Raw genomic sequence first — 72,089 nt, 5'->3', positions numbered from 1 at the left:
AAGAATTGAATAATAATAAAAACTCATTCATCAAACACCAAAAGAGTAATAATCAAATATTAGACAAAACAATTCATTTATTAATATAAGTCGTGAATAAAAATTAAATAAAAAATTATTAATTTCATTTTTATTTATATTAAACTAAATAAGAAAAAACTCTTTTTCATTTTTATTATATTAAATTAAATAAGAAAAAAACCCTTAAAAAAAATATTACAGTAAAACATAAAATTCATAAATAAGTTGTTAAACTTTTTTAAAAAAATGAGAATTTAAGAAATACGAGAAATAAAAACTAATAAAAAAAGATGAAATATAAAATAAAAATTAATATTAAAATAATAAAAAATTTAAGAATAAAATAAATTATCTATTTTAATTAATGAAAAAAAAAAGAGAGAAAATATATTAATATTTAATTAATAAATATATAAATTTAAAAATAAAAGTTAACCATGGTTACTAAAAGAGGCTAAATGAGCCAATTTTTGATAGTACATACGTTTAAATGACCTTTTATTAGTACACACGTCTAAATGAGCGTCTAAATGAGCTAGTTGTACAAGTACATACGTCTAAGTGAGCTTTTTTCCTTTAAAATAAGATAAAACAAACTAGAATTTAAATAAAATAAAGAAACACTATTTTAAATTGGGTCAATTAATTTAAAACTATATTTTGTAAGAATTTTTTAGATTATAAACTTCTTTCTTCCTTGAAGATTAATTACTCAAAAGACTTTGAAACAAAATCACTCATAAATGTTTTATCTGTTATTTTACAATCTCTTTTTAATTTAAAGTATTTTATTGATATTAATCTATTTTTTTTAATTGTATCGTTATAGAGAAAAACAATAATCCAATTTTCATCCTTTTTTCAGACTAGCTTGTAGAGTAAGATCCGCAAACAAAATTCAATAACTACTTAAATAGACAATTTGTGTATGTTTCTTCAAATTTGGAATCAACCATATGACATATATTTTCAATTTAATGTAACAAATCATACAATTTTATATATATATAAAAAAGAAAACAAGAATACACTCATTCTAAGAAGCTATCATCTAGTATACAATAATTGTTGTTAACTCATTGTTTTAAATTACGATTCTCACTTAATACGCCTTGAATAGAAGTAAAAATCGTTAGTGTGAGTTGTAATGCTAGCTTTCTATATTAAAATAATAATAAAAAATTATAACTCCTTAGAAATTATAAATTATCTCTCACACTTCTTCCACAATAATTTTATCTTTCATTACTTCTTTTTTTACTTTTTTTTATATTATAAGAACAATTACCGAATAAAATAAAAAGAATAAGTTAGAATGTTATCAAACATAAACACGATTAACAAATAAGTTGAATCTATCTAACCTTAATTACTATCTTAGGCAAAAAAAAAAAGTAGGTTTTAGTTTCTTTTGATTTGCATAAAAAAACTTTATGAAGTCATCAAATACTCTTATTTTGTTCTAAATCATTGGACTCTCCTTTAAGGATGGAGACGGTTTATTATTTCTTGGATAATGCATATAAAAATTTAAATACAAATATAAATATTAAAAAAAAAACATATAACAATGAAACCACATAAAAAAAACAATTAGCAAAAACAAGAGAGTAAGGGAGAGAAATGACATAGCAAACAACCATAAATAATTAAATATAATAAATAATGCTTGCCCTTGATAAGGGCCAGAAGATAAGACAAAAATGTTTGCTCTAGATTATGATCCAATAAGGCATGATGAAATTCGTGGGGCATGATTGGAAAAGTGAGATTTGAACATATACTCCATATTTTATTTTATAATAGATTAATAATATAATTTACAATTATATATATAGAGGCGGAGATCGTTTCATTTTCTCTTCACCATTTAAATGTAAAATAATTTGGGATAATCGGTGTGAGAACCTATTTAATCGCACTAGATCCATCACAACATAGGTTCAAATAACAATACTACAGGTTTTGCACCATTGATGAGTCCATCAATGCTCATTTATGTTAGTAATCTTGTCTCTAACTATTTGTTTGTCCCGTTTTTCGACAATAAAGAATTATTAATCAGATTTAAAATTGTTTTTCTTTTATTTAGTATTGTGAACGCTTAAGTTAATCTTTTACACTCGCATCTTTTGTGTTATTTTTTTTAATTTAAGTCATATATAAAGTTAGTTGTTAGTCCTTACAGGAGATTCTCCTATATTGTTATGGTCAATCATGTTAGTTAATGTTTTTTTAAATCAAGTTTATTCTTTAGTTAAAGTTTAGTACCATTTTTTACAGTAAAATAATTAATCTTTCACTCAACTTGGCTTGGGACGTTTTTATTGAAAATTAAACTTAAAACACTTTATATCTTATGTAAGATTTTCTTTCATGATAATTCATAATAAACAATAACAATCGAATTTACTTTAATTATCTTATTATGTTAATAATTTTCTTCCACTCTCCTTTATGGAGAATTTAACCCATTGAGTATTATTAGTACATAATTAATCAACACAATATAACATTAGGCATTATGACTTCCACTCCTTTGAGCTCTTTCCTTCTAGGCTCCATTGGAAGTTTTATTCAGTGTGCAATTAAATTACTTGTTTGAAAAGCTTGATTAGACATGACTACCAATTGTCCAAAAAAAAATGATTTGGGTCTTCAAATACTTAATTTAAATTATATATATACCTTAATTTATTTTATCCCCATATGTATTAGACTAATCCCACTAACTTCAGCCTTTTCTTCTCTATTACATTCACATTTTTTTTTTCATTTTGACATTAATTGGTGTACGAACTTTTTTCGTTTTTGTCTCGATTTAAAATATTTTTTAACTTTATATTTAAGAGCGGTTCGTGCGATCCAAAATTGGTCGGCCACATGATTATCTTCCTCTTGAATCCCGAGTGGGATGAGGAACCCAAATGGTAAGTTCGACACGTGCACTTTTTAAAAAAAAAATAGTCGATTACTTTGCTAAGTTCCGTGGTTTATCTTCTTCTCTAATCTCGTAAACTAAATGAGATATTAACTCTCTCGGGAGTCGTCTCGTCTTAAATTGAGACGAGAAACCGAAGTAGAACTTAACAATAGCTAGACATTCTTTTAGCTCTTTTTTAAGATTCACCACTTAGTTTTCTCCTTGATAAAGAAAAAAAATTTAGAAATTCATTTGGGCTCGGTGCTGGGTTACTTGTGGGAATGAACTTTTTGGCATTATGGCCCACATGCCCGTCCAAAAGGACAGTCTACTAGCAAATAAATTTAACATTTTTGTTTTAGTCATGACAAATTACACAAATTTTATTTAATTTAAATCAATAACTTAATCTCGTTCATTTTCCACTTGTGCCCTAGATTAAGATATAGAGGAGACATACTCTTTCCCTTCCTAAATTCATCTAGACTATGGTTTCGGTAAGTAAAATGTTCATTAGGTGACTAAATATGGACCAAAAACCAATAAATAATTTAGTTTGAAAATAGTTTAAACATGCAATGTATCCGAAAATCGAGGTTAATACATCAAAATTTAGAAATAATTTGAGAAGTATCCTAGAATTTTCCTCATATTTTTTGGACACCTGTAACACAAGTTATGGACACTATAAGTTAGGAAAAATGAGGTTAAATGACTAAATTGCCCCTAACCATAATTTTCTAATTCCATAAAATGTAGAAAAATATTCTGGAACATTTTCTATTTTTTTCAGTTTTTTAAAAAATATTTTGAGCCTCCTTAATTCATAAATAACCTAAAATGCTAAAATTGTCAAATAAATGAACTTTGTTGGTAGGGGTGAGCAAACGGGTAAACCCAACCCATATTCAACCCAAATTAAATTTACCCAACCCATATTATTTATGGGTTGAGTAACCCAAATTATTATTTTTATTTTTTCATTTAACATGTATTTTGACTCATTTAACATATTTTTATTCGTTTAACACGTTTTTGACGTTTTCCACATTTTTCACGTTTTTGGCATATTTTGATACGTTTCACACGTTTTTGACACGTTTAACACGTTTTTCACATTTTGACACGTTTAATACGTTTTTCACACATTTAACACGTTTTTGACACGTTGAACACGTTTTTGGCACGTTTAACACATTTTGACACATTAAACACGTTTTGATACGTTTAACACGTTCTTGACACGTTGAACACATTTGACATGTTTTTCACGAATATGACACATTTGACACATTTTGACACGTTTTTCACGTTTTGGCACGTTTTTGACACGTTTAACATATTTTTTTACATTTTTGACACGTTTAATACGTTTTTCACACGTTTTGATACGTTTAACATGTTTTGACACGTTGAACACGTTTTTCGCACGTTTAACACGTTTTTGACACATTAAACACGTTTTTCATGTTTTTCATGTTTTTGACATGTTTAACACGTTTTTAACATCTTTTGACACTTTTTTCACGACTATGACACATTTAACACATTTTGATACATTTTTTTTTATGTTTTTGGCACGTTTAACACGTTTTTGACAAATTTAATATGTTTTCAAGTTTTTCACATTCTTGACACGTTCAACACGTTTTTAACACGTTTAACACATTTTTCACAGGTTTTGGCACGTTTAACATGTTTCTCATATTTTTGACATGTTTAATACGTTTTTCACATATTTAACATGCCAAAACGTGAAAAATGTGGCAAAAACATGAAAACGTGTTAAACATGTAAAAAACGTGTTAAACATGTAAAAAACGTGTTAAACATGCCAAAACGTGTTAAACATGCCAAAACGTGTTAAAACTTATCAAAATGTGTTAACGTGCAAAAAACATGTTAAACATGTCAAAAATATGTTAAATGTGTAAAGATGTGTTAAATGTTCAAAAAATGTGGGAAAACATGCCAAAAACATAAAAAAACGTGTTAAATGTGCTAAAAATGTGTTAAATGAGCCAAAAACGTGTTAAATGTGTTAAAATGTCAAAAACGTGTTAAACGTGCCAAAAACGTGAAAACCGTGTTAAACTTATCAAAAACGTGTTAACGTGTTATATAAATGTTAAAAATGTGTTAAATATGCCAAAAACGTGAAAAATGTGTTAAACGTGTGAAAAGTGTGTTATTAGTGTGAAAACGTGTTAAATATGTCAAAAACGTGTTAAACGTGCCAAAAACGTGTTAAACGTACCAAAAACGTGTTAAACGTGTGAAAAACGTATTAAACGTGATAAAAACGTAAAAACATGTTAAACGTGTTATTATTGTGAAAATGTGTTATTAGTGTGAAAACGTGTTAAACATGTCAAAAACGTGTTAAATGTGCCAAAAACGTGAAAACGTGTTAAACATGTGAAAATGTGTTATAAGTGTGAAAACGTGTTATAAATGTTGAAAACGTGTTAAATGTGTTCGACTTAAAGTTAGAAGATGATTAGTTTATATTGGATTAATAATAGAGAATTAAATTAAATTTATATAATTTGGGTAACCCTAACCCAACCCAAATTAAACCCAACACATATTCAACCCAACACATATTCAACCCAACCCATACTCAACCCAACCCAACCCAAATTAACCAACCCAAATTAATATTTTGGGTTTGGGTTAGGGTTGGATTTGGGTAAACCCAAATTATGCTCACCCCTACCTGTTGAGCTAGTTCAACCAGTTTAAGTGTGAACCGGACTATTGGCATTGAACTGGCCCGTTCAATGAAAGTCAACGCAAATTATAAAAAACAGCTAAACTAGTTCATCTTCTTCAACTGCTTCTTCTTCCCGTTTTTTTGTCTTTTGATTTTGTATAACAAAGCCTGAACATCATCAATCATACCCGATTTCATAACTAAATGATTCTCTAAACCTGACCAAATTAAGCACACACAACCGCAATATTCAATAATGATTAGAAATCAAGCTAGATGTTCAAATTTTTATCCAAACATTCTACCTAACATCAAAATTCGTTATACTTGATTATATAGATTTCTAAGGCCACAAACGAACTTAACAAATAATTTAGAACATGTCTAAATAAGTGGGTAAATCTGATTTGACCTATGACTTAAGCTGGAATCTAACTAGTTAAATGAAAGAAATGACCGAAAAATATCAAATCCATCAAACATGATTACAGCAAAGAGAAATCTATTCCAATTGACTTAAATGTTGAGAGTTTTTATTGGATTCCCAACAGAAAATAAGGCTCAATTTGTATCAAGTCATACTTAAAAAAATGAAAGCCATTTTGAGACGATATAAAGAATAGTTTTTGGTTGCCATAATATTGTTTTTCTAGAGTGAGAAACAAGCAGCTGCTTTTTTTGTGTATACTTCAGACATAACAATAACATATTGTTGGTTATCTTATCTCATAAAAATTACACGTAAATGATATATGAAAATAATACAATGATATTAAAACAATACAACAGATTATTTAAGAAATGAAGAAAAATCTGCTCGTTTGCTCCGAGGCCTGTGGAATCACAGTTCCCTTAAAACAGTTTCACCGTCTCCCGTTTGTGCTGGAGAGTTTCGTCGGTGGCTGCTTCCCAGGGTACAACGGAACCTGCAATGATTTAGCACAGAAAAACCACTACAACAACGAACTAAACAAAAGTACCTGAATCACAATCACCGGGTTTCGCACAGAAATGATCGAGTCAAGAAACTCGAAGAACGCTCACAAGAATACTCACAAGAACAAGGAAAGACTTTAGAATTCTAGAGAGAGAAGTGATAAGATAATGTGTGGAGAGAAATACAATGTGAAGGGATATTTACAGTTGAAAATTAAACTCATAATCAATTCTTTAATCCAACGGTCACTAATCCATCATCCATTCATCCAACGGTTATCGTTGCTTGCCTTTTCATCATCTTTGCAAGTTACATTCTACAATAAATATTGGGAAGAATGTCAATTTTATTTATAAAGTTGGAGGGAGGTGTCAAATTTATTTACAAAGTTGTAAAATTCTATTTATGTATACAAACTTGTCAAAAATGTGTCAAAATTATTTGACATAACGGAATGTTTCAAACGGTAATTTTTTTATCCACGTGGATATTTATTTTATATTTTGTTTTAACCTATTTTTTTTCATTTCAAACAGACTTTTTCTTTACATTTAATAAATAAATAAATAATAATTTCATTCTCTCTCCTCTTTCACCCGATTCATATTCTTCTCATTTAAATCTTAATCTCTAAAATCTCATCCACCATTTCTAAGACCCACTTTGTCTTCTCTCTCAGAATTTTACCCTATGTTCTTCTCAATTGATGTCAAAGTAATATGTTATATATTCAATGCGAAACATCAAACTAGAAATCTTCAGCTAGGGTTTTTAAACTCATTTAGTTAGATCCTCAATCACAGAGTTCAATCGCAGATAAACAAGGTTTATTACAGATATTATATTGTTTGATCTGGTCCATTCGATGAAAACAAGTCTGTATTATCAGGCCTAACAGTAATATCAAAGTCTATGAATGATCTAGTTAAAAAAGAAATAGCAAAAACAGTTTGCGACGGCTGTGAAAGAGAGGGGATGAAGATAATGGTGGGCTGCCTGTTAGTGAAGAGAGGGGATGAAGATGATGGTAGGTAGAAGAAAGAAAAATTTATTTATTTAATTTTATATATTAAATAGAAAAAGAAGGTCTGTTTGAAACCTAAAAATAGGTTAAAAAAATATAAAAAAAATAAATATCCACGTGGATAAAAACTTAACACCGTTTGAGACATTCCGTTATGTTAAATAATTTTGACACATTTTAACAAGTTTATATACATAAATAGAATTTTGCAACTTTGTAAATAAATTTGACACCTCCTTCCAACTTTATAAATAAAATTGACATTCTTCCCAATAAATATTTTGTAGTTACAATGGCAATTAACATCATTTGTTAATTGACTCATTCAAGACATTTATGTTAATTGTAACAATTAACAAATTTAATTCACAATGAATTTGATGTGAATTTCATTTGGATGAAATTTCACCTTAATTTACATTTGAATTTCATGTGAATTTCATTTGGATTAATTTCACTTTAATTCACATTTGAATTTCATGTGAATTTCATTTGGATTAATTTCACTTTAATTCACATTTGAATTTCATGTGAATTTTATTTGGATTAATTTCACACTTAATTCACATTTGAATTTGGTGTGAATTTCATTAGCCCAAATATCATTTCCATTTAATTAATGGAATTAGTTTAATTCCAACACATATTGGGTTGGGAAGAAGAAGAAAAGAAGGAGGTAAAGTTGATTTTCATCCATTTTGGAGGTTGATGAATTAGCGTGGTCGTCTTAAAGCACATATTCATCCTTAACACCTTCACATACCTGAGTTGCTTCGAGATGTCATTGTTTGTACAAATGGTAGCTTGTCAAGGTTCCATTACAGTATAATAGGCCCCTCCATCAATGAAATGCATTATCTCTCAATTTTTACATCGAGTTAGCAAGTTTTGCATGCTTGTATATCCACAATGCATTGCTCCAATGTCATATGGTTAACTTTTCTAGTTACTCCATTTGTTTGAATTAATTTAAATATTCTTCAAAAGGATAAAATAGTTTTATGTCCATGATGTTGAGCATATTAATGTATATAACTTTGAGAAAATGATTTCCATTATCGTCCTTGCGTTTCTCATGATTGTTGTGTGGATAGAGAAATGTCTTCGTCCAGGTGACATGATCGTCCTTGTCTCAAAGTAAGGGAAAGTCAAAATGGCATAAACGCATCTTATGGAGTGATAGCCCTTTAATGTCTATATACAATACAATGTTGTGCATGTGAAGTCTAATTAACTATGTGACTTTTGTGATAATTTCAATCAATGGATCTCGTTTTTGGTTCGTTATGAAGAACATATATATCTAGAAAGTTGGTTAAGAAGAGAAGTCAATTTATCATATGACAACCCGAGTCATCATTTATGCATGTACGTGTCCTAAGAAGAAATAGACGCACACTTTCCAACTCATCGTTTTTATTTAAAATTAAAGTATTTGAAAGTGGGGTTAGTAGTAAACTAAATAAATTGTTACAAGAATTCAACCATCGTCCTCGTCTTATAATGCACACGATGTTTTGTAAAGTATAAAAATGATTTTACGTTCAATGGAAAGAAAAGAAAATCGATTCTTCTTCGAGCTCCTTCTTTCCTCATGATTTGGTCTTTCGTTTTCTTTTTTTTCTTTGGCATTCCACTTATAGAAACTTAGTCATAAATGTCAAATATCTTTCTTGTCGAAACTATCGTCGTCTTCGTGTTGTTCCACTCAAAAGAGTAAGAGGCATTGAACTTTTAATTTTATTATGACTTTTATGGCTAAGTCACCGTCCTCGAAAAATGGCATCTCGTCTAGCTTGAACATTTCTTGGTTATCCAAATGGCTTAGGTTGTGGTGTAGACATAACAGTAATATAAACATGAAAGAAAAGCAAATGTGATGTCGCTTTTTTAAAATGTCAGAATGTACTCGTGGGTGCCTATCTAATTATATGCATACACGTGTTTACATAAGTATAGTAAGAACATAAAGGCTTTCGATGTGGCTTGACCATACGGGAACGATGAATGGCTAGGTCCTGAGAATCGTAACCGGAATTTTGTTTCTATGGAAAAATCATAAGAGAGAGTCCACTCACCCCCGTCGGGGAGCATAAAAAATCACCGACAAGAGGAAGCGTCGTCTCAATTGGAATTTTTTCTTCATCCACACGATGCATACCCCTGGAAAGGGACCTCATCGTCGGGGAAAAGGATCAATCATGTGTACCTAGGTTCATCCTTTCGTATCACCGCTCAAATTTGGAACAAAATTTCATTCCTAATTGGCTAATCTTTGCACATAGTACTATAGGTGTACAGATGACGTCGCACAACGCACATCGTGTACTACCACAAAACAATAGTGTGATAAGCCCAAGATTAAAACAAATGCACGTAGAAAATATAAAGGCGAAGTTGGGTGATGAACCATTTTTCGCCTTTATTTAATATTTTATTTTTCTGAATTTTTGAATTTTTATATTATTTGTGTTGAAAGTGTAAAATATTATTCTTAAGAAATGACCAAAAGTTTATTTTAAGTTAAGCATCCAATATTCTCAGTAGAGTCGCCATAAAAGTTGTAACTTCAAAAATCGACCCTTCCCGAGAAAGGATTTTTGTTACTCGATAGTTGCGCCCCAAAACTCACATTCCTCTCGGGTCTCAAGTATGACGAGGAACCAAAATGATAGGCTTGACAATAGTGCATTTAAAACATCGATTTAGACTACCTTTGACCTTTTTAGAGTCACCACCTAATTTACTACTCGAGAAATTAGGAAAGAAAAACATTTTGCGTGTTCAAACACATTTTAGAGATTCTGTTTTTAGTTCGGCGCTTGGTTATACGTGAGAAAGGGCTCATGCGTTATGTCTCACGTGTCTGTCACATTACAATCTCTACTTTAAACTTCTGGCCATTTAAAATTTAAATACGTTTATACACGTATCATTTTATTGATTTTCATAAAATAATTTGGCGACTCTCTTTTTCAAGTAAATAATATTTTAAATTAGTTAGGGTTAATTAATTTAAATCGAATTTTGGCAAAATTATTATTTGTTCCCAGATTATTAAAATTTGAACAAAATTAATTATTTTTACATAAATAATTCCAAAGTTTCGGGCATTATTCTAAATTTATTTTAAAATAATGTTTTCTGATAAAAAGTGTTGTTTTTGATTAGGTATATGTGCGGAAATTTTAGATCTAATCTAAAATACCTAATCATTGATATAAAAGCATAACTGATAGAATAAACATACAGCTTGAAATGGTATACCTTTGATGCGTGAATTTGACAGATCTGGTTGATTGGATCAGGATCAGAGCCCCACTTGTTGCTCCTCTATTTGGTCCACACGAGTTCCAATAGATCCGGTTACCGTCGATTGCTAGATCGTAGGATAACCAAAGGAAACAATCTGATTGCTTGCTTTCAGAATCAAGAGCACCCTTTGTTCTAAAGAACTTCTCTCCAGCTATAGAAAAGGGGGATGGGGAAGTTTTTGTGTGTCTCTTTGATTATCGAATAATCATCCTTTTAAATGCCCTTCTCACCTAGGAAAATTTATTTCCCTTTTAATTGTCATGTAAGAAACCTTCCACCTTCCTTTTTGATAAACCGTAACATATTTATGACAATAAAATATGTTATAATTTTATCTTTCATAAATATATCCTCAATATATATATTTATTTCTTTCTTGCTTAAACGTCTTTAACAATATCTAATATATTGTTTATCCACAAAGTTACTCTTTTATTTCAAAATAAAAGGAATAATATATATTACTAATATCTAATATATTAGTAATATAATCATTCTCATTTCATCTATTGGTAAACCCTATATGTGTGACCTCGTAGGACCCAATTATAATAGCTGTAGGTATTACCCTATTAATCATAGTTGGCTTCTAGCAAAGCACTACGACTCCTAAAATAATTGGATTAAATTAATTTTCTTAATTGTCCTATTCACATTTAGTCATTGCACATTGAATTAAAGGACATAATTCCTTCAATCTCCCACTTGTCCTTAAACAAGTGTGCAATATAAGATACCTTGTCTCTTAGTGTCTTATTCGATGATATGATGACATCCATATCCTTTATCAAATATGTTTCTTGAACTCTGAGTTCGAACTGTAAATAAAACGGATGATTCAAATAATCCATCCGAGCATGGCCATGCATTTTCAGTTCTCACTCTTCAAGTGGCCGAGACACCATTCCCTTTTCAATGTATCGGAGTATACACGAAATAGGAGGACTATTCCAGTCTTGTATGACTATGGCTCCCACTCAACTTTTAGCAATCCTAACAATTGCCTTTATAACTCCCTTTTACGGAAAGCGTTTAACAATGTCAAAGAAATACTAATTATCTAGTGAGACCATAACATACTCATGTCTGAGGAATCTACTAAATATGGTTTAATTTTAAAACTCTATAATATTGAAGAGTATTAAAGCAGGTCAGTCTTATATGTATCATCTATACACATATATGTATATGACTAGACATCTCTATGTCCCTATAGCTCATGAAACCTGACGCTATCAGTCAGCATACAATATAGTAACATATAAAATCATCTATGTCCATTTGATGATTTCGAACTATAGACTTTTAATAATTCAAAACTTCATTTCACTTAATGGGGTTTCATTCACCAGAACACTTAAGGTGATCCCATTTGTTAATAATGAATTATTTGGACATATTATTTAATATTTGTTAAGAACAATGTATAAATAAATATGAAATATCATATATCTTAAAATCATCAAGTCAAACTTAAACAAGTGTTTAATACTCATAAACAAAAAAAAATAATTTAAAGCCATTCTCCAATATGTTTGAGGCCCTTAGCCCTAGTGTGACTCTCATGCTTGGGCCGAGGCATAGGTTTGGTCAATGGATCAGCAATGTTGTCATTTGTATGCACTTTACACATCCTAATATCACCCATATTAATGATGTGTCGAATAAGGTGATACTTCCTCATAACATGTCTGGATTTTGAGCTCGAACTTGGTTCCTTAGCCTGGGCTATGGCACCATTGTTGTCACAATAGATATCAATAGGCATTGAAATGCTAGGAACAACACCGAGTTCATCCAAAAATTTCCTTATCCAAACAGCTTCTTTTGCTGCTTCACTAGCAGCAATATACTCAGCTTCTGTTGTAGAATCTGCTACTGTATCCTGTTTGGAGCTTCTCCAGTTCACAGCTCCTCCATTAAGGATGAAGACATAACCCGATTGTGACTCAAAGCCATCTCGGTCAGTCTGAAAACTTGCATCAGTATAGCCATATACGATTAATTTTTCATCTCCCCCATATATTAAGAAATCATCCTTGGTCCTTCTCAAGTACTTCAGGATATTCTTAGCTGCACTCCAATGTGCTTCTCCAGGACTTGATTGGTATCTGCTACACATGCTCAATGCATATGCAACATCTGGACGTGTACATACCATGGCATACATGATAGATCCTATGGCAGAGGCATAAGGGATCTTGCTCATTTTCTCAAGTTCATCAGATGTTTTAGGACACTGCGTCTTGCTGAGATATACACCATGTTGAACGGGTAAAAATCCCTTTTTAGAATCTTGCATCTTGAATCTTTTAAGAATCTTATCAATATAAATTCCTTGACTCAATCCAAGTAGCCTTTTAGATCTATCTCTATAGATCTTGATTCCAAGAATGTACTCAGCATTTCCTAAGTCTTTCATTGAGAAGCATTTCATCAGCCATTCTTTGACGGACTCTAACATCGGAATGTCATTCCCAATAAGTAGTATGTCATCCACATATAATACTAGGAAATTTATCTTACTCCCACTAAACCTTTTGTAAACACAAGGATCCTCTTCGCATCTAATGAATTCAAACTCTTTGATCTTTTCATCAAATCGAAAGTTCCAACTCCTGGATGCTTGCTTAAGTCCATAAATTGACTTCTTGAGCTTACATACTTTCCCAGCATAATTCGGATCTACAAAACCTTCAGGTTGTGTCATGTACACATCCTCTTCCAAAAAACCATTTAGAAAGGCTGTTTTGACATCCATTTGCCATATCTCATAGTCATAATATGCAGCAATAGCTAGGATTATCCTAATGGATCTAATCATAACAACTGGTGAAAATGTCTCATCATAGTCTATACCATGAATTTGTCTATAACCTTTGGCAACTAATCTTGCCTTGTGAATAGATTTATTTCCATCTTTGTCATTTTTGAGTTTGAAGATCCATTTGCACCCTATGGGTTTGACCCCATTTGGCAAATCTATCAAGTCCCATACTTGATTTTCAAACATCGAATCCATTTCGGACCTCATGGCTTCAAGCCATTTATTGGAGTCTGGACCCATCATTGCTTGATTATAGGTGGAAGGCTCATTATGTTCTAACATAAGAACATCAAGGCTTGCATTTAAGATGAAATCATTATAACGTCTTGGCATAACCCTTGGCCTTTCCGATCTACGAGTGGGTTCAACTTGTTCAACGACTGAATCCGGAATATGATCCACAACAGTTTGTAGATCCTCTTGTTCAGGTTCTTGGATGATCTGAGTCCTTATCCCTTCATAAGTATTTATCTCATCATTGACATCATCCATGACATCATCCATGTCATCTTGTTGTTGAGTTAGTTGCTCATCATCATTTTGACATGATTCAAGATGAATATTTCTCCCACTTGACTTGTTGGAAAGAAACTCTCTTTCCAAAAAGACACTATCCCTTGCAACGAATATCTTTTGCTGTGTTGGATTGTAGAAATAATATCCAAAACTTCCTTTTGGATACCCTATAAAGAAACATTTATCTGACTTGGGGGCAAGTTTATCTGTCTGTAAACGTTTTACATAAGCTTCACATCCCCATATTTTCAGAAAAGACAACTTTGGAACTTTTCCAGTCCATATCTCATATGGAGTTTTGTCTATAGTTTTTGACGGAGTCCTATTTAGTGTCAGTACAGCGGTAGTAAGGGCATATCCCCAGAAGGAAATCGGAAGATTGACAAAACTCATCATTGATCGGACCATGTCTAACAAGGTCCTGTTTCTCCTTTCAGATACACCATTTAGCTGTGGTGTTCCTGGGGTTGACAATTGTGTTACTATACCACAATTTTTCAAATGATGATCAAAATCATGGCTCATGTATTCACCACCACGATCAGATCGAAGTGCTTTGATTTTCTTGCCACATTGAGTCTCTACTTCATATTGAAATTCTTTGAACTTTTCAAAGGATTCTGATTTATGTGACATAAGGTAAACATACCCATATCTACTCATGTCATCAGTAAATGTGATGAAGTACTTATAACCACCTTTAGCTTCTGTACTCATTGGCCCACATACATCAGTATGTATTATATTCAATAGTTCAGTAGCCCTTTCAAAATTTCTTTTGAAAGGTGACCTTGTCATTTTACCCATCAGACACGATTCACATGTTATAATGGATTCATAATCCATATCTTTTAAAATTCCATCTCTATGGAGCTTCTTCATGCGATTCATACTAATGTGACCTAATCGACAATGCCATAGATAGGTTTCACTCAAATTATTTAGTTTTTGTCTTTTGTTATTTATGTTATATAATTCTGATTTAAGATCTATTTCAAAAATCCCATTATTCATATGAGCAGTTGCATAGAAAATATTATTCTTAGAAAAAGAAATACACCCATTCTTAAGGCTAAAATCAAAACCATCATAATGCAATGCACCAACCGAAACAAGGTTCTTGGTAATACACGGAACATGATAACAATTATTAAGTTCAAATGTTAAACCGGAAGGTAGAGACAGACAAAAAACTCCTACAGTAAGTGCAGCAACACTTGCTCCATTTGCAACGCGCAAGTCTATCTCCCCTTTCTTCACCCGCCTTCTATTTCTTAGTCCCTGCACATTTGAAATAATGTGAACACCACATGCTGTATCAAATACCCAAGTGGGACCATTATCTAATGTATGGACATTGGTTGTTATTATATCAATAACATAAATACCTGAAGTGGAACTCATAGTTCCGTTCTTCTTATCTTCAAGATATTTGGGACAGTTTCTCTTCCAGTGACCCTTGGCCTTACAATAAAAACAATCATGTTCAGAAGCTACTCTTGGCTTCTCATCACCCTTGGGTTTTGCAACTTGTTTACCTTTTCTTTGGTAATTGTTTTTATTCTTAGCCATTTTCTTAAAACCCTTCCCACTATTGACATTCAGAACTTCCTTCCTCTTGTCATCAGTGATATTGCCTTCTGCATTTTTAAGCAGGTTGTGGAGTTCATTTAGATCATGCTTTAGTCCATTCATATGGTATTGCATTCTAAAAGGTGCAAAACCATCGTGTAAGGATCTAAGAACGATATCCGTGGCCAACTCTTGGTCATAAGGGGTCCCCAAATCTTCCATCCTCTTGAACAGCCCAATTAGACTAATCACATGAGGACTTACGGGTTTCCCTTTCACAAGTCTGCTATCAAGTATAGCCTTGTGAGTTTCATATCGTTCAATCCTTGCCTGATCCTGAAACAGAGTTTTCAGCTCAGTTGTGATGGTATAAGCATCGGAACTCAAAAACATCTTCTGCAAATCAGGTTCCATTGCAGCAAGCATTAAGCAAGTGACAGGTAAAGCCTCAGTTTTCAATTGGGTTGCTGTTGCCTTCTCCTCGTCAGACGAGGTATCAGTCACTTTTGGAATAGGGGTAGTAAGAACGTCCTCACGTCCCTCGGACCTCAGAATTATCCTCAGATTCCTTTCCCAATCTAGGAAATTAGTCCCATTTAACTTGTTTTTCTCAATAATGGAGCGCAGGGAGAATTTCAAACTATCGTTTGCCATTATCTACAATATGTTATTTAAATACAACTTAATTAGTTTATGTATTGACAATGCAAACACTTGTGATAAACAATTTAACAGGAGTGAATGCGCATTTTATTCAAATTATTATAGTTCCTTTCTGAACAAAATGATTCCAAGATCCCATTTGATAAAAGTCTAACGTACTTTTGCACTGCCTTAGACCTTGTATATTCAGGGTAAGTAAACAATATTTACTAATCATAACTTCTTTATAATTCTTGGTTGATAATCTAAATCCAATTTAGAGTCATCCCTATACCTCAAGATCCAAGACTTGGTATTGGTCTCTTGTTGGGTACAACCATATCAATGTTTATGAATCCCTTATATAGATTCACCCTCAAGAGTATACAGTAGAGGAAAGACACAATCGCTTTTGCGAAACCCATCTAACCAAAATAATACCGTAAACTGCTTGGGTTATGATGTGGAAAGGTATTTTCCCAATTTCTTTAGGAACTAAAATCTTTCATTGGTTTTATTTTAAAAGTGAAAAAAAAAATAGTTATAAATAAAACCAAAACAATGTATATTAAAACATGTAATCTTTTCTACGGATCACTATCCTTCAAGGTTCAACATGTAGTAACTTTCAAGAGTATTAATCTTGAACTTGCATTTTCTTTTCTTAACTTTTGAGAAAAAGTAAATAATATAAATCATATTTATATATTTTAATTCTAAACAAAACTTATTATATTTCATAACAAGATCAATTAACTGTATATTACGAATAATATCATCATATTATAATTAATCATTAACTTGTTAGATTATTATTCAGATTGCATCAAATAGTTCTATCAGTTTATGCAACCTGGCTCTGATACCATTGTTGTTTTTGATTAGGTATATGTGCGGAAATTTTAGATCTAATCTAAAATACCTAATCATTGATATAAAAGCATAACTGATAGAATAAACATACAGCTTGAAATGGTATACCTTTGATGCGTGAATTTGACAGATCTGGTTGATTGGATCAGGATCAGAGCCCCACTTGTTGCTCCTCTATTTGGTCCACACGAGTTCCAATAGATTCGGTTACCGTCGATTGCTAGATCGTAGGATAACCAAAGGAAACAATCTGATTGCTTGCTTTCAGAATCAAGAGCACCCTTTGTTCTAAAGAACTTCTCTCCAGCTATAGAAAAGGGGGGTGGGGAAGTTTTTGTGTGTCTCTTTGATTATCGAATAATCATCCTTTTAAATGCCCTTCTCACCTAGGAAAATTTATTTCCCTTTTAATTGTCATGTAAGAAACCTTCCACCTTCCTTTTTGATAAACCGTAACATATTTATGACAATAAAATATGTTATAATTTTATCTTTCATAAATATATCCTCAATATATATATTTATTTCTTTCTTGCTTAAACGTCTTTAACAATATCTAATATATTGTTTATCCACAAAGTTACTCTTTTATTTCAAAATAAAAGGAATAATATATATTACTAATATCTAATATATTAGTAATATAATCATTCTCATTTCATCTATTGGTAAACCCTATATGTGTGACCCCGTAGGACCCAATTATAATAGCTGTAGGTATTACCCTATTAATCATAGTTGGCTTCTAGCAAAGCACTACGACTCCTAAAATAATTGGATTAAATTAATTTTCTTAATTGTCTTATTCACATTTAGTCATTGCACATTGAATTAAAGGACATTTAAATACGTTTATACACGTATCATTTTATTGATTTTCATAAAATAATTTGGCGACTCTCTTTTTCAAGTAAATAATATTTTAAATTAGTTAGGGTTAATTAATTTAAATCGAATTTTGGCAAAATTATTATTTGTTCCCAGATTATTAAAATTTGAACAAAATTAATTATTTTTACATAAATAATTCCAAAGTTTCGGGCATTATTCTAAATTTATTTTAAAATAATGTTTTCTGATAAAAAGAACTCTGACACGCAAACTAATGTTGAAACGCATCGAACTTTGAACCACCTTGCGATGTATTCGCAGGGTTCTCAGGGTATTGTCACGAAATCGCAACACGTGCTAAGCTGAAGAGGGGTCAATTCCTGAGGGATACAAGTTCAATTTGGAATTTATGTGAGCAATCATATTTTAATTTCACAAGAGTGGTTAGAAAGATAAAAATCAATAAACTTTGTAACTTTAATAACATATTTTTACTAAAACATATAAAAGTTAGAAAATCATTAGCTCTTTGTGATTTAGGTTTTTTAATTTTTTTAATGTTAGATTAATTTATTGATGACCCATTTTTTAAATTTTTTATGTTAGATTAATTTATTGCACTAATGTTCAATTTTCTATAATAATTCTGTTTTAGTTGTAAATTAAAGAAATCTTAAAAAATTATTTAATTATTTTAAGTTAAAAAAAAATTAAATTATAAATATATAATTAAAGAAGGGATAAAGGAAGAGAAATTGAAAAGACATAACGTTATTGACAAGAAAAATAAGTATAAGGAAAGAAAATTGAGAGATAAATTTTATTATTTTTACAGTGTCACGTTATTCCCTCATCCATTCTCTTTTCCAAATTTCATTCCCAATCATTTCTCATATAAAAATTTGTTATATTATTTTTATTATTTTCTAAATTCTCTTAAGCATTGTTCGGTCCAGGTTATTTAAATAATTTGAAGAGAGAAAAAGATAATTATTGGTAATGATTTTGAAGAAATGATAATATTTTTTTGGTAAAAAGAGTTAATGTATATTGATATATATATATAAATAAAATAAATAATAATAATTTAAAAAATAGGTATTTAGTATTTCGGTTAATGAATTAATTCATTTAATGGATGAGAGGGGTGAAGTGATATTTGATTTTGTTGGGTTATTTGAAAAACTCAAATCCAAACAAAACATTATTTCTCTTTAAAATAGTAGGTAGTGTTATATTATTTTTTTAAAATTTGGACATCCTTGCACAAAGGTCATGTTAATCTTCTCCGTATCGCCAAAGTGACGGGGGAGTGTTATATTATATTATTAAACTAGCATTAATCTCGTGCATTTTCACAAATAAGAATATATTTAAAATATATTTATCTATAAATATTTTACATAAAATTAATATTATTCAAATCTAATTAATTTTAAATAAGTTTTAGTTGTTAAAAATTAAGTTTAATCTTAAACTTAATGTTAACATATATTTTATCCCTTCGACACCACACTTAGCCCCTTAATTGACCCTCATCTTGTGACTCACACTTTTCCATATATCTTTTTTATCCCCTCGGGGAACCACCCACTAATCTTAGTCAACCTCAATTGATGACACATCTCTTATCTCTCGTCAAACTTAACCACCAATCTTAATTTTGACCTCACACTCGACAAACCACCCACCTGACCTCCATCTCGTGACCTCATACTTTCAAATACTCGTCAAACCAACCACTAATTCTAACATCACACTCGACAAACCACCCACCAACCGACCTTCATCTTGTGACCTCACATTTTCAAATGCTCGTCAAACCAACAACTAATTCCGACCTCACACTAGACAAACCACTCACTACCCGACCTCCGTCTCGTGACCTCACACTTTCAAATGCTCGTCAAACCAACAACTAATTCCGAATTCACACTCGACAAACCACCCACCACCCGACATTCATCTCGTGACCTCACACTTTCAAATATTCTTCAAACCAACAACTAATTCTGACCTCACACTCGACAAACCACTCACCACCCGACCTCTATTTCGTGACCTCACACTTTAAAATGCTCGTCAAACCAACCAATAATTTTGATCTCACACTCGACAACCCACCCACCACCTGACATATCTTGACCTCACACTCGACAAACCACTCACCTAACCTCCATCTCGTGACCTCACACTTTCAAATATTTGCCAAACCAACCACTAATTTCGACATCACACTCGATAAACCACCCACCAATCGACCTCCATCTTGTGACCTCACATTCTCAAATGCTCGTCAAAACAATAATTAATTCCGACCTCACACTCGACAAACCAACAACTAATTCCGACCTCACACTCGACAAACCACCCACTACCCGACCTCCGTCTCGTTACTTCACACTTTCAAATGCCCGTCAAACCAACAATTAATTTTGACCTCACACTCGACAAACCATCCACTACCCGACCTCCATCTCGTGACCTCACACTTTCAAATGCTCGTCAAACCAACAACTAATTCCAACCTCACACTCAATAAACCACTCACCACCCGACCTCCATTTCGTGACCTCACACTTTTAAATGCTCGTCAAACCATCCAATAATTATGACCTCACACTCGACAAACCACCCACCACCCGACATCAATCTCGTGACCTCACACTTTCAAATGCTCTCCAAAATAATCACTAAGACCTCACACTTTCAGATACCTCGTATCATTTGTTTAAAAGTTGTGTCACCATATATTATAATCAATAATTCATTTTTGAAAATCTAAATTTGCATGTTTTTGGGTTCGAACCCTGGTCTCAACATAAAATGTTAACACTTTAACCGCTAGATCACTTGAGATTGTTGAAATAATTATATTATTTTGTGCATGTATATATATATATATATATATTGTATTTAATATTTATTACCAATTAGTTAATTTTTATATTAATTAAAAAATTATTTATGCTAATTATATATATATATATATATATATATATATATATATATATATATATATATATATATGATGAGAGAGAAAATGTATAATAAAAGATAAAAATGTATTTATATAAAATTAATGATTAAAAATAATCACATTTTTAAATGCTCGCCAAACCAACAATTAACTCCGACCTCACACTCGACAAACCACCCACCACCCGACCTTCATCTCGTGACCTCACATTTTTAAATGCTCGTCAAACCAACAATTAATTCCGACCTCACACTTGACAAATCACCCACCACTCGAGCTTCATCTCGTGACCTCACACTTTCAAATGTTTGTCAAACAAACAATTAATTCCGATCTCACACTCGACAAACCACCCACCACCCGACATCCATCTCGTGACATCACACTTTTAAATGATCGTCAAACCAACCACTAATCCCGACCTCATACTCGATAAACTACCCACCACCCGACCTCCATCTCGTGACCTCACACTTTCAAATGCTCGTCAAATCAACCACTAATTTTGACTTCACACTCGACAAACTACCCACCACCCGACCTCCATCTCGTGACCTCACACTTTCAAATGCTCGTCAAATCAACAATTAATTTTGACTTCACACTCGACAAACTACCCACCACCCGACTTCCATCTTGTGACCTCGCATTTTCAAATGCTCTCCATACCAACCATTAATTTCGTCCTCACACTCTACAAATCATCCACCACCGACCTCCATCTCGTTACCTCACTTTTTCAAGTATTCATCAAATTAACTAATAATTATCACCTCACACTCGACAAACCACCCACCACCCGACATTTATCTTGTGACCTCTCACTTTTAAATGTTCGTCAAACCAACCACTAATTCCGACCTTACATTTTATGCTAATCTTAAAAATTAACTTTAATTAAATATATTTTTAATATTTTGTTTTTCAATAGTTTATTATGTGTTAATTACAATTTAAAATATTTTTTTAAAAATAATATAAAATATTTTTGTTATACAATAATGTTATAAATTTATAAATTATTTGAAATATGTAACCTATCTTAAATAGTTTATAAATTATCATAAATTATTTTTTTAATTCATTATATATTATACTAATATTTTTTCAAAATAACAATTTATTTATTAAAAAGAAGTTTATATATTTTAAACTAATTATTGAACAGAAAGAAACTGTATTTTCCGATAAAGAAGATGAGAAAAAAATCGTGTCTTTCTCTCTCAAGATCGATCGGCGAATCCTTTTCCATGGAGAAATTTATTAATAATTTTTCTACAACTGGAGAAATGATTGATCTATTGGAGAAGATGATCAAATCCTTTTGCAGAGCTCCGTAATCTCCTTCTTTCTCTATCTATCTATCTATCTATCAATATACTCAGGATTTCATTATTGTTATAATTGATCCACCTTTCATCGGTTTAAGAACATCCAATCTTCGAATGCTTGCAATTGATTGAACCTACTACTTCAAGGCGTTGATTCGGAGAAAACTCGGCAATGACAGAGTTCTAGGGTTTCACCGTTGGACAAAATTGGTAAGCTGAATCCACATTATCGAAAATGTTGAAGCAAATTCTAAGCAAAATCCCTAGGAAATCATCAAAATCGGATTCAATTGGTTCACCGAGAAGAGATTCATCTGCCCGCGGCAGTCAGGTTTCTTCCAATTTGCAGCGAACGACAAGCGGTACTGTGTTTTCGTCGCGAACAGCAAATGTAGTCAAACGGATCGCGAACGGGACTGTTTTCCCTGCAGCCGGCGTGGGAGTTGTTGAGCCTCCTCCTCCATTATTATTATTATCGTTCAAAGATGTACCAAGTTCAGAGAGAATCAACCTGTTCATCAGTAAGCTAAATCACTGCTCTGTAGTTTTTGATTTCAATGATCCAAGCAAATGTATACAGGAGAAAGAACATAAACGTGTAATTCTCATAGATCTCGTAGATTTCGTTGCTTCTAATCCTCCTAAATTCACAGAACAAGCAATCATCTCCATGTGTAAAATGACTGCAAATAATCTGTTTAGGTCTTTTCCTCATAACAACATTAGGTCTGCTACTACTATCATTGAGTTAGAAGACGATGAACCCAAGTTTGATCCTGCATGGTCCCATTTACAATTGACATACGAACTATTACTAAAGTTCATCACATCACCATCTCTAGAAGCAAAAGTTGCAAAGAGGTACATAAATCATTCATTCATCTCTAAACTGCTAGACCTTTTCGATTCCGAAGATCCAAGAGAAAGAGAATGCTTAAAAACAATTCTCCACAGAATCTACGGGAAATTTATGATCCACAGGCCTTTCCTCAGGAAGAGTATGAGCAATGTGTTCTATAGGTTCGTGTTCGAAACAGGGAGTCGACATTACGGAATTGCAGAGCTTCTGGAGATTTTAGGGAGTGTAATTAGCGGATTTGCTCTACCATTAAAGGAAGAACATAAGATCTTCTTTACTAGAGCATTGATTCCTTTGCATAAGCCGAAATGTCTGGGGGTTTACTTTCAACAATTGTCGTACTGTATTACTCAGTTCATTGAAAAGGAACCGAAAATGGCGAGTATTGTGATAAGGGGGTTGTTGAAACACTGGCCGATTACAAGTACTCAAAAGGAGGTGCTTTTATTGGGTGAGATTGAAGAAATCTTGGAAGTTATTAGCATGGCTGAGTTCGAAAAGGTTATGGCTCCATTGTTTTGGCGGATTGGCTGCTGCATTAACAGTTGCCACTTTCAGGTAAATTTATCTTTACATTTTATTCAATTCTTAAAGTTCATATTAGTAAAGTTGCCTCGGATTTGATTTCTTACCAAAATAAAGTAGCATAACTGGAAAAAGAAGAAGAAACACTGAGGATATATCGATTTATTTGGTTTTAATCCAAGATCTTGTTTGATGTGGATTATTTGAGATTATTTCCAAAATAATCCATAATTCAATCGCTTTTTGAATCACAACAATCAAATCATCGTCCAAAATACTCTTATAATGCTATTTTGATCATTTTTCCCATAATATTAAATACCAATGCTATTTTGATCATTACCTCAAACAATATTTTCATTTCGAAATAACCCAAGTTCAAACAAGGCCCGAATAATCTTACATCAAAGAAGACCTAAATCATTGCCTTACTAAAGAAACATCACAAACATAAAATCATCACATCACCTAAATTCTACATGACTTGATGATCGCGTTGTTTATGTCTTCATGATTTTCCATATACATTATTTTATTAGTAGTAGTCGGTTTTGGATGTTTTTATTTTGACGTGGTTTATTTTGGAATTATTTTCAAATAATCTACTATTCAATCAACCATTACAGGCTGAATCACATCATTCAAATGATTAACTAAAATACCTTCATTATTTATGGACTTGATATGTTAGAAGCTATAAGGAAACACTTTCAGGATTTGGGTTTGGAAAGAAAACGTCAATAAATTTATGAATATATGTCTAGTTAAGTTATGTTTTATAACGTTATCTCATCTAAATCAACATCCGAATGAGATAGTTAACCAAAAGAGTATTTTCAATCCGGATCTAGATAAAGATCTAAAAAGTGTATCCCATTTTAAATATAAGGATAAAATGGTCATTTAACCTAAAAAAAGAACAGGGTTATTTGTAAGGATACATCACTCAAATTCTCTGGGATTGTTTCTATTTTATTTTTTTGATATCTTTGAGCTCTTAATTTTTATTTGGTTCCAATCATTTAGGTGGCGGAAAGAGCTCTGTTTTTCTGGAACAACGATCAAATTGTGAACCTTATTGCACATAATCGGCATGTAATCTTACCAATCATATTCCCAGCACTCGAGAGAAATGCTAAAAATCACTGGAACGAGTCTGTGCTGAACTTGTCCATGAGTCTAAGAAAGATGTTCATCGATATGGACGATTCACTATTTATGGACTGCGAAACGTATTTCAAGGACGAACGAGAGAAGATAAGCGTAGAAGAGAATAAACGCAAGGAAAAATGGGAACGCGTTGAGAAAATGGCAAAAATGCAGCCGGTTACAGGTAAAACCGCGGTAATGGTCACTCCTTTTGCAAATTCCATAACATGTTAAATGTGGTGGCATTTGCTTCTTTTTTTCTTTTTCTTTTTTTGGAAGGATGAAACTCGTCAATTAAGGAGTCACACTTTCCACTTATGAAGCAAAACACTCTAACCACGAGCTATACTAGGTTGGAGGCCTTTCCCTTTGAAGAAGGGACAAAAGGGAAATATGTATTATCCTTTGTTTTGAAGAGGAAAATCATGTTAAAAGCATGTTGTTGTAACTTTTTCATTGGTTCTCCCAATTTTCTAATGATAAGTTAGTTAGAGCTTGTTTGATCTTGGGGTTTATTGAAAGATGGAGAAATGCAAACTCAAAAAAATACTAAGGTTATGTTTGGACGTGTATAGTTGGAAATAGAATTGACATTCTAATTTTTCATTTTTGCTACAGAATTGAAACATTTATTATATGGAGAATGTTAGTTTGGCCTTCACAGTTATGACCCATATTTCAACTTAAGATTTTTAGTGGGAATTAAACTTAAGACCCATTTGAGTTATCGTAATGGGTTGTGTTTATTTGATAAGTTTGTTAAAGATCTATGGATGAGTTTTCTTAGTCTTTTTGTTTATTTGTTCTCTAAGGGTTCGAATGGGCAAGTATTTAGGGTATATTTGTATTGTAACAAGAGGGTTGAGAGGATTATAAGGATTGAGAAATAAGTTCTCAACCAATTAAATTATTGGGCTTCTTTTTGGAGTTATTTCTCAATTTTGAGGAATGTCTCGATCTTGAGGGGTGTTTTAGACAGGTGTTTAAGTCTTTGGAAGTCTCAATCTTGAGGAGTGTTTAAGTTGAAGTCTTTTTTGAGTTACTTCTCAACTTTAAGAATGTTTCATCTTTGAGGGGGTGTTTAAGTCGGATTGGTAGGTGTTTAAGTCTCTCAAAATGAGTTGATGGTTTGTCTCAATTGTAATAGAAGAGTTGGGATGTGTTTTATTATGAAGTTATGGTTTTTCTTAATATCGTTGGACTACATAATCATAAGAGTTAGTTATTTTTCGTACAATTTAGGTTATTTATAGATTTTTTTTCTTTTGATTCAAAACTCATGGTAAAGTACAAGAATTCATGTCTTCAAAGTCATGGTTCAAGTTTTCACATCAGGATCATTTTAAAAAAAAGTAAATATTTTAGCAAAGTCTGAAGATGGAAATGGATGGAAAGCGACATAACATAGGCAAATAAAATCGAGTAAAAGGTCTAGCAAAAATGAGGTAAATGATGATTAATGCGTCTTCAAAAATTCTTTTGTTTAAATGATTTTGTTTGTTTTTGTTTAATATATTTTTATATATATAATAATGATTAATAATGATTTTGTTTGTTTCTGTTTTTGTACTGTCACTCAAATTTAAGTTTGTGTTTTTGTTCGTTTCGACTTCCTGTTTAGCTAGATTGATTTTTTTTTGTCTCGAATCCTTATAATCCGAATAATATTAACAATCGTTGGTGGGTAATTTGTTGCACACTCTCTAATTGTGTTAATGATCATTTCTTAAATCTGTATGTTCCCTTCTTAACATCAAATGAGGAATAATTAATCTGAATATTTTTTTCTCAATAAGGAGTTACTAGAAGTGGTCTTTCATATGGAGACATTTTTACATGTATACTAACATTATTTATATGAGTTTTTTACTCTTGTGGCCATATATAGATAATCCATTATTATCTCATAAAATATTTTTGGCGTTGCAGTTAGGGGTGTTCAATATTTGGTCTGAACCAAATATCCGACCGAATTTGAATTCTTCGAATTCGAATTTTATTTTCGGTTTTCGAATCGAATTTCAAACTAATTCGAATTCAAATACGGTTTTCGAATTGGTTTTCGAGTTTGAGTTTCAACTCAAAAACCAAACCGAAAACCGAATTCATTTTTTATTATTTATTTTTTCTAAACTTAGCTTAAGAAAAAGTTCAATAATCAAATTAGAATATTTTGAATTCAAGATTTAATAATAAAAGAAAAAGGAAATAAAAGCACTAGTGGTCTAGTGGTAGAATAGTAACATGTGACAGTACTGACCCACGAATTTAGTTTGAATTCGAATTATTCGAACCGAATATCAAATTCGAATTCGGTTTGGTTTAATTAAAATTTATTTGAATTCGGTTCGGTTTTCGAATTGTCTAAGAAAAATAAAAATTCGAATAAACCGAACCTTAGAACTCGAATAACCCGAAAACTGAACCGATGAACACCCCTAGTTGCGGTCATATATAGATGATCCATTATTATCTCATAGAATATTTTCGGCGTTGCTTACTAACCATCGGCTAATGATAATTTTAACTGTCTTCTAGAATATTTAGTAAAGCTTCTTCCGACTCGGCTTTAATAGATTGTTAGGTTTGATCTGCGTCAACACTCATCGTTTATTAACTCAAATGAGTTCATCTTTGGAGTGACTATCAACAAACTATATGATTGTTGGATTCTTTCAATTAAAATTTTAAAAAAAAAAATTTAAATTTTTTTATATAATTTGATATTTAAATCATCAATTGTTTATTTTAATTTTATAGATGTTATTTTATATTATTATTTACTAATGAATTTATTAGATGTAACTCTTAAAGGAATTTAATGGGAAAATTCATTATAAATAAAAAAAATGGATAAAGACACTTGAGGACCATGTGTTTTAAGAAATATACATTTTATCCGTCGTTTAAAAAATATCTAAAAAATTATATGTGTTTACTTTCAACTAGGGCTGCAAATGAGTCAAGCCGCTCGGGAACTACTCGCGAGTTGCTCAGTCAAAGTTCAACTTGAGTTTGACTTTGATCGAGTTCGAGCCGAACTCTAACTCATATAATGTTTGTTTGATGGTTTGTCGAGCTTTTTTGAACCTGATAATATAATATATATTTTTTATTTATTTAATATTTTTTTATTTTCTCTTTTTTCAAATCACATATAATAGGCTCAATCCATATTATTATATTATATTATCTAATTTTTAGTGTATCAATCTACGTGACTCTTCGTTTCTTTTTCTTCTTTCTCTTCCGTTTTCACAATTTCTTCTTCTTCATCGTCATTTCTTTTTTTTTTCTTCACCATTTCATCTTTTTCTTAATTTCTTATTTTTCTTCACTATTTCATTTTCTTCTTCTTTTTCCGTCTTCACTATTATTTTCACTCATTGATAATAAATTGATTCAATTTTCAATATTATATTTATCTATAATATTTCTTTCATTCATTCACAAGGCTTACAGGTAAATTAAAATATATCTGTTTTCACTTCTACCATAGATAATTTTGATTTCCTTTTGTATTATGAAAAACGTAAATTAAAATATATCTATTTTCACTTCTACCATAGATAACTTTAATTTCATTTTGTATTATGAAAACTTTGTACTTATATGATGAATATAGAAAAACACTATTAATATATATATATATATATATTAGAATTATATTGAAAAAAACAAATTTAAAAATGGAATATTATCAATAGCAAATCAATAAGAATAATTGATTTGCTACTTGACTGAAGATTTGTTGTTGATTGTCAAATCAATTATAATTGATTTGATTTTTATTTTATTGATAAATTTGATTTATATTTTATTTATATTTTATTTTATTGATATGTAATTTTCACTATTTAAACACTAAATTTCTGATGTAATACATAAGCAAATACAAAAATAAAAATATTATTTTCCCTATCTCAAAATTTTATATGGTATCAGAGCCAAACTTTTGTTCTTGAGCTACAAATTTAGTCTTCATACATCCATCAATAGTTACCTTAGCCATTGATGGAGGGCTCTAATCATTATTATTATTATTTTAGTTTTTAATCCAGCGAAACTCTGGCGTTTCAAGCCAACTCGCTGTCATCAACATCCGGCGACACTCCGACGTTTCAAGCTAACTCGCTGTTATCAAATTTCAGTGAAACTTCGGCGAATCAAAGCTAACTCACTAACATCTAGCGAAACTCCGTAGTTTCAATCCAACTCGTTGTCATCAAATTCTAGTGAAACTCCAGCAATTTAAAGCCAACCCACTGACATTCAGTGAAACTCCGGCGATTCAAAGTCAACTCGTTGTTATCCACATTTCATCTCATCGGCAACACACTCTTCAATCTCTACCCAAGGCTCTATTGCACCCTTCTATGTTACATCCCGCAATCAAGTGGTTGACATACTCACCAAGACGATTCGAGAAAGTATATGGCAAGTTCTGCAGTGTCAACATCTACTACCCAACTTGAGGGAGTGTAGAATTATCTTGAAAGGAAACAATTCCAAGAATTGAATATTATCAGTAGCTAATCAATAAGAATAATTGATTTTTACTTGATTGAAGATTTGCTACTGATTGTCAAATCAATTATAATTGATTTGATTTTTATTTTATTGATATATTTGATTTTTATTTTATTAATATTTTATTTTATTTTATTAATATGTAATTTTCACTATTTAAGCACTAAACTTCTTAGGTAATATATAAACAAATACAAGCAATAAAAATATTATTTTCCCTCTCTCAAAATTCTACATGTAGAATTTTTGAGATGGGGGAAATAATATTTTTATTATTTGTATTTGCTTGTGTATTATATAAGAAGTCTAGTGCTTAAATAGTGAAAGTTACATATTAATAAAATAAAATATCAATCAATTATAATTAATTTGACATTAGCAATAAATCTTCAATTAAGTATCGAATCAATTATTCTCATTGATTTGCTATCGATAACATTCCATTCTTGAAATTGTTTCCTTTCAAGATAATTCTACACTCCCTCTCAAGTTGAGAAATAGATGTTGAGACTGCCCAACTTGCCACATACTTCCTCAAATTGGCTTGGTGAGTATGTCGGTCACCTGATTGCGGGATGTAATATAGAGAAATACAATAGAGCTTTGGGCAGAGGTTGAAGAGGGTATTTCCGATGGGATAAAAAATGGATGATAACGAGTTGGCTTTGAATCGTCGGAGTTTCGTTGGATGGCAGTAAGTTGGCTTTGAATTGTCAGAGTTTCACTAGAATTTGATGACATTGAGTTGGTTTGAAACGTCAGAGTTTCGCTAGATTACAGTGAGTTAGCTTTGATTTGCTGGAGTTTCACTGAAATTTGATGACAATGAGTTGCCTTGAAACGTACACTGGATGTTGATGACAACGAATTTGTTTGAAACGCCGGAGTGTCATTGAATGTTGATGACAGCGAGTTGACTTGAAAATCGGAGTTTCGCTGGATTAAAAACTATAATAATAATAATAATAATAATAATAATAAGTTAAAGCTCTTCATCCATGGTTAATGTGGCTCAAAGAACAAAATTTTGGCTTTGATACGTAAGAATTGAGAGAAAGAGAGAAATTATATTTGATTTTGTTAACTTTGATTTTCTTTTGTATTATGAAAAATTTATGTTTATATGATAATATAGAAAAACACTATTATATTATATTATATTATATTATATTATATTATATTATATTATATTATATTATATTATATTATATTATATTATATTATATAAAAGATATAATAATTAGTATATTAGGTATAATATTAATATATTATATATAATAAAATGTAAAAAAATGTTAATATTTTATATATAATATGAAGGGATAAAAAATAATAGTATATATATTATATATAATATATTGAGAGAAAAAATGAATTTATAAGATTAATAATATATTATAATATATAAAAAAAAAATAATAGATTCTAGCTATAAATAAATTTATAAATTATTGTTATACTTGCACCCAAATAATTTAAATATGTATAATAATATTTAATATAAACATGTTTAATATTTTTTTTTTTTGGCAGTATCTACTTTTTAATGTATAAGTTAAATTTTAGATATTTTTTTAACATTTATTTTTATATTAATTATTTTTAAGCTTAAATATTCCATATTATTGATTGCAGGTAAGTACGTGTGTTATGCTTGAAGAACAGACTTAAAAAAAATATATATTGAATGTTCAAACAATTTATATTATTTTGTACTTTAATTTTGAAATTTTTTGTTTTAGAATTTTGATTAGTAAGGATGGTTTGATGTTTTTGGAGTTTGGACTATCATTTTTGAAATTTTGAATATTTATGATTGTTTCATATTTTTATTTTGAAATGTCATGTTTTAAATGTTTAATATTTATGAAAGTTTGATATTTTAATTTTGAAAATAAATTTTGGTTTGAGTTCGAGCTCGAGTTTGAGTTTGAAAATTTAATTTTAGTTCAAACTTTTTGAGTTGAGTCGATCTTGTAGGTTAATAGTCGAGTTCGAGCTCAAATTTATAAACTCATTCGAGCTCGACTCGGCTCATTTGTAGCCATATGCTGGACACATTAAGAAAGAATGTAACAAATATCGTGATTTGGTTGCCAAGAAATATACTAAAGGTACATTTCTTAATTTTGTCTATTTAGAGATTAATTTAGCTTCCGTACCTAGAAATATTTGGTGGGTAGATTCTGGTGCTACTACTCATATAAGTGTTTTTATGTAGGGTTACCTGAGTCATCGGTTCCCAAGTGATGCTGAAAGATTCATCTATGTGGACGATGGAAAACGGTGCTCGTGGAGGCAATAGGGAATTTTAAATTATTGTTAAAAACTGGTTTTTATTTGGATTTAAAGAATACATTTCTTATATCATCTTTTAGACGCAATTTGATTTATGTTTCAGCTTTGGACAAATCCGGTTACTTTTGTTCATTTGAAATTCAAATTTCAGTTTATCTTTAAATTCAAATACTGTTGATACTAGTTTGTTAAATACTTACGATAATTTATACTTACTTGAACTCTTTCATTTTATAATGAAACCCTACACGTAGAATCACGCGGTACTAAAAGAAAAAAATTAATAAAGAAAATTTGGCAACATTAAGGCACAGAATGTTAGGTCACATTTCAAGAAATAGAGTTGAAAGATTTTTGTCTAATGAAATTTTGGATTCCCTTGATTTTACAAACTTTGATATCTGTATTGAATGTGTAAAGGGAAAACAGACAAAATCAAAAAGGTTAGGTGCCAATAGTCATCGGAAGTTTTAGAATTGATTCATACAGATATTTGCGGCACATTCCCTTCGGCTTCTTGGAATGGACAACAATATTTTATATCATTTATTGATGATTATTCTAGATTTGGATACCTATACCTTATTAATGAAAAGTCACAGTTCGTAGACGTTTTTAAGTCGATAAGGCTGAAGTTGAGAAACAACTCAACCGAAGAATTAAACTCGTTAGATCTGATCGTGGTGGTGAATACTACGGTAGATATGACGGCTGAGGTGAACAACGTCCATGACCGTTTGCTAAATTTCTAGAGAAATTTGGTATCGTCCCACAGTACACTATGTTTGGGTCACCTAGCATGAACGGTGTATCTGAAAGACGAAATAGGACACTTAATGATATGGTAAGAAGTATAATCAGTCATTCTACCTTATCAGAGTCACTCTGGGGAGAAGCATTAAAAACAACAGCATATATATATTCTTAATAGGGTACCCACTAAAACAACTAGTAAAACACCTTATGAACTTTGGACTGGATGAAAGCCTGTTTTAAAGTATTTACATGTTTGGTATTGTCAAGCTAAGGCAAGGCCTTATAGGCCTTTAGAAAAAGAAATTAGACCCCAAGACAGTAAGTAGCTATTTTATTGCTTATTCTGAGCGATCAAGGGGTTATAAGTTTTACGATTCCACAGAATCCACACTAAAGAAAATTTTTGAAACGAGAAATGCGGTATTTTTTTAGGATGTAGAGTTTAAAGAGAGAAATAATATAAGTGGCATTGGTTTCGAGGAGGAGGAATCTTTTACTCAGTCTTCGACTCAGTTAACTTCTCTTGGCGATGTGCAGGTTTCCATACATGTCATTGTTCAAGAAACAATTATGAATCCTCATATGGACAATGTCGAACTCCCCTTATTCAGTCTCAAATTTAGGAACAAGTACTTTTGCAAAGGTTCACTAGAGAGAGAAGAAGTGCAATATCAGATGATTTCATCGTATTTCTTCAAGAGCATGAGGAAAATTATGGTACGAGTGAGGTTGATCCACTCACTTCACTCAAGCTATAAATTGTTTCAATTATCTAAAGTGGATCGAAGAAATTAATGATGAGTATAAGTTCATACAAGACAATAAAGTATAGGAATTTGTCTCATTACCTGAAGGTAAGAAACTCATTGGTTGTAAATGAATTTTTAAAACTAAAAGAGATTGAAAAGGTAATGTGGAGAGGTTTAAAGAATGTCTTGTGGCAGAGGACTTTACTCAAAAGGAAACTATTGATTTTAAATAGACTTTTTCTCTAGTTTTATCGAAAGACTCTTTTAGAACAATAATCGCACTTGTAGCATATTTTGATCTTAAGCTACATCAAATGGATGTCAAAACAGCGTTTCTTAATGACAACATTGATCAAATGATTTATATGATGCAACCAAAAAATTTAATGTCGGATGACTCTAAAGAAATGGTTTGCAAATTGACAAAATACATTTATGGACTTTAAGCATGCTTCTTGTCAATGGTACCATAAATTCCATGAAGTGGTTATCTTATTCGGTTTTGAGGTGAACACTGTAAAGAATTGTGTGTATTATGAGTTCAGTGGAAGTAAATAGTGGAGAAAAAAATGAAATGTAATAACCTTGTAAATATGTATGAAAAATGGTGAAAAGAAAAAGCTTACAAAATTAAGATTTTGACTTTTGACATTTTATTTTATATTTTAATATTAAAATAAATAAATAAATAAATAAATATATATATATATATATATATATATATATATATATATATATATTATCAATGCTCAAACAAATTCTACAAATCATTGAGCAAGTATGAGCAGAAGCCCGGCTAAAACTTGATCAAAATCAAGCTCTGACTGATTGACTATGCTTACAAATTTTGACATCTTACAAAATATAATTCCATACATGTTTATCACTAGAGCAAATGGAGACTAATATATATGTATCATTACTTTTATTAAAATTAAGGTTTTGTTTGAATATTTATAATTAATATTAATATTAAAACTATAATCTATTTCTTATATTTAAAAATATTTTTTCAATATTAAAAATGATAGAAGGAAACTTAAATTATATATATTCAATTCTATTCAAATTATGAACTTATTTCAATACCTTGTGAAGAATCTTATTTTGTGACATTCCTAACTATGACCCCAACAATCAATCACATTTCTATATATGCAATAATAATTAATAAATAATAATATAAGTTTATTTGGTAATAACATGAGTCTAGGTTTTATTGTACGGGTGTGAATATATATAATATAAGAGAGAATCAAAGCCCTTAAATTATCATCACTCTTAATCATCATCATCATAAAAATCTACATTTCCTTCAAAGCCTTGTTCATCATTTTCATATGCAATTCCACCCTCTTCTTCGATATCTTTCTCTTCGAAAGCATCCTCCTTAGATTCATTATTCTCATATCCGGTATCATTTCGACTTCTTTTAGGTTTATCATCGTAAACCTATGTAAAGTCAAATCATAAGAGAGATAGCTTCGAAACATAATTAAGAAGTAAATGTATTTGTCTTTCCTTCATTATAACAAAAACACTTGAATCAAAACAAATCAATCTCTCAACCAAACATGTATAATGTATAATTCAGAGGCAAAACGAAAGGATATTTCAATGCCCAGCTCCAACCAATCTCAAATGAATGTATAAATAACATAGGGTTTATTGGCATTCTTGCAGATAAAGAGTTTGTTCGATGGTGGGTTTTTCAAATAAACGTATTTTGATTAGAATTAAATGATTGAAATGATGTTTGATTATGGTTGAGTTATAATCTAACCTAACCGAACAAGGCCAAAGGTTAAATGGTAAAATTGTAAACATAAAATAACCCATTTGATGTCTAGATATTTAAGGATCACAAAATACAATAAATGCACTTTTAGAAACTATACTTCAATCATGTAAGCAAATGCCTTTTTCAACTTATATGTTAATGACTAAAATAAAATTTTAAAAAATAAATAAGAGGGTAAGAACTATGTACCGGTTCATCGAAAAGTTTATCCAATGCGTCATAGTTGATTTTTGAACTAAGCCTCTGCAACAAATCAACGTTACATTCAATCAACATAATCATAACTGCAGTAAAGCTAACATGTATAGATTCCAAATGAAAATTATTAAATAGGTTGACATGTTGAGATTATTTGAACTGAGATCTTTTAAGTCATTTGAATCTATTTTAACAGTTTTGACCCATATGTCATTTGAAGATAGGTGACAAAGAAACAGCTTGAAGAAGAAAATTTTCAGTTAACTTGGAATGGAACTTGGATAGGATGAAATGGGGAATAAAGAAGCTTGCATACCTTTTTTGTTAACATTTGTTTAGTGGCCTCTACAGCAGATTGTGGTGGAGCTGTTGGACGCTTTGCATCTGTGGTTTGCCTCCGTGTTTTTTCCTGAAAATGAAGATAAGTTTTAACAAATTTTCTTTTTTTCTGGAGTGTTGGCTAATTTGTGAATCCAAAAAACTGTGGCAGCACACAACCTTTTGCAGCATAAATCAGGACAATAAGCCATATTTGAGACCACGTTTAGAAACAGAAATTTAGTGAGACAAAAATTCATAAATCTATTGCTAGATTCTCATCTGATTCCAGATTTGAGATCCAGTTTCAAAAAACCCAAGTGTATCCAAATAGGCTAAATAATTACAATAAAAAAAAACAAGGTCATTTAAGTTGCATAAAGTTGTCGCATCATATTGAACTCCACAGGAGGGACATTTGTGTCACAATAGTAGGGTGAGTCGAAGGATTCAATAACTACAGCTATATATATAACTAGGCAATCAATTTACCCATCAGCCAAAATTAATACAAATACTCCATTGATCAAAAGAAACAATCCAATACCATATGGAGAAACATAATTAGGACCAATTTAATAGTCAATTGAATCCACTTTACCATTTATTAAGTTGACTACCTACCAAGATATAGTATCCTTTTCTAATCATTCTAGGAGCTTGAAAATTAAATGAGAGAGTGACTAGGTATAGTTCTCACTTCTCAGAAATGTAGAGTAAAGAAGAACCATACTGAATAAACGGTTCATGAACTAATAAAAGAAATCTATGCAAACAAAATAAATGTCCTTGGGCCAGATTTACCTACTCTCAAATTACTTTTCAACCCCATAAGTGCAAATTAAGCTGAATTAACAAAGAGTTGGTCAAATCAAAAGAAATGCTTCCCAAAGTGGATTATGCCAAAAACAAATGCCAATTTAAAAACTACCTTCTTAGCTTTCAGTTCAGCAACAAGCCTACATGTAGCTTGAACCTCCTCAGGACAGTTGCTTAAGTTGGCATCACGAATTCTTTGTTCAGCAGCTGCAATTGCTTCCTTGTCAGCTTGTTCCTTTGAAAATAAATTAAATTGAAATATTTGTTAGGCAGGCCAACAAAATAAATCAAGATACATCGATACTACGAGAATGATTTAGTACAAAACAATCAATTAACATTATACATGCTTTCTCCATTACACAGGAACTTGGTATGCAGCTTTATAATGGGTTTTTTTTCATTTTATTGTTGCCCAAACTAAAGTTTATATTGCAATAAAAACATCAAAACAAGCAACACTTAGGGGGAGTTGTGCGGTGTTTTTTTCTTTTTGCGCAGAAGATATATTCTAACATAAAGTATAATAATCTCTGATAGAAAAGTTGGAGTTCAATTATAAGGGACCCATAAAAGCTGTAATTTTGACCTAAGAAATATAGCAAGCAATGTAGCAATAAATGGATTCCCCTTCTATGAAATGCTATAGAAGACAGCCTAAAGATCAATCATGTAGCACATCGAAAATTAAAGGTATGATCATTGATTTTATTATAATTTGTTTACTCTAACAAATTAGTCTCAAACTTAGGATGTAGAGGGATAGCAGTTGTTGACAATTAAAGTTACCTGAAGGTATTCCTTATTCATTTCTTCCCAAATAATCTTTTTAAAGTGCGTCTCCTCCTCGTTATGAAGGTAACCATCAACCTACAGATTTCAACTGTAATCAGGAGTCTATTATGCTTACAACAGGGAAAATTAGTAGTAGATATTCAAGAAACATTGCACTGGGAAGCAAGGGAACTAACGAAGACAAAGACAGACATCATCAATTTCGCTAGCATAAAACTAACAATTTGGTCTACAAATAGGATATCTGACTTGAGAAACTGAACAAATTTATGACTTTTTGTAACAACAAACAGAAAGAATGGGGTAAGAAAATCAGTAAGCGTGTTGAATTGAAAAATATATTCATCTTTGGTATTTTCAAGCTTTAGAAAAATAAAGATCATGAACAAAAGTGAAATAGAGAACTGTTAGTAAGTGCAAAATTGAATGGAAGGAAGAAAATAAATAAATAAAACATGATTGAGAGTGAGAAATCCAGACCTCGGCATCATCAATATCAGAAAGTGTTTCTGGGTCTTCACAATCTTCTGTAATCCCATCATATTTCTGACTAGGACCAGTTTCATGTCCTGTAGACTGCAATTTATTGATCAGTTTTAAACCATCCATTCTCATACCATTGTCAATCAATAACATGAAATGAGGTAAATAAAATCATCAAAACTAAATTATTATCTAGATAACTATTTTATATCAACATAAAGGTCATAAAAAAGATTAGTGATGAACTTGAGTTTATTTATGAAGAGGAAGCAGTAGAGATAGAACACTCTGTGAAGAAGAAGAAGCAGAAGCTGCCTTATAAGTTTATATAATCTGATGGATCAAATACAATAGATACTAAGCATATAAAGAACTAAGTGCCAGGGATAGATCATTCCAACAGGTGGAACATATTTAACAACTAGATCCGAAGGAATAAAAATCCACTTAGAAGGAGAAATGGTGAAGACCTAAGTGATCCATTTGACATGTTTTCGGCGAGATTAAGAAACTAAAGAAAGAGATTGAATTTATGTGAAATAGTCTAACTAGGTTCATTAATTTCAAGATATATTAAAATAAATTAGTTGGGATATTTTAGAGATTTTGATTCACCGTAACTTCAGATAATAGAATAAATTAATTGAGATATTTTAGGGATTCCGATCTATCCTAATTGAGGGAAATCAAATCCTACACTTGTATAAGTAGGTATAAACTATTATGAGAATAATCTATCAAAAGTATATCTCTCCTCCATTTAAAAATTCCACAATTTGATAATTATTTACAGATTATATAAGATAATTACACATTGAATCTCCTTGATAGAAAGAATACTCTGGTCAGAATATAGAAATGATCATTGGAGGCTTCAATATGTATCAAATTCTAAGATTTGAACAATAAAGAGACAATACACATGCACCTGCACTTAAATCTCTATAGACAGAACCTACCTCGTCATGCCCAAAACATTCGGATGATTCATCATCAATTTTATCGGACTCCATTTGCAGTCTTTCTCTTTCTCTAGCACGCTGAAATGCTGGAGGATTTGTCCCTCCATCTAATCCTCCTGAAAGTTTTTGGAACTGCATTAAGTAATTACAATCATCAATTACAGCTTCATACAGAGAATCACTGAAACATTACAATCAAGAGAATAAGAAATTACATCATCATAACAGTTTTTGCATAATCCATGAGCATGATGAGGTAGTCCATCCTTCTTGTGTTCACAAAGTAGTTCATTCATGGAGGATTCTTCCTTTGGTTCTTTTCTCAAATCCGTCAATGCTTCAAGTTCCTTGGCTTTTGTATTGAACTCCTCAATCTAGTTATATAAACATATGAATCAATTTTTACCAATCAATAAATGGCATGTATGAGATCTGAAATGTGTTCACTGACTTATCAATTTGAAATACATTAACAGGAGATGAAGTAGGTAAAGGATAACACTGTTAGCAACCTATGTTAATACAAATAGGAGAGGAAATATCATAAGAAATGCAATCCAAGATGATAAATCAGACAGGTACCTCAATTGTCATCTATACAAAGCTAAGCCTACTTGTAGAATTTCAATCTAGTCGTGATTGATCGCATATGGTGATTTTAGTTGATTATGTTTGATTATTTCCTAAATTAGTAGAGCTGAACATGTAATAATCAATGAAGAGTGTTTAGGTGATTCCAAAATTCCCAGTTTTGGAGCAATAAACGATCCACAAACTCTATAGTCGTGATTGATCACATATGGTAATTTTAGTTGATTATGGTTGATTATTTCCTAAATTAGTAGAGCTGAATATGTAATAATCAATGAAGAGAGTTTACGTGATTCCAAAATTCCCAGTTTTGGAGCAATAAATGATCCAAAACTCTCTAGTCTTCCTCAAGCTTTCAGCAACGTCCAGAAAAGCTAACACATTAGTAGTCTAGATATACATTTGTTTTCTTTTAGATAATATAGAACATCGTGCAACTGTCCAGAGATGCATGTATTTATATACCATATCCAATAAGATAACCACTTACAACCTTGTCATCATAATTGTGGAAAAATTAAACTTAATCTGCAATAATAAGTAATGATGTTCAGCATGTCCTTTTTATATTGATCTTATTATCCATCTTCAGCATTTTATAATGTAAATTCAAAATTTTAACAGATATTAGTTTATGAATATACTAAGGGATTAATTAATTTAGCCATGGGAACAGAAAAAATCACTAACTAAATATTTGGATATGTTTTTTTATCAATTTACTTTTAAAAGCAGATCCAAAAAAAATATAATACTAATATAAAAATATAAAATTAAGGGGAAAAATAACTAATAAGATACAAGAGAATCTTTGGGTTTGTGTTTTATATAAATGGAGAAAATATACACTTCATCTTATTCAGGGACAATAATGCCTTATTATCAACAGCTTATTAAGGGATAAGTATCCCACCTTGTAACACCAAATAAGAAAAGAGGTTACTTTCATTACAAGTTATCTAGTAAAATAAATAAGCCCAAATACTTAATTTCAATTAACTAGGTCCAGGAGATCGCCCATCCAATTCAAACAGAAACAAACATAGTGGGACTATACATCCCTAAAATGTTAAGATGTTCATAACTAAAGATTCAGTTAATTCCAATTAATTATTATCCTTGAAAATGGAGACTCATAGCTCAGTGGTAGAGCACATGAACACATGTTCTCAAGGTCATGGGTTCGAGTCTTCACACCCGGACCATTTACAAAAAAAATATATATATATATTATCCTTGAAACAAAGAAAAGTAATTTAATAAATTAAAAGCACATTGTTAGGATTAGGATTGATCATGCACTCTCTACGACCCCTCTTTCATTATTAGTCTTATTATGTATTTATATTAAATAAGTATACAAAAAAGCTTGTAGTTGAGTGGGTAGAGTGTTTAATTCTCAATCAGAAGGTCATAGGTTCAATTCTTATCTAGTGCATGTTTTTATTTTCTCTCCGAAAGAAAAAACCCAATGCGTTCCATGTCCCTTTATTTGGTACATCATGTCCTAACTATATTTCTTTCGCTCGAGGAGAAAACATAAAATCCAAAAAAAAATACACAAGGATTTTGAGATGAATATAGGACACACAAACCTTTTCAATGAAATTGCAAATATATGACAAATGTAGATGTGATTTGATATAAATTACCGTTAATCCTCCTGACTCTGTATTCTCGAACTCAATTAATCTCTTTGTTAGTGTACTTTCGCATATATGGACAACCCTCACCTACAAGAAAAATATTAACCTATGAGTATTGTCCCACCTTTTATCTTTGATCAGGACCACAATAATCTTGAAATGATTATTGATCCATAAACCTCTTTATTTACCATGTTCCACATGGATCAAGTGTATTCTAAATTATCCATTCTAAACAGCATGTAACAGAACTACTACTGACCCAGCTTGAAAGTAAATATTTGACATTCCTGTAACAATTGAATCTCGGATCTAAATTAAAAGAGAGAAGCTCTACTTACAACTTCTGATTTTGAACACTTGAGTCCGTATGAAAGAGCAGAGATGTAAAGTGCAGCACCACACAATCCACTGGGCTTTCTTCCAGTCTGTAACCACATTTCATAAATCAATATGGTAAAGGAATTTCCTCTAGAAAATTACTACATTCACCCTTAAAACATTTTCTCAATTTTGATTTCTCAACTCAAACTCATCATGTATTGATTTTACCCCCCTCCCAACTAACGAACCACTACATTCTACCCCTTATAACCAAACTAAAATTTAAAACAGCTTAATTAGTTGGTTGGACAAAAATAAAGTGATTTCATTAACTGGAGGGGAAAAAACAAAACAAATTCAGTTTGACATAAGAAATCAATATTTGAGGAATAGTTCCAAGCGTCAAACATCAATTTCCTTAATTCTCATCCATGTAGAAAGCCACTGGATATTTATTATCATGAATGAAAACCGACAGAAAATATGAAGAGCATGACAGACCTGAATCCAGTCTCTCTTCATGCTAGCAACAATACGAAGTGCAGTTCTTGAAACTTCAAAGTTCCTTCCACCCAACAAACCTGCAAATCAATTAGTTCCTACTGGCATCAATTAATGCCAGAAATAGACATAGCAAGGCTCTTTACTCTTTAATATATTTAAAATGGCAATGCATATAATGCAGAATTGGCAACATAAATTTTGGATAAGTGTGAGCATATAAATGTCATTGCACCTTGTCTGCATACATTTCTTATATAAAACATATAATTTCTTTCATCAAAACTGTACAACTGATAAACATTAGTCTAGCTTGAGAATTTCCACAAAAATTCAATACTCAATATTTGACACAAATCTCATAATAAGTGCGTTTGACTTGAGAATTTCCACAAAATTTTAATATTCAAGATTTGAGATAAATCTCTTAATAATCAATCACTTTCATCTACAATAACTTGATATGATTCACTATAAATTTTGACTAAAAGCTCTCACATGTTCATAGGCCAGGAAAAGTAGACCTATAAAGGGCTCTAGAAAGTAAACCACGTCAAAACTTTTGAAACCTTTATTCTGAAATTGTGAAAAATAGAGTCCGTTTAAAACAAGGTATAGTAGAGGGAATCTATACAAATTTTGACTAAATCTCTCATATGTTCACAGACCTGTAAAACTTGTCCTATTTGAAAAGCTCTGGAATGTAAACTGAATGTCAAAAAAATTTATACATCCTTTATTCTGAATTGTGCAAAATAGGGTTGGATTAGCAGGAAGGATATGAGAGGGATAGAAGGAAGGAAACAAATTTTGTATTCTACTCTTGTTGGATGTCACTATCTCATGTGAGGGTCCCTTTCGTTCCACGTCATGTGGGGATAAATATTGATTAACTGCAGATTAACCAATTACCCTCAAAAAAACAATAGCAGCATTGGGCAAAGCAACCTCCAACCAAAACTCTCTTCATTAAAGAACATTTATCTTAAGATGCAAAACTATAAACTCACTAGTCGTAACTCAAAGTTTAATGCACTTATACATCAATACCCATCCCTACACTCATAAAAAATCTTAAATAGAAAGACAAGGGCAAACTTTGCATCACAAATTAGTCTTGAAACTTAGTGCAATGACATATGTATTGAAAAATAGGCATATAAAAACATGTAAGGCAGGATAGTAATAGATTTACTTTTTTCCAATATCAAAATAATATCATTTTTAGAGCGATAAAATATTGAAAATTGTCAATAATAAACAAATCAAATTTCATTGAAATGGTATTAAAGAGGTTGCATTTTTATTCCAATGTATACTTGTTTCCAAACAAACACACCAATGATAACTCATTGTCAGAATATCTTAGTAAGATTTTTATGTGACATCTATGTATTGATGACAACTATCAGTTGATGATTAGTTATCCCAATAATTGGCTGATGTCATGAGATATTAGAATCCAAAATAATTCCCTTGTTTATCAACCATGCTATTGACCAATAAGTAGCATGTGTTTATCATAACAAGAATGTTGCTAATAGACTGTTCTAAAATGAGAAAGCAAAGAATGATTCACAATTTCTGATAACATACATGAATGGTAAGGTCTAGTCAATTGTATCATTATAACAAATGTGAAATAACATGTTCAAACAATTATATGAACAAATGTAATACATACGCTCGCAATATCTATGAATGAAGAGGCTGGGATCTAAAGGTTTTTGAACAATGGGGTGCTCTTCTAGACTTAGAAGTTTGCAGAGTTGCAAAAAAACAGCGCCTAGCACGTAACTGCGAAAGCAACAAACAGGTTCAGTGGATTCAAATAACCAAACTCAACAATGGATGTACTAAAAGAAGTCAATGTGGATTCTTACACATTGGTCCTTAATTCATCTGAAAAGTCAATAAGGAGATACGGCTTTTTCTTCTCCCTGAAGAAAATAATAAATATCAAATCAAAATTGCCACATAAACCCATTACTTTGCACATCTACAACAATAAATGAATAACGAAAAGAAGTACTTGAACCCAGAGTAAAAATACCCCCTCTATACAGTTATATTTGTTCCATTTTGACATTTTATGTATTTTTTAAGTAGATGATGTCTTTTAGAAGGAAAAAAAATGTCCATGCCTTTTCATGTTGGAAAAGTAATGATGTACTACTAGCTGTAATGTGAAAAAGGCTTGTTTAAAGGATAAAACAAATTTCATTGATTCATTTAATCGCGAATATTACAACCAAATGGTGAAAACCCATTCAAAAACAATTCAGTACAAGTTATGAAACTCAAAAAGCATCCAAAATTAATACGGGACTTATAAAAGGATTTAGATTTTGATAGCCAGAAATGGGAGAGAAAGAGATAGAATGCAAGCATTACAATCATTGACTTACAAATTTAATTCCTAACTACATACGAAAATCAGTTTAACTGAAGTATCCTTACCGACAAGCAATATAAAGACAAGCAGCACATACTACATCTTTTCTTCGTCCCTTTGTGAAATTCCTCTCTAGAGCAATCTATACTAATACCAAAAACGATAGTTTCAGGAATAAACACCTAGTCAACCAAAGTTAAAGTTAAGCTGCAAAAACCACACCGTATAGAATACAATAGCCGGACCAATTATCATGTCATCATCATCCATTCTCAAGTTTGTTGTCAAAAACCTCATATGTTCTCGAGCTGCAAAAACAAAGTCAACAACATACATACTAATTCATAACCATATTCAAAAATCATACATGATAATGAATTGAACCCATGAACTCTAAAAGGTTAAAGATTGGCTTTTAAAACAAATACTACCCACCCACCTTCATCCAACGTCCTTACACGTGAATTTGAGTAATATCCTTGGACAGACCTCACATTAGTTCCAGCTACTTGACTCTGTAAAACCAAATATAGAGCAATTACAAGCCAGAAACAACACAATTGAAATAGATTTACTAAAACAGTTCAGTTCAGACCTGTCCAGAGGAGTTTTTTACAAAAGTAGCTTCAGTTGAAAAATCTTCCTGTTCAACAACTTTTCCACACTCAACGCAACATCTGAGAAGAAAGAAACATTATAAATCATATAGTTTATGGATACGCCTAATCTGATAAAGAGCTTACTTACACGAAACTATCAGATAAATGAGTAGGAACACTTCGTGAACAATTAGAACACCAAACCAAAGCCATTCTCCCGTGTCCGTATCAAGGCAGAGATTGTACCTTCTCCTCCTCCTCCGAAAGAAAGAAAAGAAGAGGAAAAAAAAAGGAGTTGTCCCGTTCGATCGTTCGTTGCCGGTGATTATAGAGTGAAATATAACGGTTCTAGGGTTGAAGAATGAGGAATGGTATCGAATTCGAGAGTCAACTCGCGAACTCGATCGAGTTCACGAGTGACAGAAAGTGGATAAAGAGTGTGATCAGGTATTGACTCGGTTAACTCGTAAAAATCTTACCGTTATGAAAAATCAAGAGGAATTATTTCGTTTATCGTTCTTCTTCTTCCTTCAGATCACAAAGTGCAGATTATTATTCGATCTTCATGGAAACGTTAATGGAGATCGGGAGCGCCTTTTGAATCTGCAAATGTGAATGAATGAAAGATAGAGAGAGGATTAAGATATTGGAGATGGCGGTAAGGGAATATGTATAATTTTAGGGTTATATTGTTTTTAATATTATTGTAATAAATATTTAAATTAATTGAACTTTTATATAAATAATTTATTTGATAAAAGGATGGTGTAAAGACTCGAAACAATGACATTGAATACGTCAATTCTTGTATTTACCACTGAGCTATACGTCTTCTTAATAAATTTTATAACAAAAAATTAAACTAAATTTAATTTTAATTTATTGTTTTGACTTTGTCTACAATTATAGATAAAAATCACTTGCAAATCCGAGATTTATTATATATATATAAATAAAGTGTTAAAAAATTTTGCGTTTTTATAAATATGTAATATTATATATAATTATAAAAGTTATTGATAAAATAATATATATATATTATATGATTATATATTTATATATAATTAATAATAAAAGAGAATATAATATATAGTGAAAGAGAAAATGTTTATATATATAATTAATAATAATATAGATAAAATATATTTATATATAATTAATAATAGAAGAGAATATAATATATATGGAGAAAAAAAAATGTATATATATATATATATATACGATTAAGAAAATAATAAAATTTATCTTATTTTTTTTATTATATATATATTTTAGAGAGAAAAAATTTAATTCATTAAAAAAATAAAATTAATTAATTATGATTGAACTTATTTATAAATAATTTGTTTATATATTATCTAGTTTTATTATATATATTATAAGTGATGAAAAATAATTATTATTTATTATAAATGAGGAAAAAAATTGTTTATATATATTATCTATATAATTAATTTGATTTATGATTGAATGATTTAAAAAGAATTATTTATTAGAAAATATATATAAACATTTTATACGATAATGGATAAATATATTTATATAAAATTAATAATAAAATTAATTAAGAGAAATATATATTATACTTGAGAAAAAAAAGATTAAAAAAAGATAAAATAGAAAAGAAAACCTGTCTAATTGTGGAATGATAAATGATATTGGATCATCTTGTTATTTATGATCTAACAACAAAACTTAATCGAAAAACAATCAAACTAATAATTCTTAAATTTTTAGTAAAATCTGATTGCAACCCAAAAGTTTTTTTTATCAATGTTATTTGTTTTTTAAACAAAATTAATGTGTCTTATATTATCAAAATTTCCTAAAACTAAAACTAATGTAAACAATTTGATTATACATTCCAATATCCAAACTAACCAATCCATTAACCATAATTGTTGGGAAGGATAACATATGTTCTTATCTTGTACCAATACAAGTTTTCTAATTAAGAAAAGAGAAGTTCATACCAAAGAACCCTAATTATACACAAATGGAATTACAAAACCATAACATAATTCTATCTAAGATTGAATAATAGGCAATGTAAGATCAAACTCAATCTGCAAACGTTGATGAAGAGCCAAATAAGGAACTGCCTTTTTCCTTTCTTCATTCTCAAGTTCTTCCAATGGTATAGCAGCCAAAAACTTCTTCAAAAACTCTTTACAACTCTCCTTTCCTCCTCTACAAACAATCTCCTTCCTTTCATCTTCTTCATCATCAGAATCTTCTTCATCCTCATCCTCATCTGTTGTTGAATCTTCTTCATCATCTTCATCATCTTTCACAACCTTCCTATGAACACTACTCGATTCATCAAACCTCAATATAAAAGCTTGATTACATCCCTCATACAATCTCTCCCCTAATGTATCAATTATATAATAAACATCCTTCTCAACTTTCAACACAAAGAAATGATCATTCCAACTCACAATATAGATACTACTTTCCTCATTTTCTGAAATCTTATCCCATATATCATCAAACGACATCCCGAATCCTTTCAAGCAATCGAATTTCTCTGCCCCGAAGAAACCCACAAATGATTTCTCCCGACAAACCCCTACCGGCCGGAGACCGGCTCCCAGGACGGTTTCCATATCGAAATGTTTATCAGGGAACTGGTTTATCAAATCCTCTCTTGAACACAGCTTTCTCCATTCGGATGAACCTTCGATTATCAATGTATCGAATTGAGATTTAGTCGGAGTTTCTTTTGGATGTGAATGAAGCCAGTTAGATATGACCGTGACTAGAGCTGTGCAAGCGCTTTCTCCGGCGGCTTTTTCGCTGCATTGATCGAATGAAGATAGGAAAACAGGGGATGTTAAGATGGTTTTGTTATCTCTGCTTACAAATTCCTTTAATTCCCATTCACCATCGTTATTGCCGCCGGAAAAGGGTTCGACGTCGACGTCGACGGCGGCGGTTGACGGTTTAACTTTCTTCCTTCCCATGAAGAAGCTTAATCGTCTTCTCTTCCATGAAAAGAATCTGCCTCTTTTGACTTGATCTGGATCGGTTTCTTTCTTGGGTGATTCATCTGAGTTGAAATTGACTGAGTCATCCGAGTCGATTTGATATTCTTCCGTTGTTGATGAATCGGCCATGGTGTGATTTTGACTAGCCGTTACTGATGAATCTTGTGAATTTCTGATCTCCACAAATCGAAAGCTTATCTGCATTGAAGAAGTTGATTCATTCTTATTATTAATAACTTTTCAAATAATTATTCAACAAAAATAAAACTTACCGTAAGAGAATGAATGATATTGAAGAAATCAGAGAACAGAGATTGCAATAATATAAAAATATAGAATTTCAAGAGTTTATATATATATAACAAACTCTTCCTTAAAACCCTAATAAATATAGAATCTTAAAAGATATTGTAGAATCCTAAGAGATATATAGAATCCTAAAATAAATATAATTCTTAAAAAAATAAAATCCTAATAAATATAGAATTTTAATAAATATAAAATTCTAAAATAAATATAATTTCTACAAATATAAAATCATAATAAATATATAATTTTAATAAATATAAAATCCTAATCCAATTAAAAAGACTAAAATAATATATCTTTTAAGAATTATTTAATTTATAATCATAATTTGTTAAATAGCCCAAAATCAACTCATGGTGATTACAAACTATAATTCTAAATATTAAATAATTAAAATATTTTTTTTTTGAACAAAATCCCCAAAATACCTTGGTCAACAAAATTAATTAGAAAAAAGTTGATTTAAAGTAATTAATTTAATAAATATATTTCAATATTAATGTTTATACATATAACTAAATAAAATTAACTACAAAAATAATATACTTTTTTTAAGGCGTTTTAAAATTATTTTAATAATAAAAAATAAATATAACGGAAAAGAAAACGTACGGATAAGACGGCGTTTATATCTTCGCCGGCGACGGTTAACTTGATCGGAAACTTTTTCACGATTACGGTTTCTACCATTTCCGAAGCGATTTCAGCTAAATTCACGTTCAATTTCCCGATTACAGTCAATTTAGGTTTTCCATCTATCTTCAATCCCTATAATCAAAGCTTAATTTAGGTATTAATAAATTTAGATCGACAATCGCGAAAGAGAGATCGATTTACTCACGTATAACAATGTAAACGATGCAATCCAGGTGCCACCGACGATCGGAAATATGCAATCGTTTTCGAATTTATCGTTCCATTCGATGATCATAGGTTCGTCTTTCTTTGCCGCTACCGTAGCGGCGGTTGAGACGTGTTTCGGCTGTGATGAACGGTTGAAATTTAATGGAACGAGACGATCTAAACCTGGCTTAGTAGCGCCTTTCCATTTCATCTCAATCGTCATGATTTTCTCAGATCCTTGATCGGAGACGGAATCGGAGGCGGCATTGACAACGTTGTCGATGAATTGTTCGATTTTGATTTGATTGATCGTGACTTGAAACTTCCTGGTGGACGTCGATGAAGGCTGCGGCCATGGAGACCATTTCACCATTGTTAAGGCTAGAGGATTTGTTTAGAGAGAGAAAGAGAGGAATTGATACAGAGAGAGAATTTGTGAGGAGAGAGAAAGGAGAAATGGGGAAGACGAGATATATACGTGGCGAGTGACACGTGGAGTGGTCAAATTGCGTGTTTTGCTATTTAGCGTGTCTCGTCATCATCCAATTAGAATCATCCACGTCATCATCTTGAATTGAAATGAGAATTTTTTTTAATTTTTTTTCATATTTTTTTATGTACGCGGAATATAGAGTCCGTTTCTTTGTTTGATAGTGGATTATTTGAAAAATATCTTATTTAATATGAAAAATGGTTATTTTAATAATCCATCATTTGAATGATAAAATATCAAAGGAAATTTTTTGTTTAATCGTCTTTATCAATTATTTAAAAGTAACGAATTTGTATTTTTCATGTTTTTTGTATTTTTTTTTGTTTAATTTAATGTTTTAGTTGGTGTGTTTACACTATATTTTTTTAATATAAGTGAAACATTAAAAAAAAACAATAAGATTGATCAAATACATTTCACAATATTTAATTTTCTAGTATTACATGTGCAGGTTTTGTTCAGATTTAGATTTTAATTAATGTTCCATTATAATTTTATTGAGGTTTAGAATTTTTTTTTTTTTTTGATAAAACTATAGGGTATAAATATATAATAATAAAATAAAAAAATAATAATTTAAGATAAGTGATATTTTCGTTAATGAATTAGGTGATATAATGAATAAGAGGGATTAAAATTATATTTGATTAGTTTAAGTTATTTAAATAATTTAAACTAAATAGTAATTTATTATTTTGATTTATTTTTCTTAAATTAATCATATAAGAATTAAAATGTTATTTCATAAATAAATAAAATAAATCCCACCTCTTTTTAAAGTTTTTTATTATTTTAAATCAAACTAAAAATCTTTAGAAAAAAAATCAGTTTGAATGTCTTAATAAAAAAAAATTCATCAAATCATTCCATTAAAATAACTTATATTTTTAACTTTAACAATAAACCATTATAATCTAATAATTATTGTGATGTGTTAATTGAACTAAGTTTCTTTTTATATCAGAATAATTACCCAATTTCAGTTTCAAAGATTGGCATTAATATATTATTTATTTATGACATGAATGTTACATTTCCATAGATGTAAAAGAATTTGAAAGGAAGAAGAAAATGAATTGAAAAGAACTAGACATCATACCTAACCAATCTCAATATGACAATTAAAATCAATCAGTGATCTACCATAATAAGAAATTATAATATATTTCCAAACTAAATTGATCAGTTAATCATCTTATTTCAGTTATCCTCCAAATATATTAATTATTTTTTTTTTGTGTTATCTCAGGTTATTTAAAAATAGAAAATTAGTTTATTTTAAATTACTCAATTCATTCATTAAACTATTTAAATAAAATTTATTTTTAATTATTATTATTTTTTTTAATTTTATTTATATATATATATCAATACCCTTTAAATATTTTAATAAAAAATAATAATTTATCACTAATCATTATTTTCCTCAATTTCTAAATTATTCAAATAACTAAAATCTAAATCGGTCTATGTTTTTTTTTTTGAGAACGCTGGGTTCCGCTGCTCCTATGGAGTGCGACTAATCCCCGCGGGTTAAGTACATAGCCCGTAAACATACTTAACCAATTAACCAGGCGCAGAACTTGCCGCCTGACGGGCTCGAACCCAGGACCTCATGGAAGCCTGGGGGATATCCACCTCTTGTTGGCACTAGGCTAGTCTATGTTTGTTAATAAAGTCTTTTTTTTATTTTCAGTTTGATCTAAAATTTATTATAAATCACTTCCTTAACCATTTTCTTACTATTTTTTCCACCCAAATCACTCTATTTTCTAATTTTAATAACTTTTAAAAGTTATTATAATTTCATTCTACTAAGTCTACTAACAAAATTCATCAAAATTTTGAATTATTCCTTAAAAATAAATTCAATTTATATATTTTATTAATTGGATAAATGAATTTTTATTTTATTTTTAAATATAAAAATAGTATAATCATGACTTTTAGTTTAGACATAAACTCATATTACTTAAATTACCTTAATAAATTATGCTAAATTGATATTATAAAAAATAAAATCATTTTTATATTTTAATTATTAACAATTTAAATGATTATGAGTTAAAATATTAATATTTTATTGAAATTTGAATATTATAAATTATAATTTAAATTAATTAAGGTTTTTTAATAGAAAGACTTACAAGAGTATTATTGTATAATAATAAAATAAAAAATAAAAATTTAAATAAAATAATATTTTAATATATTGATTAATAAATAAAATAATATAATTTATAAAAATAAATGAGATAATATTTTTTAAATTAAAATATTTAAATAACTCAACCGAAAGTGAATTCTGACTTATCTTTCTAGTTTATAGGATCAATATTTAATATTAAAAAAATAAATATTTTATTAATAAAAGTGTACTTTGAGGTTCGTTTTAAAAAAAAAAACAAGACACACGTGGGTTTTGTCTTGTGGGGAAGGTAAAAGTAATCCAATGGGAAGGCGACACGTTAGTAAACCTACAAGTCACCTGTATATTCGAATTCAGCGTAAAGTTAATGTTACGGGCTAGATTGATTTTGATTTAAATAACATCGATGTCATATATTATAGTAACTAGTAAGATTCTCTTGCGATGTATACAGATAAAAATATATTGTTAAAACTTTCTGCGTTTATCAAATTTGGTTTTGAATTAAAAATATAAAGTGTTATTAGCCTAGTTGGTTAAAGAGTTGTACTTATTTGGTTCGGTTGCGAGTTCATATTTATAGCATTTTTAATTTTATTTTTAACCGTTTTAAGTTTATGGACGGGTTAACCCAGAATCCGACTCAAATATTTATTTACCCTCACAAATATATTCAAATTAACCACATCTCTAGATTCGACAATACGAATAATTTCAAAATTAAGCATCATTATATATATATATAAGTAATTGTAAATAAATAAATTATGACATGTAAAAAATTTAAACATATTTAAGCTTGTATTGAAAAAGTTGAATAAATTAAATATTATTAAATAAATATATTTAGGTCTTGTTGGTTCGAATTTAGATTATTTTAATAACATATAGGAAAAAAATAAATAATTATTGGTGATAATTTTGAGAAAATAATATATTTTTGATAAAATGATTTAAATAGTATTGTTATATAATGATAAAATAAATTTTAATAATTTAAAATATAAAAATTTTTAATTTTTTAATTTTTTCATTGTATATTTATAAAATAGCTTAATCATCAATTGTCTTCACAAATATTCTATTAATTTTTTAAATAAATATTGTTAATAAATAAATATAAATATTTTATTATTATTATTTATTTTTTAGATATGTAATTATAATTTGGGTATTACTATGATAAATTTTATTATTATTATATTTTATCACTAGTTAGTTATGCATGAATTCTGAAATTTATAATAATGCTTGTTTTTAAGTAATAATTCATTAATAAATTACTTTATTTAAGAAAATCGATTAACCCTTAACTACTTGATATCTTACCTTTTTAAATACAATTTTAAAAGTTAACAAGATTCCAACGTAACGTGTTGACCTCCAATTTTAATTTATGGTATTCTTAATAAAAATACACGAAACCTTGTAATATGAATGTTAACTTATACTATAGGTTAAATTAGTGGTTAATGACATGAAGGGCATAAAATTAAGACGAAATCCTCTACCAAATCTCATCATTTGGAACAAGATGGGAATTCCATAAAAATCAAGATACAATAAAACCATCCATTGTTTTTTTTCACAAGTCAATAAATTTAATGGAAATATAAGGACTATTTTTTCAATTCATTGTTATTATAATATAAAATATAAATATTAAAATTACTCGAATGTCTTTTTTTAATACACAACACATACTCCACCATTTTAATTTGAGTTGGTTTATTCTTGCATGCACATAACTCTAAATTTTTTTAAGTGAATCCTTGAAACATTTGAACCTGTTCATTACAAAGATTAGAAAGACCTCATTTGGTGTACCCTATCATTGCGTCTATTTTTGTTTTCATTTCTTCCTCTTAATCCAAAAGATTTGACGTCACCTCTACAAATTCACGAGTTAGTCCATCCAAAGTTGATCTACCCTAAGAAATTCAGCTTCCTCTACTATGGAGTTTTTGATTGTTGAAAAATCGCATTGCAATTGACTCCATATTCGGGGAAGCGAAAGATAAGATATTCTTTAAACGCGGAGAATAACGTGAATTGAGACCACATGTAATGTTCAACTCACTAGTCTTTTTCCTTCTCCAGACGTTGGTCCGTAGGGATTCTTTGACGACTTTGGATTGCTTGTTGAATTTGGTTGCTAGGGCAGTTCTCCATGATAAGTCCCCAAAATATGAAGAAGCTGTTTGGTTTGTCTCTTAATAAGTGTTGTATTTAAATATAGATAAGAATGAAAAACGATTAGCAATTCAATTTAAAAGTTAATTAGGAGAGAAAATTTAACTGCGCATTAGGTAGGTCATGAATATCGTGTGAATCAATTTATAACAATTATGTTATTTTATATATCTATATTTTATAAATATCTAATCTACATATTATATTATAAAAGAAAATCTATTTTTCGATAAAGATATTTTAACTCATTTATTTTCTAACAAGCTTCGTTCACTAGTAGAAAAAGGTCTTCTGTAACGAATATTATTAACTACGTTATAGAGGTGTTACTGAAACTTTTTATTAGTAACGGCGGATATATATTTATTAGTAACGACTTTATATAATCGTTACTGAACGACTCTATATAACCTAACCGTAACATGATTTTTTCCTGGTCTTTTGAACTAAAGATATTTTAACTCATTTATTTGTACGTTGATTCAAGACCGAAGAAGATGGAGTGACTAAACAAGAAACAACGATCAACTTTCTCTTTAGAGAAAAAAGAGAGGAAATAACTAAAGGGGTTGGAGTTAAGTATGATAACTACATCCAATTCTATATCCAACAAATTTATGTACAAAATATTGAGCAGGTTTAATAATTTTTAGAATATCTGATTTATAAATCTAATATTATATATTTTACTTGTTTGTAAGCTAATGTTAATTGTTTTAAACAATTAACTATGCTCAATAAAGTTATTTAATCACCATGTGCATGTACTGCTTAATTACCAAAAAATCATTACATGAATATATCCAATAAGTTGATGTTTCAGAATTGAGAGTTTATGATTTAAAAATATTCTATCGTCATATACAAAATAATCCTTATATTATATTTGGTTGTCTTCACAAGAATAGAAAATGATAGAGTTGTATGTTCTTTTGGTATTATTTGGTCTCAACTTGAACCTATTTTATTTTGAAATATTAAAACAGTAAAAAATGTATAAGTTCAAATTTAATTTTTGAGAAATGTTTGTTTGTAAACATTTAAGATTATATAATTAAGAATGTGGAAATGTGAATTATGTTTCAATTATAATCTTATGTATTAGAAATCAAATTATACCCAAACAATTGTTATAGTATATTTTTGGTATTTTAACTTTGAGGTTTTACAACCTAGTTAGAGCTAGCCCTAGATAAATCCAACAAGCCATCAGAACAGTCCATTTCTCATACACCTCATTTACTAAAAATCTAAAATATACAATTAAATTATTGTGATTTTAAGCATAACAGTTGAAGATAAAATTGAGGATTTTATTTTAGTTGTGTCAAATCTCACCAAACATAACTTTTTTTATTATAATTTTTTTAAACTAGACCTAAAAGAAAAAAAACCTTTATTTACGTAGGATGGAACCGCCCAAAACTCAATTAATTTTTGTTATGTATTTTTTTTATTCACCTCTCTATTTTTAGTTTATAGTTGGAATGAAATGAGCATGTTATCAAACTTCTTATCCATTCAACACAAAAGAGTCCTAATACAATTTTCAACTCACAAATTTATTCCCAAACCCAAAATACAGTAAATATCACTTCAAACAATAATTCATCTCCAATCAAAAAACTCATTTCAAAACTCAAAATATACTTAGAATATTCATTTCTTACACTAACTTTTTAACCTTATTAACTTTACATATTTAACCCTAATCTTTTTTTAATAAAATTAAGATAAAATTAATTATATATCAATAATTCATACCTAACATATAATATAATAATATATTTAAATAAATAAATATATTATACTAAAATTCAAATTATAAAATATAATGTAAAAATATATAATAAAATAAAAAATAAATTTAATAAAATTGAAGTATAATAAAATTTAATATTTAATTATAAAGCAAATAAAATGTTTCAAATAATTTATATAAACAAGTTTAATATTTAAATTTAAAAGTGTATATATTTCAAAGACTTATTTAAAAATTTATAAAAGAAATTGAAAAATAAACAGGAACAACGTTTTTTTGTTTAGAGAGAATAAATTCTCATTTTGCTTATGCGTGTCGGGTTGGAGAAAAAAATAGTGATGTCTGGTTGGAACTGGCCTAAATATAGTTAGGCCAAAACTTATTTATTTAGTTGTTTTTTTAGAATGAAGAGTGACTCCAAGTTTAAATTGTGAGAGACCAATGCCTTTTCACTATGTACATTGATATGAGTTTTGTTTACATTTTTTCTTTCATAAATTTAATATTTAACCAACATTCAAATAAAAGTAAAACAAACAAAAAAAAACATTGAAGAAGACATTTCAACTAGTTTACTTTTATTTCATCATGGGTTACAATTACATTATTCATGGATCTTATACAATTTCTTACTAGTTCTACAATTTTAAATACATCTTACACTTTGCACTACCCTTTCTTCACACTCGATTCCACAATCATCAGCTCCATGAACTATTCTCCTTTTGGTGTAAGAAAATGGCAGGAATTGAATTGAAAGTGGTTGAAATTCTTCCATTGACACCACCTAGTTGGGAGATAGAGAAAAGGCAAAAAAAAGAAGGCGAAAGAAAGAACACCAAGAAGAATTGGAGGTGCTCTTAGTTCTATATTAACCATCCTAGACATAAATTTCAGCAGCTTTAGAGATTGAAACTTGGCATAACTTAGAAGGCGGCCAAAGATTGAAAACTAACACAAAGAGGACGTCTAGAGAGATAAAAAAAATATATTAACAAGTAGGTACAAAATATTAATTTATACAATACTTTTTAAAATTTACAATTTTATCAATAATTTGTTATATTAGTATAATAAAATAAAAAAATACAAATACAAACTTTATAATTACATTTTCAAAAGACATATCTTCCTTTTGAAAAATAAAATATTTTCGATTTTAATGACGAATAATAATTTTGTTAATAAAGTTATAAAAAAATTCATTTGAAAATAAACAATCAAGATACAAAAGGTATCAAATATGATTTTATCAAGCATTTTTTAAATTTTACAATTGTATCAATAATTTGTTAATTAGTAAATATTAAACTCAATCTTATAATAAAATAAAATATAAATACAAATATAAATATAAATACAATCTTTATAGTCCATATTAAATTTTGTCCCTACATTTAAAAAAAAAATGACATATTCGTTATAACAAAATAAAATATATTCAATTTCAACGCATGGAAATAATAATATTTTTTTATATAGTCAAGATTAAAAAAGGCACCAAATATAATTTCAACCAGCATTTTTTAAATTTTACAATTGTATAAATAATTAGTTAATATAAACTCAATCTCATAATAAAAATAAATAAAAAATACAAATACAATCTATATAGTCCATATTAAATGTCCCTACATTTTTTAAAACATATCTTCGTTCTCAAAAATAAAATATCTTATACTTAAATGCAGAAATAATATTTTTTTTAATAAAGTTATAAAAAAAATTCAAACAATTGAATTGAAAAGAAATAGTCAAATTAAAAAAAAAAAATCCCTTTAACTATAATGAAAATTTTGTATCAAATTGATTATATTTCAATAAAAATAATAATTTGAATATTGTTGAGAGACATTCATGAAAATATAAATGTTACACAAGCATAGAAGTCTTCCAATATCAATGTTTTGTTCTCAATTTTAAACATTTGCCAATAATGTTAGACTATCAATCTGTTCCTTCCATATGGGCTCTAGATGTTGTGTGTTCTTGGGGGTGATTACTACACTTTTTCGATCCAAATTATCTTGTTTGTGATGAGTTTTTTCAATTTAACTATTTCGAAAGTTATCGAATCATGGAGTGTTTGAACAAGAAAAGAGATACCCGACTGTAGGATGAGAATCACTGATCCAATGGGCTCGGTTCGGATCCTAAAGCCAACTTCAAGCTGACTTAAACCCAATAAGAGGGGAGCCAGCAAGTCTTTTAAGAAGTTTTCGACAAAAACCATCCTATAAAGTTAAAGAATCAACAACTGACAGAAAGAAGTCTGGCAAACCAAAATCTTTTGCTTTAGTAACCATACAAAATGAGAAATTCATCAAAATAATTCAACTATGGATTCCCAAGAGACTGATCAACCACGGACCCAAATAAATATAGGTACCAAAAGCTGTAAATATGTTTATAGGATTTCTTCCGGATTTTGGCTAGACTAGATCACAATTTTTTTTTTAAACCTTAAGAGTTTGTTTGAAATTAACTTTTCTTTCACCCTTCTGGCTTTAATTTTGATCTTTATAAATACACAAAATATTAAAATAAATATGACAAATATTTTACCAATTTATTTTATTTTGTTTTTGTATATTTTAAGGTTAAATAAATATATTTTGGGATGAAATGTACCTCATTTCATCCCAAATTATTTATTTTAATCTCTTATTTGTTTTTCTAAAATTAGTTTAAGGTAAATGAGTACAAAATTTATCCCAAATAATTTTAATTTTTTTTTTTGACTATTTTCCTTAATTAATTAGGATTTTAATTATCACAATAGTTAGTCTAATTAACTATTTTAATTGAGTTTTGGCCATGGCATTAATTATTTTAATTTTATTTATTCAAAAATAAATTAAAATAAGTATTTTAATTTTATAAATTGGTGTGTAGATTTTTAGTGATTACAGTCAGTGAATAATAGAGGAAGGTCAAAGGATAATAGAAGTTGTTCAAGTAGGGGTGAGTCTAGAGCTCCGAAGAAGTATGGTGTTTGTCATTACTATGGAAAATGGGTCATTGGAAAATGAGTGCTGGAAATTTAAAAATGATAAAGCAAAGGGTATGGTGAAGCCCAACGAAAAGAAAGAAGAGAGTGCATATACATCTACATATGCTTCGAATGGTAACTGACATATGCTTATAAAGGTCAAGACTCATGTCTTAACACGTCTTTAAATGAAATAACATGAACTGTTGACACAGGTGCCTCATTCCATATTACTTCAGTCCTACAAAGCTAGTGAGCATGGTTAGATTCACATGGGTAACTATGGTGTGTCCAAGATAATTGGTCTTGGTGATGTTAGAATCATGATAAACATGAGTTATTTCCTGACTTTGAGAGATGTAAGACATGTTCCTAACTTGAGAATGAATTTCTGTAAGTAAGCTCGATGATAGAGTCTACCATAATATTTTCAGTGGTGGAGCATGGAAGCTAAGCAAGGGTTCCTTGGTTGTTGCACGAGTTAAGAAAATATTATTCCTAACAAAAGACAAATTTGAAAATTGTCTATGATGCAACGTATTCTGTCATGATGGAGTCATCCTGTGAGTTGTGGCACAAGAGACTAGGTCACATTGGTGAAAATGGCGGAATATTTTGATTAAGAGGAATGAATTTTCGAATCTCAAGGATGCTCATCTTAAAGTTGTGAGCATTGCTCAAAGGGTAAGCAAAACAAAGTCTCCTTCAGTAATTTGAATGTGAAATTGAAAAAGAATATCCTTGAGTTAGTCCATATAGATGTATGTGGTCATATGAAAATTAAATTCATAAGTAGTGCTTCTTATTTTGTAATCTTCATATACGATGCATCTAGGAAGGTTGGGGCATATGCTATAAAGTCCAAGGATGAGGTTGCAAAGTTTAAGGTTTTTCATAAACTGATTGAAAGAGAGACAAACAATAAACTAATGAGGGTGTAGTTAGATAATGGGGGAGAGTACATGTTGGGTATTTGACATGAACAAACTGTGCCCAAAACTCCATCAACAAAATAGATTATCATAGATGATGAAAAGAACAATGTTCGAACGGATGAGAAGTATGCTCTCCCATGCCATGTTGGCTAAGAATTTCTGAGCTAAGTCCATGAGCACTACAATGTATGTGATCAATTATTCGTTTACCAAGACATTAAATAATAAATGTGCAGAAAGCGTCTGATCAAGTAAAGATGTTAGTTATGACTATTTACGTGTTTTTGGTTGCAGAGCATTTTTGCATGTCCAAAAGATGAGAGATCTAAGTTAGGTGCAAAAACTAGGCAATGCATATTTTTGGGTTATGGTGATAAAAAGTGGGAATACAAGTGTTATGATCCAATTAACAATAAGGTTTTGAGAAGCCGAGATGTTGTATTCCTTGAAGATCAAACTATTGAGAATTTTGAAGATGGTGACAAACTTGATGCGCACATACGTAATCTTCATGGTCTTTAGTTGTCTCATGATGTTGAGGAGACAAGGCCATATGTAACTTTAGACTCGAATAGTGATGATGATGTTCCTCGGGGTTAAAGTGTAGGCCATAAAAATGATACAAATGCTGATTTTGGTGATAATATTGAGGCTGATTTTGAAGTTCAACAAGAAGATGAAAATCAATAAAAATCAACAAATAAACAAAGGTACTTAAGAGGTCTATTAGGGAGAAAAGATCAAGTTTTAGGTACATCGTCTATAGAGTATGTCCTTCTATCTAATTATTGGGAGCATGTATGCTATAAGGAGGCTCTTAAGGATGCTCACAAGGAAGAATGACTAGCTGTCATGGATGAAGAGATGAAGTCATTGCTGAAAAATGGCACATATGAATTGGTGGAAATATTAAAGAACATTATTACAAAATAAATAGGTGTACAAGATCAAGAAAGTGGGTGAAGATATCAAGCCAATATATAAGGCTAGGCTGGTTGTCAAAGATTTTGGCCAGAGGCATGAAATCGATTATGATGAGATTTTCTCACCGGTAGTGAAGATGACTTCCATCTGGGTGGTGTTATGTCTAGCTCCTTGTATGTATCTTGAGGTTGAAAAACTTGATGTCAATACTACATTTCTCCATGGTGATTTGGATGAAGATATTTATATGAAGATTACAATAAGAATGGTGAGGAAAGCAAGGTGTGCAGACTTGTCAAAAGTTTATACGATTTGAAGCAAGCACCAAGGCAGTGTTATCTTAAGTTTGAGTTATTCATGACCATCCATGGGTACATGAAGACGTCTACAGATTACTATGTCTTTGTGCAAAAGTTTTCTTCTAATGATTTTATTATACTTCTCTTATATGTTGATGGCATGTTGATGGTAGGGAGACATAAGCTCAAAATGCAAAGTTAAAAAAAGATTTGGTCAAGTCAAACAAGATAAATTCTTGGAATACAGGTCATTCATGTCCGGGAGAAGAAAAGCCTATGGCTGTCTCAAGAGATATATATTGAGAAGATTATAAAAAGATTCTACATGGACAAGGCAAAGCCAGTTGCTTGTCCATTGGTACACACTTGAAAATAAACAAGACAATGTAGCCCAAGGATGAAGAGGAAATACAATAAATGTGCGAGATTCCATACGCTTCAGCAATAGGTAGTATGATGTATGCAATGGTCTGCACAAGACCGGATATAACTCATGTGGTTGGAGTAGTTAGTCGTTTCCTTTAAAATCCTGATAATGTACATTGGAAAGCGGTTATGTGGTTAATGAGATATATTCGAGGGACCTCCAAATACGCTTTATGTTATGGTACTGGAATGCCACGTGTTGAAGGGTTTTCTAATTCAGATATGAGTGATGATAGTGACACAATGAGATCAACTTCAAGTTATCTATTTACCTTTGGAGGAGGAGTTGTATCATGGTAGTCTCGTCTATAGAAATGTGTTGTTTTGTTTGCTATAGAAGCTGAATATATTGTTATTACTTAATGTTGTAAGAAAATGACATGGATGAAGGAATTATTGAAAGAAACGGGTATAACACAAGATAGGTATGTGATTTTTAGTGACTCACAAAGTGTTATACATGTGAGCAAGAATCCAAGTTTCCATTCACGTTCAAAATATATCATAAGAAAGTACCATTGGATCTGTGAAGTGCTCGAGAAGAAGGAGTTATACTTGGAAAAAGTGCATACGGATGAGAACGGGTCAAATATGATGACAAAGGTCTTGCCAAGAGGAAAACATGAGATATATTGTGCCAAACTTGGAATGGTTCTGGTAGGAGCATCACGATGATGAATGTTTATAAAAACATTCTCCCATGGCTCGGAAAGGGGAGAATTGTTGAGGTGTTCATTGTCATTGCGATCGGGTTTTAACTTTCGGGTAAGTAACATGTCAAGGTTTTCTATTATGAAAACTGGTTAGGGGTATAAATACAGTTTTTTTCTTTTAAGACACAGTAAGGGTTGAGAGAGTGTGAACAAATTTAGGATTTTATAGTTCTTTCTTGTTCTTTGGTTGATCAAGAGAGAGAGGTTAGGGAAGCTTTTGATTGTGGAATATCTCAATCTTCCTAAAGTAATCATTTATTTCATTTGAGAGCATGGTATGCAAGTTTCTACTATTAAAATTTCTTTGATTTAGTGAAACTTATTCTCTCGTAGACGTAGATCGATTTTGACCGAACCACGTATATTGTGTTGTTATTATTTTGTGCTATTTTTGTTTTGGTAAATTTGTTGTTCGTCATAGACGATTTCGAAACTGATTTGTCATATAGTTTGATTTCTAAGAAGATTCGTTGTTTTGTTGCTATGCAAAACCCAACAATATATCCATACATACTTGAAACATGTTGGGTAACATAGAAGGTATTTTTCTAATGTGAAATGTCCAATGGAAAATTTGATATTGATAGAAAGTGTGTAAATAGGAAATAGATAGTTATTGTAAAAATGTGATAAAGATGATGTGACAATAATAGTTTGTAAAAGTTGAAGAATTGCAACATATGATAATGTTAAAATTTTGTTAGTCTAGTATGTTAGGTACGAATAATGACATGCTCGCACGGCTCAATTGTTCATTTCGGAGCTTGACAATTTTTTATATATTATTTGATTAAGTATCAAATTATATTTAAGTTTTTAATTAGTTAATTATTATAATATTTATTTATTTTATTTATTTAAATTTAATAAAAATAAAATAATGATATTTTGATTAATAAATTAAATAATTTAATTGTAAAAAAAATGAGCTCAATAATAAACAAATCCAACTCTTAAAACACAAATTCAACTCTTAGGGTTATTTCATCTTTCTTACACATACAACAAATTTAATGTTTTCTTTTTTCAATTCTTCAATTTTCATTCTTTACTTAGTTAAAAAAAATGATAAATTTACTTGATGGGGACTTTAAAGAAATATAAAAAGAAAAGCTTGAACATTTATGTTGTGGTTTGGTGGTTGGTAGCCAAATTTAAACTTTAAAAAAAGTGAAGGTATAAAGACTACCTTAGTCTTGGTGTGTATAAATATAGAAGTCTAAGATTATTTTTAAATGATAAAATATCCATCATGGGTATATATTTAATTCAAAATTTCAAATCTAAACCTTAAATTCATGAAAGAAACAAATGATGGATGTGGATCACCTAATTTCTTATATTTTAATTGGGTGTTTTTCAAAAAGGCATCACCTTGAAATGTGTGAGGATTTAAACAAAAGATCTGTTGTGGACACTTCACTTTTGTTTTTTTTTTCAACTTTGTGAGATTTAAATAAAGGGTTTTGCTTCAATTTGCAATTCCTCCCCCGGTTGAATCAAAGCTTAAATCCTCCATTGATTCATACCTCAAGAAATTTTGTCACACTTTTTCTAATATAATAATGTTTTATAAACTTAATTTCTTAACCAAATTCTAATCTTTCTACTTCTAATATATTTAATCTTCTTATTTGAGAAAACTTGGGTTTTATTCTCTTAATCTTAATTTATGTATTCCAATATTATTATTACTATTTTGAAAATCACTTGCATCATTTTATAAATAAAATAAGCAAATATGATTTGCTTTAATAGTAATGAATTAAAAATAACTCAGCTGAATCAAACCTACAAATAATGACATACATTTTTTTCATTTAGTGAATTAAACTACTATCAAAATATTATACATCATAATAAAAATATTAATATATATATATATATATAATACCATAATAAAAATACATTACATAATAAAATTTTAAACTATACTGTTAATCATATGCAACTCTTTAATATATTTTATGAATTAATATATATTTATGTGTTCAATTTTATCGAATTACTTTAATATATATGATTTTGTTAATACTAAGATAACCCAAGAATTAAAAGTTCTTATTGAGAGACTTGTGTATTCTATCTTTACTTAAAATTTTTAAATTTTAGTAAAATCATCCTAGTATCCTACGTATAAATAAAAAATTATTTAATTCTTAAACTGTTTTATATCTCAAGCGTAACTATAAAATAATCTTATATACTATATAATTGTGTCTTAATATATAATCAGGAAGAAGCAGGTACCATGTATCTGCAAAACATGTATCTGCAAAATCTTCTACTGGTACATGGACATCCTAATTAACATATTCATATTAAAAATATATTTCAAGTTTGAAAATTTTCTACTAACTACAAAGAAATTATAAAAAATATTATAAGTCAATGGTCCAAATTTAGTTATTTATTTATATAAAATTAATGTGAAAATAATATTTAAAATTAATTTTAAAAAAGTATCCAAACATTTAAATTGATAATAAATACGACGAATTTAATTCAAAATTCCATCTTATTTTTTAAAATTAATCACATAAAATTTTTTGAGCGGGTTAATTAACTCACAAATTAACAACTCTACTCGTATACTTTATCAAAAACACGTCGAACATTGTGGTGTGAGAACACGATAATTTGAGAAACTACGTTTCAATATAATAATATATATATATATATATATATATATATATTATAAAATATTAATACCAATATTTAAAATGATATAAATGCAAAGTTTATAAAACTTTATATTTATTTTAGAATATAAAACTTTTATTAACTTAGTAAAAATGATGTAATTATATTGTTATGTTGTAAGTTTATAGTTATTTTTATTATTTTTAAATTAATTGTTTCAAATTTTATGATGGATCAACTCACCAATTAACTATTCGATATTTTTACTCTAACAAAACGGATTGTGCGTGATGATATAATAATTTGAGAAAAATGCGTTTATATATATATAAACAAGTGATTAATTGTAGATGATTTTCTTCTTCATTAAATTATTGAATTTCTAAATTATATTTAAATGTGACAAGCCATGTACTTACAAGCAACATGGACAAGGTGTTTTTCATTAATATTTTTCTCTACAAAATTTCTGTATGGGTACAAAAGTCAAATTATACACTCTGGGAGAAATGTGGATTTCTAGAAGAATGTAACCCATTATATATGATTGTAATTATTCATAGATATATAATTTATCTACAGTTTGATGAAATATATTAGAGAGTATAAAATTGTGAAGTGTACATTTTGTTGATATCGAAATAAATAATCATATATTGGATTTATAAACAAACAACCGGTTGTATTCAATAATAATATTAAATGATTAATTAGTGATTTCTTCTTGACTAAATGTACATTTTTTTACACACCTAAACTAATTTCAATTTATATTTACCATAATACTCATATGAATATTTATATTTTCTTTTATTAAATATAGATTGAAATAAAGATGGCATTAATCATTTAATCCTAATGAATATTTAGACTATTTATGTTATAAAATATTGAGAAATGATAGAAATAAAAAAATTGACGAATTTAGCTTCCAAATAATCATACAAAATCAAATATCATTTTACTTCTCTTTTATTCATCAAATCAATTAATTCATTAACCAAAATACTAAAATATTCTATATTTTAAATTAGTATTATTTATTTTATTTATATATATCAACACCTTTAAATATTTTTATCAAAAAAATTTCATCATCTCCTTACAATCATTACCAATAATCTATTTTTCACTCCAAATTATTTAAATAAACAATGTTTTGAAAAAACGAGTAGAATGACATGACACAATTTACCATTTGATTGATTAAAACAATAAAAATATATAAAAAAAGTCATTTTTACTATTTTCATATTTTTTCCACCAATAACTTGAGATATTACATATTCTCTTATTTCTTTCCTCAATTTTTATCAATCTTTTATAATATTATACTTAAAAAAGTTTTAGTGTAAATTAATATTTTAATATTTCCAAAAAATATACTTAAATTGTTCAGGGAATTCTTTTTTTATTATTTAAAAATATATTTTATTTGTTCATATATGATATAAGTATATAAATATAAATATTTATAGATGACACTTAAAAATGTAATTATTATTATTATATTTTCTTATTAATAATATTATTATCATTTTTAATAATAATAAACAAAACAAAAATAATAATAATTTCTATTTTCGTATATGGACAAGATCTATTTATACCCTGAAATAAAGGGAATGTATTTATTAAAGTTGGCGGTTCCCTCCTCTCTCCCTCTCTCAATTCACAATCGAACGTTGACTTTCTCTATGGGGTTAGTTTTGATAATATTTAAATTATTTTATACATTTAGTTTTTTTTTTATTTTTTATATTTGTAATCTATATATATATAGAATAATGCTTAATTTTTAAAGTGTCCGGATTGCCGGGTCGAGAGTTGAGGTTAATTTGGATATTTATGTGAGAGTAAATGAATACTTGGGTCAGATTGTGGGTTGACCCGCCCATAAACTTAAAACGGTTAAAAATAAATTTAAAAATGTTATTTATAGGTTTTGAACTTGCAACATAACAAAACAAGTATAACATTTTAACCAACTATGCTAACAACACTATATATTTAAGATTCAACACCAAATTTGATGAATGAGAGACATTTTAACAATAAAAGTTCAAATTTTTAACTAACTAATCTATATATTTATGTATATATATATATATATATAATGATGCTTAATTTTTAAAGTGTCCGGATTGCCGTGTCGAGAGCTGTGATTAATTTGGATATTTATGTGAGAGTAAGTAGATACTTGGGTCAGATTGTGGGTTAACCCGACCATAAACTTAAAACGGTTAAAAATAAATTTAAAAATGTTATTTGTAGGTTTCGAATTTGCAACCTAACAAAAACAAGTACAATTTTTAATCAAATATGATTGAAATGTGGTTTGTCGAAGGATAATAGACCGGTATCATTTGAAAGCGATTAAAGAAATATGAATCAAATATTTAATTAACCAAAATATGAGGTCACGATGCAAATTATTAAAAAATATGAATCAAATATTTGATTGACAAAGTGAAAGTGTAAAGTCACGAAATTAGAGATTATTCGAAAAAAATATGTGATGAAACATGTGAGAAAATAAGTTGTTTTATCGAAGTGAATAAAATGTGAAATGAGAGCGTTATATTTTTTATTTTAATAGTTTTAAACATTGAATAAATATTATTATAATTTTTTTAATTTATTTTATTTTTATCCTTATCAGTGTGAATCGTACGAAAATTTTCCTAAAAATATTTAATAATGATGGTATATATAAATACTAATTATTATTACTTTAATATATTTTTACGCATTACAAATAAATAAATAAATAAAAGACATTAGTATTTATATATTTTTTAAAAAATAATTAATTTAAAATACAAATATTTTTAAAGTATGTCCATTAGAAATTATTTAAAAAATAATAATAAAATTTTTATATTTAAAATTTTCAAATATTTTATTACATTATACATTATTAAAGTTACCGAATATTCAAATTTAAAAAATACATTTAAAACGTTTTTAAATAAAACGTGACAAAATAATTAAAACAACCTAAATGATACTAAAATAAGATAATGTTCATTTTCTATGACTAAAATTTTGACAATTCAAAATGACACAATTCAAAATTCGAACTTAAATAGAAGAAAACAACATAAGTTCGAGCCTTATATCCATTGAGCAATATATATATATATCATTTTAATATTAATTATTTTAATTTTTATAATATATTTTTATAAATTATAAATAATATATCATTCAGTATTTAATTATATATTTATAAATTTAATTATTTAAATAATTTGATTTTTTTATTAATTAAATTTTAAATATTAATAAACTAGTTAAATTAAAAGAAATAATTTTGTTTTAAAATAAATTATATAAATATATTAATTTCTATAAGTTTTCATTAATATATAATTTTAAAAATAAATAATTATATTTTTTATGCATTATTTTTTATTTTATAATTTTATCTATTATTTAACTTATTCATTATAAAAAATATAATTTAATATATTAATTTTTTTTAATAAATTTAAAATAAAATATAATATATATAATATTAATTTCATTATCCTCCAGTCTCCTTGTTTATGAAATCTTTAAATCTTATATTTTTTATTTGTTTTTTCTAATATTTTTTAATATTATGTATCATATTACATAAATTAAAAATAAATAAAAAAAGTTGAAGAAATATATATATATATGTTTAAATTTGAGTTTTGTGTGTAAAATATATATAAATATATATGTTTAAATTTATAATTTATTATTATAATAATTATATAAATAAGAAAAAATATAATAAAAAAAATTGAAAGAGGGAAGAATAGAGAAAAATGGTTAAGTCCAGTTTGATTGAACTTCTTCCCTGAAAAGAATCATCATCGTCTTTATCATTGGTCTAACCAGAATTAACTCTGCATCTGCATTCTTGATTCTTCAATAAATGATGACGGATTTTCTTACCCATAATCTTAAATACAGATAATAATAATAATAGTCAATCTTCCATCCACCCACTTCAGATCTCTCTTCAAAATACCTTTTTTTGAAATCACCTGTCTTCTTCACCCAAAAGATACCACATGAATCCAAATCCTGCATTAATGGCGGCCAACAAGAAACCATTTCTCTAACTTAATCTTCATTTCAGCTACCCATTTATCTTTCAAATTTTGGGTTCCATCTTTCAAATTCAGATGAATTCCCTTCTTCTCTGTTCTTTCATCAACATCATCATCATCGTTCCCAAAACATGTTTATCCAGTATTAGAAAGATTGGAACGATTAATCCAGGATTCATAGCAACTCAAATGAGTTTCATAGACAACGATGGTTTATTCCTTCTATCAAACTCATCCCAATTTGCTTTCGGCTTCGTCGCAGAGAAAGACAATCCCACTTTGTTTCAACTTTCAGTTCTTCATAAGAACACAGAAACAGTAATCTGGTCTGCAAACAGAAACAGGGAATCCCTAGTTGGAAACTCCGACGAATTCACCTTTGATCTAAACGGAACCGCCCGTTTAAACAACGGGGATGGAAAAACTGTTTGGTCAACGGACGGAAAGGGAGCTGTTTCCATGGAGTTGTGGGATTCTGGAAACTTGGTTCTGCTTGGTGGTGACGTCATCAATGGCGGATCCAATGTTGTTTGGGAGAGTTTTGCATTTCCGACTGATACCCTTTTGCAGAATCAGAATTTTAGTGATGGGATCAAACTTGTAAGCAATCCGAGCTCAGGTAACTTGACTTATTATCTTCAGATTAAAGAAGGTGATATGATGTTATATGCAGGGTTTTCTACTCCTCAACCTTATTGGTCTTTGAAGAAAGATAGTAAGAAGACTATGAACAAGGCTGGGGGAGACCTAGGTTTTGCTTCAATGGATTCGAGTTCATGGAATTTCTATGATCCAAAAGGAGATTTGCTTTGGCAATATAGTGTTCTTGGTGGAGGCAATCCAAACGGGACTTGGATCGCGGTTTTAGGAAATGACGGGTCAATTTCGTTCAAGAATCTTCCGGAAACTTCCTCAAATTCGGAAGTTTCCGTCACGAGAATCCCTGGGGATTCTTGTGGCTTGCCGGAAGCGTGTGAGGCTTATCTAGTTTGTTCCGATGGGAACAAGTGTCGTTGTCCTTCGACTCTTAGTCCTTGGAGTTGTGATTTCTCGACAATTTCTTCTTGTGAGAAATCTATGGAGCTTGTGGAAGTTGGGGATGATGTAAAATATTTCGCTCTTGGATTCGTTTCGCCGGTTTCGACTACGAGTTTAGATGGTTGTAAATCTTCTTGTCTCGGAAATTGCTCGTGTGTTGCATTGTTCTTTCATAATAGCTCGGGAAATTGTTTTACGTTCGATAGTGTTGGAAGCTTTCAACAATCTAACGGTGGTGGTGGTAGTGGTGGTTTTGTTTCGTATGTTAAGGTGAAGAGTGGAGGAGAAGGAAACGGGTCGAAACATTTCCCTTACGTTGCGATTATAGTGGTTGCGTGTTTTCTTGTTGTTGTCGGGGTGGTTTTCTTGGGGTATTATCGTTTTCGAATGAAGAAAAGGAGGAAATTGGAAGAATTGTCGTCGTCTGAGGATAATTTCTTTGGGAGTATGTCGGGAATGCCAATACGTTTTAGGTATAGGGAGCTCCAAGCCGCGACCGAGAATTTCTCGGTGAAGCTCGGGCAAGGAGGGTTCGGGTCGGTTTACAAAGGAGTTCTCGATGATGGAACACGGATCGCGGTTAAGCAATTGGAAGGTGTCGGGCAAGGAAAGAAGGAGTTTCGAGCCGAAGTTAGCATCATTGGAAGCATACACCATATTCATCTAGTTAAGTTGAAAGGCTTTTGTGCGGAAGGATCTCATAGGCTTCTTGTTTACGAATTCATGTCAAATGGTTCGTTAGACAAATGGATTTTCAAGAAGAAGAAGAACGATGATTTTCTTTTGGATTGGAACACGAGGTTTAACATAGCCCTCGGAACAGCCAAAGGGCTCGCGTATCTACACGAGGATTGTGACGTGAAGATTATCCATTGCGACATCAAGCCCGAGAATGTCCTTCTAGACGACAATTACAATGCAAGGGTTTCCGATTTCGGACTAGCCAAATTGATGAACCGAGAGCAAAGCCATGTCTTCACAACTCTCCGGGGAACTAGGGGTTACCTAGCCCCGGAGTGGATAACCAACTACGCCATATCAGAGAAGAGCGACGTTTACAGTTTTGGAATGGTACTATTAGAAATAGTAGGTGGAAGGAAGAACTTCGATCCAAGCGAGACATCCGAGAAGTCGCATTTCCCATCATACGCGTTCAAGATGATGGAAGAGGGTAAAGTGAAGGACATATGGGATCAAAGGCTATTGATTAAGGAAAATGATGAGAGGATGGAAACCTTCATTCGAGTTGCCTTATGGTGCATACAAGATGACATGAACCTTAGACCATCCATGACTAAGGTAGTACAAATGTTGGAGGGCCTTTGTTTGGTTCCTATCCCGCCCGTGGCATCTCCGATTGGATCGCGCCTTTTTGCGGGCATGTTTAAGTCGACGAGTGGCGAAGGGACTTCGTCAGGGGCTTCGGTGCCATCGGATCAATACAACAGCGATGCCTATATTTCTGCGATTAGACTTTCGGGTCCACGTTAAAATGTTGTTGATGGTAGGGTTTTTAATTTAAATGTTATATCTTGTAATTTCACAATTATTTAGAATGAGTTAGTGATCATACTAGTTATAAGGGACTAAATTTGTAAGACACATTGATCATGTTTAAAATATTTCAATTCGGAGTTGAAGTTGAGGTTGAATGAGAAATAGTTAACTTATTTTAAAAATAATATCTTATTTAAATTAAAATTTTAAATTATAATAGTTTGACCTTCCACTTATAAAAGAAATTTATAGAGTAGATTTAGTCTTCAACAAATTCATTAAATGTATATATTGAAGCTCAAATGGGCAAAAGTTTTCAACACTAACAACTTTGAAGACTTTTTTCTTCTTATTAATATTTATTTATTATGTTTTAATTGTTTTGGTTTGATTAAAGTAATGTATGAATTTTTTATTTTTTTTTGATATTCAAGTTTGATTTGGGTTAAATAACTTAAATCATTCAAACATTATATCAATTCATTTTTCATTCCTTACGTCACTTAATTTAATTAATTAACTAAAATATGTCTTATATTTTAAATTATTTTACTAATACATTTTTGATGTAAATGGGCCCACGTAACATGTGATGCCCAGGAACAATTTGTTGGGTCATGGTCCAGATAAGAAGGGCTGAGGTGAGACCTAATATTAAATTATTTTTTATTTATATATTTATTTAATTTTTTAATATTGAGGTTACTATGACTCCAAAAAATTGAGACATTCTTTGAACCTAAAGGCGTTCACTTAATATTTGTTTTATATAAGAATCGAAATCTAAACATTAAAATCAATATTCATACAAGAGTTTAAGATGTTAAGACAAATTTCAATTCAAATTTTCTTGATCAAAGTATAATTTCATTTTATTATAGAGGAAGTGTTATTCATATTATATTATTTTATTTAAAATAGTATTATTATGAGAAAATTGAAAAAATAAATAAAATAATACTTCTTATTTGGTATATTAAATCTTATTT

General features: G+C 29.7%; 4 protein-coding genes across 4 annotated transcripts; 2 read left to right on the top strand and 2 right to left on the bottom strand.

Moving 5' to 3' along the window:
• The first annotated feature begins 22,367 nt into the window (after nt 1-22,367).
• LOC124928604 (serine/threonine protein phosphatase 2A 57 kDa regulatory subunit B' kappa isoform-like) lies at nt 22,368-25,704 on the top strand. The gene is made up of 2 exons (XM_047468844.1): nt 22,368-23,925; nt 24,919-25,704. Exons 1-2 carry the CDS (start codon nt 22,744-22,746, stop codon nt 25,273-25,275), a joined length of 1,539 nt encoding a protein of 512 aa, XP_047324800.1. The 5' UTR covers nt 22,368-22,743; the 3' UTR covers nt 25,276-25,704.
• An 8,802-nt stretch (nt 25,705-34,506) lies between these two features.
• On the bottom strand, nt 34,507-45,414 carry LOC124928581 (transcription factor IIIB 60 kDa subunit-like). Its single transcript, XM_047468818.1, has 18 exons — nt 44,955-45,414; nt 44,803-44,884; nt 44,647-44,722; nt 44,430-44,515; nt 44,273-44,349; nt 43,696-43,752; nt 43,497-43,609; nt 41,813-41,892; nt 41,329-41,415; nt 40,994-41,074; nt 38,966-39,124; nt 38,748-38,882; nt 37,786-37,881; nt 37,300-37,380; nt 36,623-36,745; nt 35,690-35,782; nt 35,365-35,418; nt 34,507-34,826 (listed from the first exon to the last, which is right to left on the bottom strand). Exons 1-18 carry the CDS (start codon nt 45,017-45,019, stop codon nt 34,656-34,658), a joined length of 1,716 nt encoding a protein of 571 aa, XP_047324774.1. The 5' UTR covers nt 45,020-45,414; the 3' UTR covers nt 34,507-34,655.
• Nucleotides 45,415-46,725: 1,311 nt separating this feature from the next.
• LOC124931273 lies at nt 46,726-48,901 on the bottom strand. The gene is made up of 2 exons (XM_047471705.1): nt 48,718-48,901; nt 46,726-47,994 (listed from the first exon to the last, which is right to left on the bottom strand). The coding sequence occupies exons 1-2, from the start codon at nt 48,793-48,795 to the stop codon at nt 46,834-46,836; spliced, it is 1,239 nt and encodes a 412-aa protein (XP_047327661.1). The 5' UTR covers nt 48,796-48,901; the 3' UTR covers nt 46,726-46,833.
• Nucleotides 48,902-68,630: 19,729 nt separating this feature from the next.
• On the top strand, nt 68,631-71,253 carry LOC124930769 (G-type lectin S-receptor-like serine/threonine-protein kinase SD2-5). Its single transcript, XM_047471122.1, has one exon. It carries the CDS (start codon nt 68,641-68,643, stop codon nt 71,092-71,094), a length of 2,454 nt encoding a protein of 817 aa, XP_047327078.1. The 5' UTR covers nt 68,631-68,640; the 3' UTR covers nt 71,095-71,253.
• Nucleotides 71,254-72,089: the final 836 nt, after the last annotated feature.

The sequence above is a fragment of the Impatiens glandulifera genome, chromosome 3 (genome assembly GCF_907164915.1).
Source record: "Impatiens glandulifera chromosome 3, dImpGla2.1, whole genome shotgun sequence".
Classification (NCBI taxonomy): domain Eukaryota; kingdom Viridiplantae; phylum Streptophyta; class Magnoliopsida; order Ericales; family Balsaminaceae; genus Impatiens; species Impatiens glandulifera.
This window is presented reverse-complemented; position numbering and strand designations above follow the sequence as displayed.

Coding starts and splice junctions, on each gene's coding strand:
- LOC124928604 (XM_047468844.1), top strand. CDS start 22,744: ATGTTGAAGCAAATTCTAAGCAAAATCCCTAGGAAATCATCAAAATCG. Junction 23,926..24,918: donor TTAACAGTTGCCACTTTCAG/GTAAATTTATCT, acceptor CCAATCATTTAG/GTGGCGGAAAGAGCTCTGTT.
- LOC124928581 (XM_047468818.1), bottom strand. CDS start 45,019: ATGGCTTTGGTTTGGTGTTCTAATTGTTCACGAAGTGTTCCTACTCAT. Junction 41,893..43,496: donor CATTCATAGATATTGCGAGC/GTATGTATTACA, acceptor ATTGATTTGCAG/GTTTGTTGGGTGGAAGGAAC. Junction 37,381..37,785: donor CTGATATTGATGATGCCGAG/GTCTGGATTTCT, acceptor TGAAATCTGTAG/GTTGATGGTTACCTTCATAA.
- LOC124931273 (XM_047471705.1), bottom strand. CDS start 48,795: ATGGTAGAAACCGTAATCGTGAAAAAGTTTCCGATCAAGTTAACCGTC. Junction 47,995..48,717: donor ATATAAACGCCGTCTTATCC/GTACGTTTTCTT, acceptor TCTTCAATGCAG/ATAAGCTTTCGATTTGTGGA.
- LOC124930769 (XM_047471122.1), top strand. CDS start 68,641: ATGAATTCCCTTCTTCTCTGTTCTTTCATCAACATCATCATCATCGTT.